At 36.1% G+C, this 72,089-nt stretch overlaps 1 long non-coding RNA gene across 1 annotated transcript; it reads left to right on the top strand.

The window, feature by feature from the left end:
• The first annotated feature begins 31,634 nt into the window (after positions 1–31,634).
• On the top strand, positions 31,635–51,970 carry LOC116783095. Its single transcript, XR_004355464.1, has 3 exons — positions 31,635–31,872; positions 44,958–44,964; positions 51,960–51,970. It is a non-coding gene; the product is annotated as an uncharacterized LOC116783095 (long non-coding RNA).
• Positions 51,971–72,089: the final 20,119 nt, after the last annotated feature.

The following is a 72,089-nucleotide window of genomic DNA, read 5'->3' as shown; positions in this document are numbered from 1 at the left end:
CAGCTTTGTGACCCCAAGGTATCTTTGATACGGAACTTGCTAAATAAATTCAGAACTTTTCTATTACTCGGTTCCTGTCAAGTTATAAACCAAACATATTCTAAGACTGATCAAAAGAATCGTAGTTTACTTGAGTTGGTGTTTTGGAGTCAGGATTTATATCTTGCCTAGGATTACCAATACACTGTCTTTAAGAAGGAAAGAACTAAATCTGTCCTGCCCAAACTAATATTTTAATATTGGAAATATAGCATTAGAACATGAAACCATGGAAGTATGGAAAGCTAAGAAAATAACCATCAGCTTTTGGTCCTGAAAACCTATTTTGTATTTTTTGTGTTAAATTATAGTTATTTGCTTGTCTTAGAAGAATCTTTAGAATGCTGATTTCTTTCTCTAGATAATTTCAGTTTTAGTTAAGATGATTAGAATCTCTCCCAAATCTACATAATTGTATTCATGACCTTCCACAAATCACATCTGTCCATTCCTAGTTTTGAGAGAGGTCTATGATAAAAATTTTTTTGGACATAATTAAACTTGTGATGTCATAGTTGAGTAAGACCATGATAAAGAATAGCACTTTGCATGTTTTATCTTACTTAAATATTATGAGTTTCTTTCAAGATTACCTATTGAATGGCTCATGGGGGTGGTGATCACATCAGTTTACTTTCTTACATTTTATTCATAGCATTACAATAACTTCCCATTGTTGAAGTTCATGATTGCTCCTGCCCAGTTCTCCAGCCTGTAAAGACCCAGGCCACCTTAAAATATTAGATTGAACATTTATGATAGATATTCATTACTTTTGTGATAGATATGCTTTACTTTCAGGAGCTGAAAGGTCTGCATATGAGCCTAATTCGTACTTTGACCTGTGATCATTGCTAGTCATTATTTGATTGAAAATGTAAGAAAATGCAGAGCCCACGATGGAAAGAAATGTATGACTGGTCAAGAAAGATGTGTTAAGATATACCTGTAATTGATCACACTATAGTTCACTCAGATAGGCTAGCAGTCATAAATTGGGCTATTTTTCTGAAGATTCTGCCTGCACAAACCATTTGCTTGACAGCCTTTGAATTTTTTTCTTGTTTTCTCTGTATTGATTTCCAATGGAACTGTCACTCTAACTGATTAATCTGTGTAGGTATATGAAGCACAGATGTTCTCTTTCTCTTTTTTTAGGTTAAATCTCATAAAAACAGTCTTACTCTTTGCTTGAAACAATGGGGAAGCAAGGTGAAAGTGCGTTTGAAAGGAGGGCACAAAAGGTAAGAGAAAAAAGATTAAACAGAGGATTAAGAGGAATGAACGTGGAAAGATGCAGACAAGCAAGTTTCACATTGTCACAACACAGATAATTGGTTTCAGTATTTTCTGTCATTAACACTTTATATAAGTTACTGAATTTTTTTGGGTTATAAAAAAATCTATTTTTTTGAGTTTTGCATCTATCTGAAAGTATTATATTTTAATCTGTTATTACTGTCTGGTTTTGTCTGTTAAAGGGAATCATGAACTTTAAGTCAATGTCAATTAACTAGAATGAGGACCAGAGAATGTATAAAACTGCAGCCAAATATGTCTCATGGACTTCCCCCCACCCCCTCCAAGTATGATTTTTCTCTTAGAATCATAAAATAACTCCAGTTGGAAACTACCCATAAGGATCATTGAGTCCAACTTCCTGCTCCTTGCAGGACTACTTAAAAATTTATTCAATCTGGGATTGGAAATGAAGTGGAACTCAAATGAAGAATTACATTTTTCCTGTTCAAACACAGGGGCTATCTCTCCTTAGCTGCTTTGTTCCATGAGGCACAACGTAGAGTACACCTATGAGGAAAGGATGTCTGGAACATTCTCAGCAATAACAGCTGTAAGATCAGGAAAGCAGAGCTTCCAGTTCCACAGCTGAAGGCTTAAGGATAGAGAAAAGACAATGAATATTTAGTTAATTCCAGTAGAATTCTATTCCTTTACATTATCCACAAAGGTGACTTTTGGTTTACAAAACTGAAAACTTTGTTTCAATCTTCACTTTGTTCATGAGTAAACATACTTACAGAGAGGTATTATATGGTAATAGAAGGTTTGTGCTCAGGCTACACAAACAGTTATTGTTTGGGATCCAGCCACAATAAAAGCTTTGAAAGGGAAAGAGAAATTTTAAATCTAAATACCTGTCAGACCATTGTGTAACAGCACCTATCTAAGAATAAAGATCCTTGTGTCTGGCAAACCCCACATTTTTGTTAAGGGGCTTGCTTACACTTGGAAAATTCTCTTATATAATAATCTGCCTGTGGATTTTTCTTCTTAACCCACTCCCTCTTTATGCTAATAAAAAACTAAAATAAATATTCAAAAACATAATAGAGAATATTCGTCATTCTCTGTACTTAACAAATACATACATACACGTACATGAGTATGTAAATTTTATTTCTGAAGCCATGCTGGGTTTTTTTAGACGATTTATAATTTTTCTATTTCTGTTTGTTTTATCTTTAGTGTTTTCCTAGTACCAAATAAAGTGTCAAAAGTCTATAAAGTCATGAGTTGGGCCTCTTTTAAACTGAGTTGCAACATATGAAACTCTTCACACCTCTTTAATAATATTTGTTAAGGCAAGTGTATTATTTTCCACTTGAAACATACTTTTGGTTCATATAAGTTTATATGAACCAAAAAAAACCCAAACCTGTCTGAACCAAAGAAAGGCTTCCTTGATTTTGTTTTTTTGGTGCCAGCTTTTTTCATCTTCACACCCCTATGTCTCAGGATCTCCTACTTTTTTTAAGCTAAATCAAGTCTCTACTAAATATCAGTGTAACATTCTCTACAAAGAACATTAAAAGAGAACATAAGAATATTTTTAGAATACTTCAGCTTTCTATTTCTGACCTAATAGTTACTTGTTGGAGATCTACAGATTGGTTTACAGATTTTTTAATTTAACTATATTTGAATTACAAACATTCCTTTATGCTACATGTACTGATTATGTTTTATTTGCTTTGCTTAGTTTTTGCCTTTGAAAATAATATTTATGCCCAACTTTTACATAATAAAAGACGTGAAATGTGTTTTCTCATACACAAAGTCAGATGTACATTAGATCTATGTGGACTTATGTTTACTAATTCAAATTTAAAAAAAAAAATTATTACTTAGGCAGATGGCAAATATACCTACTGTTTCATTCAGCATTTCATGTTGTTTATCTATGCTTCAAATACTCTCCTCTAAATCACAGGCCATGTCTAATTCCTCTTCAGTGTCTTCTCCAGGCTTTGAATTTCTATCTTTAAGACAGGCTAGACCTGAAACTCAGATCTCAATATGATGATAGAAGTCTAGCTGCTCTTTTTCTTTTCAACTACAAAATCCTTAAGCTGCCTTGCTTGGTTACTTTGGATGGTCAGCAGGAAACCTTGCCACTTGCTGTCTCAGTGGAACAGCACTGTTTCAAAACAATAAGAAGAAAATCATTCTCTGTTTATGTTTCTCATATCTGAGACTAATTAAGCTGACATTATCTATAAATATGCATTACCATTATACATCAGAAACTTCACGTAAAAAGGTCTTCTGCTGTTTTGAGGTAAAAATGTGACACCTTTTTTTCACATTATCACCTTCTCACACGAATAATCCAGTTAATGGAACTGCTCGTGTGGCTAAAACCCCCTACAAGGTGAGTACAGAAAGTCCAATTATGCTCCCAAATCACAGGCGGTAAACAACCAGTAGAAGCAGTAGAGTTGGCTACACATTTCACAAGGAAAGGCAATTTAACAACCAAGACATTATTGTCAAGAGGCTTTAGCCAAGTGTATGAATCAAGCACATGAGGCTACCTTCCATGGTTTCATGTGTAACAGACTCCTCTCCTGTAGGTGGTTCTGAGTTAGTTCTCAGGCAGCTGCTGCTAGGAAATGAAGTTTTAACTCAATAGGAAAACAAACTGATCTGCAACTTCCTGGGGAGCAAAAGGGGGAGAAGGGGAAAGGTGGGTGGAGAGGAGCAAATAGAGTCCATAAACAAGATATTTCTGTGCGAAAGTGCACAAATTTATTTTTTTTTTTAAATAAATTAGTAAGCCTTACATGATATATATGACAGTTGTTGGGAAGATAGTTGGAGTAGCAATGAGCAAAACTGTTAAAACACATGGTTAACTGTCTCCTTAACTAGTACGTTACCACGGTAAATGATTCCTTTCTTCATGAGGCAGACCAACAAGGACAGGAACACCAGTAGCAAAGTCTACCCAAGTTCCTATATCTGTTATAACTCAGGCTGTTAATCTTTACAGAGTCAGGACATTTCCTTTGAAAATGAAGTACTGGCTGAGTATAGAGTAATCTAGCTAGTTCATACTGGTATATCCTTTTTTGCTACTTTATATATATAATTATGCAGGCACCATCAATTTGTGGTTTTTTGGAGTTGTTTGTTTTGTGTTTTGCTTCCTTTTTTTCAGATGTAAGAATTGTCAAAATATGATCTTGTTAATAAATATATTGGCATTATATCTGAGAAAAGATATCTCAGGTGTTTTAAAGAAGGGGACGGAAACTAATCAAAATCTTCATTGATACGTGCAAAACCAAATACCAGGTTTGTGGGAACAATTAGCATACTGAATTTTAAATTGTGGCGGAAAACGTCTTGTTACCAGTTCAATGATATTGATAATTAATTTAGACAAATATTAGTTACCAAATGTTACAAACACTGGTATTTTCTTTGCAAATTTAATGAAATTTCAAGGACAAAGTATGTTGTAAACACTACTTACTCAAAATTTTAAGATGATCATTTTATTGAAAACTAATTAAAATAATGTTAGATGCATTTTGTTTGAAGGAAGAAAGTAAAAGCCTTTAAAATCTCCACGTTTCTGACGTTATGTATCATGCCATTTTGTGTTACTTCAGTCTGAATACATTCATTTTTAAATATATGATTCATTTTTAAATACATGATGTGACATACTGTAACAGGATTCACGCTGTTGAGGATTTATGGGCCCCTGTTGTAATTGTGAAAGACATAAAGTAAGAAAAAGATTACCCAAGTTTTGTTAGCCCGATTTAGAAATATTCATAAATAACAATCACAGTATATGTTGAATTGGAAGGAACCCACACATAGTTTTGAAGAAAGAAGTAGTCTTAGTAAAGAATATAGCTAATGGAGCATAGACTCCCTTAACTTTATAGCTAACAGATTTCCTAGATTTTTTGGTGACTATTGATAGTTTTTGCACTAAAATAATAATTTTGTTTACTTCTTATAAATTTCAGCTACAAGTTAGACAAGTTAGCTAAATTTTGTCATATATGAGTGTCAATTACCTTAGCAAAACTGCTTGGTAAACAGTATATAACCTGCTGTCCTCAGATTGAATATGTGCCAGTGCTACTTTTGTACAATTTCTAATATATTTTCATGTAGTTGAAGGTATAAATAATTGTCAAAAAACTTGCTGTTAATGTTTTGGATGCAGTGCATTAATTAAAGTGAACATAATGTGCCAGGATATTACATTCTCTGCTCATTTAAAAAAAATTGCTGCTCAACAGCTAGTAATAAGTTGAAGTAATATAAAAATTAATAGACACACCAGATATTTTGAAGCATGAACCACACATTTTGAAACACAAATCATATGATTCATCAAATCCTTTCAGGATCCTATTTTCATGTAACTTCAAGAACTAACTTTCTCAAAAACTGTTAACATTTTGGATTTAATGTTTGCCACATACTGTATTTTGTGTTCTGCTGAAAAGTACTTCTATTATATGTGTTTGCAGAGAGAAAAGTATTAAGTTTAAAAGCTCTAATGTATCACTATAAATTAAAGATCAAGGTTTGCATTAGATTTTTACTGATGTAACATGGTTATTTCAGTGAAGTGGCTCTTTCTTTACTGCATTAGTAAATATGAGATAAGGATAAGGGGCAGAGTAATTTGGGACCGATTGAGTTGAAATTTGTCATCTAAATGCTTTTATATTATCATAGTATTTATTAGCAGAACTCAAAATCCTTTATTTCACAACTAACTTTACAAATGTATAGCAGTGTAGTTCCTTGAATGGGGAAGCTGGGATAGTGCTGAAAACCTCAAATGTACTTAAGTCTTATCACATGAAAAGAATGAAGAAAAACTTACAGGAAGCTTTAGAGGAAAATAATTTATAACAAAAATAATCTTTATCTGGCATAAAATAATTTCATGGAAGGTTGGTAAATTTTGCTCACCAATCAATTTCAATTGATAAAGTCGGTGCAACGATGAAATCTCAATCTGATGATCATATGAACTAAGGATCATATGAATCATAGGATCTCTTATTTCAGTTTATGCATCATCACAGAACACCTTAATAAATTCCTATTAATTATATCTGAAAAAGGTAATGGAAGAAAGCATGGCTACTCCCTATCACTAGTATCATAGTTAGAGGAAGAGGGGTTGCAGGATGAGGTGTACCTGTGATCCAATGTGGGCTTCAATATGATTATTGCTGTGGGGGAAAAGGAGGGAGATGGAATAATTACCCCCCCCCCCAACATAAACAAACAAACAAACAAACAAAACCAAACCAAAACAAAAACCCCAAACAAACAAACAAACAAAAACCACAAAAAAAATCCCCATCTAATTTTCCAGAGCTACTAGTTTGAAAATAAAACTTTTCATTTATAAATCCAGCACAGAAATTTGCCATAGCCATGAGAAACAGAAAAAATATAAGACACAATTTTTGCACATTTTTCAGAGGAGGAGTGCATTTTCAAATTACTAAGTCCTGCTATTAGTCATTTTAGGGCACTGAGTCTTCCTGTAAGATACCAGACAAATTCATTGTATCACTGCCTTCCAGTAGTGTTCCTTAGGTTACAAACTGGGGCTCACAAATTCAAGCACCAGATTACACTGTTCTATGTAATATTTGAAAGCATATTTCAGAATTTAACACACACTGAAGCAAAATACACTTCAAGAATTTGAAAATAGATAACTCTGAAGATATTCTAAGGGAGAGTGAGCATTGCCAGCTTCCAAAAATATGACAGTATAGCACATTACCATGAAAATTGTAGAAAAACCTTGCTTCTTACTGCTGCCTTTTAGTGTATGTTCTTCAGTGTAGATGAATAATGAAGACATGTAATTTAAATAAAATTCTGACTCTTTTCAATGTCTGAGTGGAACATGTCTCATTGTGTTACAATCAATGAGGAAAAGCCATTAGCTCTTCACAGGACAGGTCCTAAAATATCCCTAACATTTCAACCTGAGTTTTTCTATAAATCTCTCTCAGTCTGTGAGTGTGGGTGTGCAGAAAGTTTTCTTTTTCTTTTCTTACCGAACTATCTCAAACGTTATTGCATGTATTTAGGAACCATGGCACCAACTTTATACTTCAAGTTTCTTCTAAAAACTCTATAGACTACCTTTTGTGTCAAGGTGTATTTCATAGATGAATTTAGGCAGAATAATATAATTATTTTATTGTGTAGAAAAAGAGAGTTGTTGAAAAGTTAACAAAGAACCTCGAATTCCTTTATGATGATTCAAGTTCAAATGAAATCTTTGTTTACAAACGACATCTAATTAGTCGCTATATAGTATAGTTGGCACTTTTTTGCTTGCAGCAAATTAAATCCTTTAGCTCAGATTTATCCGTTTATTTTCCTTACATACAAAACTTCATCTGCATTTGAGAACCTCCATGATTTTTGGTCACAAAGGAAAATGGTTTACCCACAAAGAGGGGAATCCACCACACCATCTGGTCCCTAGGAACTAAGGGGAAAAAAATGGCAGAGGGTCCTCCCTGCCAACCACTCCCCTCTACCCAACTAAACAAAAGGAGCAATGGGAAACAGGAGTAAAAGCAAAAATGTAGGAAAACTGTGTTGTTCACAAGGAGTCATACTATTAAACTGTCCGCTCTACAGTACCTGTTCAGTTTCAGGTCTTGACTATAAGAGTGGTGTTAGTTCAGGACCTCTTTGTTCTCTGTCATGTGTTGAGTCCAGCACTGATGCTGCCCTGTCAGAGTTGGACGAAGCACTCCAGGTGGGGTCTCACAAGGGCAGAGTACAGGGGGAGATTCACCTTCCTTGACCTGCTGGCCACTCCTCTTTTGATGCAGCCCAGGATGTGGTTGGTTTTCTGAGATGCAAGCGTACATTGGTGGCTCACGTACAGCTTTTCATCACCAGATCATCTATGTCCTTCTCCACAGGGCTGCACTCAGTGAGTTCATCTCCCAGTTTGCATTCATATCTGGGATTGCCCTGCAATTGCCACGTGCAGCACCTTGCACTGGCCTTGTTGAATCTCATTAAGTTTTTGTGGGCCCACTTTTCAAGCATGTCCAGTTCCCTTTGGATGGCATCCTGTCCTTCTCTTCTGTCAACTGCACAGCTCAGTGTCATGTTATCTGCAAACTTGCTGAGGGTCCATTTGATCTCATTGTCTATGTCATTGACAGATATTAAACAGCACCGGTCCCAAGACTGGTCTGGCAGCAAACGAGCAGGGGAGGGGGAGCAGGAGGCGAGCAGAGGGCGAGCTGCGGGCAAGCAGTGGGGCGGCGCGGGGAATCCCGGGCTGCTTTGATCCCGGCACGGCTCGGGTCCCCTCGACTCCGAGGTGAAACGGCAGCACAGCACTCTGCAGGCCCACCAGCACATGTGGTCCAGGGAAGAGAAAGAGACTTCCATTTTCCGCATGGCCATTCTTTTTTCTTCTTCTCCATGAATGACCCCTGCAGGGAGGAGGGGGAGAATTTGTCCTTAAAGAGACAGTCCCTCCAAAATAATGTTGGAAAAGGGACTAAAATACAAAAACCTCCTGTAGCTATGACACATGTTCACTAGAAAACTATGTGACTTGTAGTTCAGCTGCTTATAGAATTCATAAGTTTTGTAGAGTACAACACGAACTGTCCTGAGAAAAGAAACCCTCCAAGCTGATTTGCTGTTATTAGTCACTGAATTACAGTGGCAGATAGAGACTGAACATTTATGGACATTCTTTTACTCACTCCTACATTGATACTTTCGTACCCATATTAAGAAATTTGGGAAATCCATTTGTTTTTTTTCTCTATCTGTGCTGTAGAGCAATCACCTAAAACCTATACTTGAATTTTAGCTTAAATACAGGGCCAAATCAAGACCTGAAGCAAAGTCTAGAAATACTACAGTTCCTAGAAATTGTGATACCAGCTGTGGAATTTAGATCACACAATAAGATAAAAACATGAGTTTTTCTCTAAGCAGATTTCTATACATCGTTGTCTACTTGTCATGCACACGATTAATGTACCTGGATACATAATAGAGAGGTAAGGCTTCATTCAAATTCCCAGTCATAGATGTCTGACGACACCTGAGATACTCCAGTGTACCTGCAGTGACTTAAAACTGCCTGTTCAGAAAAATGTGGGTGTTCCATATATCCTGTGTCATCACTTCTAGGTGCAGATGCATACCTCAGAAACCCAAGTGCTTCTGTATTTAAAAGAATTTAGTTTCATTGTTAGGCAGTAGAGAACATTATCACCATTTATTCACACCGTCCTGCACTTCACTTCGTCTGTCTCAAGTGAATACAGGGTTACCTATTGCCATTACTGTTGAATGATTAGAGAGAGATCTGGAATATATAAAAAAAATGTGTCTAATTATTACCAGAAGTTGATCTATCAATACCATCATACTAATTTCTGTTCATTATCCTTACTGAATCCGAACTGGGCTTAGTTTCCTATTATATCTGGCTTTTTACAGGTCTAATTATATTTCATGGTATATAGCACATTTTTTTACATGTCTACAAATTCTCCTTCAAAAATTCCACTTTTTTCCCAACATTTTATAATAAGTCTAGTATCTTACCCTCTGCTGAGCTTTTTGCAGAAGCTGCTGAGCTTTTTGGGTTGGAAGTCAGCTTAAAGAAGACAGAAGTTCTCTATCAACCTGCACCTCAGGAAGTCTTCTGTCATTTCCATTGGCCAATCAGAGCTCAAATCAGTCCAGCAGTTTAATTACCTAGGTAACCTCATCTCCTCGGATGGTAAGATTGACGGAGAGATAGACAACAGGTTAGCAAAGGCATATAGCGCCCTCGGAAAACTCCATAAAAGAGTTTGGCGAAATAAACACTTGAAGAAAAGTACAAAGATCAGTGTTTACAGAGCCATTGTGCTGTCTGCTCTCTTATATGGTTCTGAATCATGGGTCATCTACCGCCGCCACCTGCGTCTCCTAGAACGCTTCCATCAACGCTGTCTCCGTACAATCCTAAACATCCACTGGTCAGATTATGTGACCAATACATCTGTTCTAGAACAAGCAGCAGTCACAAGTATTGAGGCCATGTTGCTGAGAACACAGCTGTGTTGGGTAGGATGAAGGACCACCACCTCCCTAAGATCTTGCTTTATGGTGAACTTGCCACTGGCTGCCGCATGAGAGGAGCCCCGAAGAGAAGATACAAGCACTCCCTGAAACATCATCTCAACCTTGACCATATTGATCAACATAACTGGTCTACTCTGGCCTCCAGTCGGGAGGTCTGGAGACACACTATCTTTAATGTTGCTGCTTCCTTTGAGAACGCACACAGGATCACTCTTGAGGATAAAAGACAATGCAGAAAGAATTGTGCCTTGCAGAATATACCACCTAAGGAGTCCTTCTGCTGTGCCTTTTGCAACCGGACTTGTCTATCTCATATTGGCCTCTTTAGCCACCAGCGTACTTGTAGCAAACGTGGATAGAGCCCTTCCCAAATCTTCGTTTGCAAAGCCTAACCATGGAGTATCTTGCCCTAAACTGTATGTCACTGTTTGATTAAAACATATAAAAGAGTATAAATGTTTTATCTTTGCTTTTCTTTTTTGTGTGTTTGTTTTAATTTATTATACAAATTTTGTACACTGTTTTAATCCTAAACTTGAGGAAAAATAGAGAGTGCATCACATTTTCTCTACAATATTCAAAAATAAGACATTAATAATTGGATGTTTTGACAAAAAGGCAACACAGTATTAATATTTCATCTTTTCTCTATTTTATAATGTATTTCACTTTTTTGAATAGACAATAAAAATGCTCTTTTTTTAATTTTTAAAAAGTATAAAGGCATTGTATCTCTGATATTTTTTAAAGGTTATATTTTTCTTCGAAGCACCTTCCTTCTATATGTTTTGATCTTATGCTTATGTACAAAACATATTAAAAAAACACCCTGCTTGCAAAAATATTTGGAATTGCATTACAGCTGATATTCCAAAATGTAGGTTATATGATATACTCATGTGTAACTGGCTATGTACTGGGTCAAGGAATTTACCTACATACAGATTACTTCTGCCTTTTTATGTAGGATCAGGATATTAAGCATTAATATATTTATTAAATTCAAAATGCCATCCCCTAATTTACTAATTATGAAGACTTTGATTGTTTATTATTACTTTTTTATTTTAATAAAGGACAAAAAAATCACAATATAGAACTTTTATTAGAAAACAGTAATAACTTAAGTATAACTTACCATTTCATTTAAATTGCATCCAAGTAATTGTAAATATTTTACACTAGATAGTAGTTTTCTGAGAGATGGTATGACAGAAGGAAAGGGAGGAAATTGGAGGCACAGGGACAGTGCTTAGTCATTCAGGGAACAAGAGGAAAGGCTGTCAGCTCAGTTTTGACAGTTTAAAGGCTGGAGCACAGATGTACTTCTTATACCATCAAGTAAATACTCTGATTTTAATGATAACTTTTTTCCAAGAAGTAGTTTTCCAGCCAAAGTCAAGGTCTCTTGCCTTTACTGGATACATTGAGCCTGTTCCAGATAGCAGCATATATCAGACCCCTTAGTCCATAAACTGTTAAAACTTCCATCATTCTCCCTGCAGTTTCAACTAATTCTTTCATGTGAACTTATCTCTCCATTTAAATCAAAACTGCTATCCTTTATTCACTGTCATGCTTTTAGCTGCAGTTATGTCTTTCAAGTCCAGGCTAGTTTCACTTTGCTTCCCTTTCTTCTGCACCCACACAGTCTGATCTTCCTCATGCTGCTCATCTAGACTGTCTTATTTCCTTTTTTTCTCTGCCTTATGCACTTGAGATAATATTTTTTACTTTTCCCTTTGTGAACAGTTTCAGATTATTTAAAAATTAGACTTAATTAGGAACTGAGCCCAAGAAGTATACTTCAAAAATGGAGTTGTTCACTATCAATCCATTGGTTTAACCCCTGATTCTGTTTTGGACCACTCCATTTAGCTCTTGGTAAGACAATTTCTGGATATTTTTCTGTTACTTACTTCCAAAAAAAAGCATTATAGATGAAACCAGATTATTCATTTTTTTCCTGTCTTCCAGAACTATCCCTAAAGACTCCTAAATTTCAAAAAACTTCTACATTTTCTCACACCATGCCCCGGGATATTCAACTCACACTTTTGGTTTCATGCAATAAAAACTCCACCTTGTTCCAAAGCTGCTACTAAGACTAAAAAAAGTTAATAACAAAAGAGTAATAAAACCTCCCAAAGATGTATCATAAAACTCATAAGAAAACTAGCGCATAACCTTTCATGTTTATCTCTTTCTTTTTAATTGAAAAATGTAAGATACATATAATTGCAAAAGGAAGTTACTAGCTCTGCTGTTTAATGAGTAAGAGTATTGCATACCTTCCCATGGAAACCTGGCAGTCAGAATTATGAGTCATTCATTATTCAGCCTGAATCTGAGCAAAAACCTTAATTGTTTACAGTGAGGATTGTTGTAAATATCTGCTGGGAAACACTGTGTTATTTGTGACCTTCAAAGATTTGAAAGAGTAACAGTGGAGTGCAAGGCTAAGTGCACAATTCATAACACCACTTTCAAGTTCCCCCTTTTCCCACCTTAATTGTAACCAATTCAGTATAATTATTAATCCCAAATAATTGAGCATGGTTTTGTTTAGCTTCTTGCTTTCTTCTCATCATACCCCAGGCATGCATGTATTTTCAGTCTTCCCTGCATTAATTTGACAGCAATACATATAAAAGGAGATACTGGCTAAGACTCTGCTTATTGTATTCCACCTTTGTTGATCTAGCTGTTGAATCCTAGAATATTTCAGTATTTTAGAAATGTTAATGAAGTCCCATGTTACACACTGAAGTTCAGAACTTTAAAAGCTTGAGAAGTTTTACAGCCAGTTTTGAATACAGCTGGATTCATTCAGCAGATGTGCTTAGTATATCAGCAATACTTTTGTGTACTCATGTGGGTTAAAGCTATCAGGAAAAAGTTATCATTTCTTCGAGTTAGGATAGTTGACTGCAGCCGTACCTGTAGTAACACAGTGTGCAAAAATGAGTAGAAAAAAGCATAGCGGAAGTGTGCTATACTCCAGGTGTCTGACCCTTTAGGAATGATAGGAGTTCATGTGAGATAGAACAGCTTCCAGCTGCTTTAACACACCCTGGGGATCACTTCTGCCCTAAGAATCAGGGACCCACAATTGATTTCATGACAGCTCCTCCCACTGCTTTATTAGAGGGAAACTTGTGATAATAGGAGCTTTTTACCCTAAGTCAGTCCATGATAGTTTAACCTCCAGCTCTTTCCTATAAGCTGAAAATTTTCTGATCTTGTTATGCATATATAGCTGGTGTATAGTATTTAGATTTGTTCATCTTTATATAGGGCCTTAATTAAACACCCTGACTACATGAGTGCATGAAGGAAAATATATTTCTGATCTGTCCTCTCTGGGGACTATCTTCTGAGGGCTGAAATAATGGCTAATCTGGCTTTTATTATTAAATTCTTGTGATTGCTTCTCTAGTTCCCATACGTTGTTCAGCATGATAAATAAAAGGTAGAAACTAGATGTTTCCTGACCTATAATGTGCTCTGCATGGTTTATTTGCACTTCTAGGCATGGCATCAAGGTGGTGAGAGTTGAAGAGATAACCTGCTTAGTGTCTGAGCAGCAGGGCAAAATAAATTTATATTATTCAAGCAGCAGTTCCTCATGCTGAACAAAGAGTAGCTTTAGTAGGCTCTGAAGGGGTTTGTCCTTTTATTCTTGCCCACCAGAGGCACCACGGCTAAGTCCCAGGTCTTAGAGCTTTATAGTGCAGTGTAGTAGGTCTGAATGATGGCCCATTATGACCAGTATGTTGCCACTGTGAAGGCTTCAAAAATAAATGGTAGTCCAGTCAAGTAACTGAGAAATTTGCCAAAAGCACAAAATCATTCCATAATGTCAATGGTAATATGCTTAAATCCTGAAGAGTATTTTGACTCCTTGAGTGATATCTTTAGACTGAAGAAACAAGAGTCTGGAAGAGAAACAAGAATCTGCAAGTTATGGGCTTAACTTGCGAGTACCACTCCCACAGAGCTACAGGATAGCAGAAATTTCCCTTACTCCTTGCAGACTGTTACATATGATATACTAGAGAGTAAAAGACCCTTATCTTCCAGCAATTCAAGCAATCTTTTTCTTTGATAACTGTTAATCAGGTATTATTTATCATATTCATTTTCCTTGCCTGAATTCAAGAAATCACAACAGAGGACTTCAAGCAGTAGATCTTGCTATTGACAATGTATCTATCACCCAGAATATTAGCAATTTATAAAATACTGTCAAATAGTTTATTCAAAAGTTATTTGTACTTATCCATTTGAAAGACAGACTGTTTATTTTTGGGTTTTGTGTTTGGTTTTTCTTTTTCATGTAAATATATACTTCTTTTTGCTTCTGAGTCCATATATTTCTGGTGAAATTGGTATCTTATATTGTCACGTTTTAGTTTTCTATTCCAAGTAATTTTTCACCAAGGATTGAAATTTCAGTCTGCCCTTCAGAATTTCTACATAACCAATGTAAATCTAGATTTGTATCTACTTACAGGTAACTTCCTTTATTGAAAAGAATTTCAGGTCTGCTGGGTACCTTAAACATTGATACTGTGTTTTATTTACTCCTTATCTGACACAGACTTCTTTAGCTCAGAGGCTGATTCTTTATCCTATATTTGAATGCTTGTTAATACCATATCTGAGGTGTAATTTGATGTGGACATATTTGTTTTACAAAAATGTAATAAGTTTAATAGAATATACTTTATTATTATATATATAATTCTAGACATTATTATATTATATTATATTATATATTCTAGACACACTGGTATATTATATGTATTATTCTAGACACACTGATCATCAAAACAGAAATGCTGTAAAAATGCATGGTTTTTTACTGATCCAGCTGATTTAATGAATACACAATTACAATCCCATTAGGATAGAGTAGTTTTTATCTTTCATTATATGCATTGTCAATACTGAATATTTTCCTGTGAATAGGACCAACACAAAAAAAAGGTTGTATGCTGTGTACTTTTCACAGTTGTATGCTGTGAAAAGTATTATTGATGTCAAGAACAGAAGATATATTATGGTGCAAAAGAAAATCAGTAAATCTAAAAAGGCAAAGAAATATTTCTTTATGTCAATTAACGTGCGAAGAAATGAACAAAATATTCTCAAAGTTTTAATACTCTTGTAATTCTGAAAATTACAAGTCTGTGTCAGTGTTGAACTGATACTTCAGATGGCAGAATTGCCACTTGAATATTTTTTCAATGTTGGAAAAAATGTTTCCTAAATAAGTCTGCTAGTATATAGATAACAACACATTCTGCTTTTCTTCTATCTTTTTGTCTAGGAAATTTTTTTCCCAGTATCATTGTTTCATTCATCCAGAATCCCTTCAAAACTGTGTATAGAAACTGGTTTCTTATCAAGATGCAGTAAAAAAGATACATGCCTAGACAGTATATTCTCATTTAATTTCACTTGAAAGGAAAACCATGGGTCATACACCTTGAGACCATTTCACAATGCAAACCAAATCATGATGCAAACAAAATATGAACTATTGGAAGTTTGCTTCAAAATGTCACTCCTGATCTAAGATACACATTAATTCATACAAAACTTACGATTTCAATAGCACCATAATAAGCTGTTAGAGATGTTTAGAAGCAGTTTTACTCAGTTTCCTGGGTATTACACTGGGTTTAATTAATAAGATTTTCTTCCAACAAACTGATAAGGGTAGAACACAAGACTCATCGTACATAGAGTGTACTTTAACAATAAACAGTTTTGCATTATTAACATCAACATTTTATTTAGATTCTTCTATTTTACTTTTTTTTTTTTAGAAACTCCATAGTAGCTGCAACTAGAATATTAAAGACTCTACTGGTTTTATTTTATTATATGGCATATGAAAGTTCATGTGAAATTTTGTAAAAACTGACTCAGTTCAATTTTGTGTCATTCATTTGTACTTGTACAAGATGATCAGGTCTATTGAAACTGTTGTCCTTTCTGCACCAAACATATAGATTATATAGAGATCAGCTGCAATGTTCAGTTACCTCCAATTTCAAGGTACTTTTCTTACACTTAGACGTAAGTTTTTATGTATGACTTTTTCTTTTAGTTAGTAGAGATCTGAAGCTTAATTCAATTCATTAACATAAACATCTAGCATTAATTGAGATGGCTTACTGAGTCTTGCCTGGCTCCAGCTTCTGTGCAAGAAAGCAGTTTCATACCTAGCAGCAGTCAGTTCTCTGTAAGTGTTACTAATATTTCACCAGTACAGTCAAAGGAGTATAGAGAAGGCAAATCAGCTGGAGATGTCTAGGACAATCTGCACAACATTCTGCACTTTCTTATGGCTGGATCACCATTCACAACAGTGGGAGCCCAGACACCCAGTTCACACACAGACACCTATACAATATTTTAATTGACATATCTTACATGTCTTAACTCACATGTGAATCCCATCCTTGTACTATATGTAGATAGATTATATGTCCTTTTAGATGAAATTAAATATAATTTAATATCATTTAAGTATTTAATTATTAAATATAATTTAATTTCCTTTATTGGGAATTAAAACAGAGTGATCCACCATCTCTTACTATCTATACCATCTCTTTGCATAAGGCATGTTTTACATATATTCATGGAATGTTTTCTATGAGAGTTTCAGGAAGTACAGTGTTTATGGAATCATCTAATTAAATGCTTTTTTCCCTGTTTGATGGCTAATTAGATTTAATATTTGCTTATGCAGATGAATTTGGGGCAACTGCATCTATTATTGAAAAAAACACCACCTTGTCACAAAAAGGTGGCATTTCTATCACAGAGAAGACAAAATTATGGAAGGCCTGAAAAAGTGCAAATCAGTCTAAACTGAATAGACATGATAGAGAACAGCAAGAACTGTTTTTATCATTCACTAAGGACATTCAAATGAAATCAACTTCCAGCAGGTTAAGAGCCCATAACTAATTGTCCCTCCTCTCACTTGACAGACATTTCACTCAGAGAGAGAAACCAGTGGAGAATATTAATGTATCCAGGTACCTGACCACAGACAGTGACACTTGCATGGGGGAGGGGAAAGCATTACCTACTACTTCTCTTGTTGTTGTTGTTGTTGTTATCTTTTTTTCTACTTATGGACACAAATTGTGATTGGCATAGTAGATGGTTTAGAGTTTTGTCCTCTATGTGGATGTAAAATTAGAAAAGAATACTGAATAAGCTCATAACCACCTACAATGTCAAGGTCAACCTAGAAATAAGCATTTATTGCTCAAAGTTCCATCATGTTTATTCATAAAGAAATTTCTGTAAAAATAGCATTCCAGACCAAATGCATGCAAATTATTATTCTAGGGACAGTGAAAATTCAGATTGCCAATGCATCTGAACCTTACTAATGCCAATTAAGAGTGTGAATAGTCAAAAGATATCTGCTCATAAATTCAAAGTAATCTCTTCCAATTAAATATATAATACTAAAACCTTAAGTGTAACCAGAGTGCAAAAAACTAGTTGAGAAGATTGGGGTTTGTTTGTTTTTCACATGGGAAAAATAGTGCCTTCCTTAGAGATTCACACTATTATTCAGGGCAGCTAACTGTAGCTGGCAGATTTCAACTATGCCCAGATGACCAAACAGCACTAGATCTATGATGTGACTGTACTTTAAAATGCAAACCAAAAATATCCTACTGTGGCTATGTCTGAACAAATCTGTGATCTTGCTTTCCAGGATTGCATCTCATAATTGGATCTAAATATGTATATAAGATCTTGCTCTAAGTTTACACAACTATACGTTAAGATATCTAGCCAGGAAATTAATCTAAAGAAAGAAGATAAATAACAAATACTTTGAGTAATAATTTCTTTCTGAGTATTCAGTTACTAAGAAATATAGATTTTTACCTTGCTAAGACTGTAGACATGGAAATTACCATGTGACTTTTAATACATGAAAATAAGGGAAAATACCATAGTGTAAGAAAACCTGTATTAGTACATGTGCACACTGTAGACTCACTCACTTGTTAATTTTCTCTATATACACTGTAGATGTAAGTAAATAGAAAACCATTCGTTGTTCTTTATGTGTATATTAAGCTAATGTGGGCAGAATGCTGAAATACATGGGAAAAAATCAAAATAAAGGTAATAGAAGAGGAATGTATTATTTAAACAGAATGGAATAGATTGCAGATTTGTTAAAATAAAGACCTGGAAGAATTGAAAACTATTACATCACAGTATAATTAGTTTTTTTGAAGTAGTGGTAATAATAATGTTGTAACAGCTGAACACTGTAAGTTAAGAGCCAGTTCCCAAATAAATTTTCAATTAAGCTACTGACTGACATGTGTCATTTTTCAAAGTCCTTGGGCCTTAAATTTTTTTACTGGCACAAACTATTCTTAAGCTTAAACATTTCCTACTCATTGTAAACCAAATCCAGCTAAAGAGACTTTGAAATTGATTACATTTAGTTTATCAAGTTGTAAAGTGATCATTAAACAAATAAAGAAAATCCTTAGAAAAATTAAAAAATCAAGTATTACACAGATTTTTTTTTCAGTTAGAAACACAGTGGGAAAGAAAATTCAGCATAACTTTTATATACAAACAATTTCTCTTCTGTCTTATTTATTTCTGTAGCTAAAGAGGATCATGTGACAATTATAAACTGAAAGTTCAATTATCAGCATACAATATTGTAAATTGAACCCATATGCTAAAATAATGTAACTTGCAGTAGTATAGAAATATTTTGTAACACTGTGATGGAAGAGCCAGACAGAAAGTATTTTATATAAATTTTTGAGCAATGTGACAATTGAAGGGGTAAGGAAAGACTGAGTGGTAGAACAAATAACAAAGGAAGTAGAACATCAAGCAGGTAGGGCATCCTTCTGAATACATAAGAGACATAACAGAAAACAACAAAAATAATCTGAATCAGCAGCAAGTGATCCCACTTTTTAGAGGGGGACATGAAAACCTGTTAGGCATAAGTGAATTAAAACAGCAAAAAAAGAAGCCAAACTCATTTCAGTTCAGTTTTATTTTTCCTGAAGAGTTCTCACATTCATTCACTGATCTTGGTGACACAGAGCCACCAAGGACCACAGCCATAAGGGATAACTGTGTGATTTGAGCTCCCTAGTATTATAAATTCACAACTACTTTAAGCCTTAGGTATTAAAGGTGAACAACCTTATGATAGGTAAGAACTGACCATTAACAAAAATATATTGTTAATAAGTGAATTTATTAAATTGTTTATTTGATTGTTATAGATTTTAGTTTAAAACTGTTCTAATTTGTCACTTTTCTAAATACTCCCACCTCATTAATCTTTAATTCCCTGACTGATATATATCAGCAGATCAGTAGCTTCATTTGATATAGTAAGTAATTGCTACACCCAGCATTATCAAAGCAGTGGCAAACTTAATGCATGGGCAAAGGGAAGAGGTACAAGGAGTGTGCTGAGAAACTCCCCTTCAACAGAAGTGCACAGATGAGTTTAACACAACTGAAACCAACTTTTGTTGTACCCCCAATGCACCTATTTATGTGAAAACAATCTAATATTTTTATTTTTGTCATCACATAGTGTCTTAATAACAGATCACCTTCTTGGGTGTGTCTCCACATCAGGCAGAGGAATTAATTAGTTCTATAATGACGAACTGCATGGGGTTTTTATATTTGATTTGCAGCATTATCCAATGGTAGGATATTTCAAAGACAGGGAAAGTGTGAATAGAGTATAGGAAGAGGATTTAACAATGTATATAAGTAAATTATTAATATATATAAATACTAATATATATGTGCTGAGAGTGGCTAACTACTTATAAGAAATTTGAGCCGTATTGACTCTTGCACTATTCAACTCAAATATTTTAGTCTGCTTTTCCATGTAGGAATTAAAATATTCCTTTTAAGAATTCCCAAGAACTTATCTTATTCTCTTCTGTATTGTAAAATTAGAAATATAATTTAAATTTTTTGTGTACAATTTATCTTGCCGACATATTTATTTAAAGACTATTTGATTTCTTCTTTGTAGCTACAGCATGTAAAAAGCAAAAGACTAAATATAATCTTTTTCTTACCCTTTTTTCTTTATATAAAAGCAAAGACAGTGCAAATGGAATATTATTTACCAACATTACTGTTTAAGAATTTCTTTGACTTATCAGAAAGTTGACTTCATCTTTGAAGTCAGAAAGATAAAAAAGAACCATTTTTCTTCCCTCCTGTTTTTATTTCTCCTAAAATACTTGTTAAAGAAAATTATATTAAATGTGAATCATAGCATTAGCAGTCTTTTATGAAAACAGATTCCAGGAGAAAAACAAACAAAAGAACAGTTCTGTGTCAAGATCTAGATATGTTCTGTCTTTGAGAACTTCCTCAGTAAATTATAACACTCTATTTGTTCTTGATAATTAATGCTTAAATTAGTAACACAATAATGCCAGCATCCAAAGACACTTAGAGATCTGATTGATAGTGATGTAAAACTTTTGAAAGGCTAAGACATCAGGCAAGGTTTCTGGTGACTCAAAAAAAAAAAAAAAACCCAAATAAAAAAGCTAATGTTGCACTCATCTTCAAGATGGGCAAGAAAAAGGGATTCAGGGAGGAGCAGACTGGTGTTCCTAACCTTATTCAGCTGAAGATTAGAGAACAATACATCCTGTAAAACCACATCAAGGCATATGTAGGACAAGAGGACAACTGAGAACAGCCATTTACTGAGTGTGGATCATGCCTGACCAAACCGATTTCCTTCTATAACAGGAAGATCCTCTTGCTGGGTAAGGGGAGTGCCTGCCCTGTGTTACCAAGATTTTTTACGTGGTGTCCCGTAGCACACCTTCTTGTAGCTGTACTGGAAATAAATGGTCTGGATACATGGAATGACAAGTTGGGTGAAAAATTGACTAAATTGCCATGCTGAAAGAACACTTGTCAGCAATTCAAAACCCAGCTGTTAGCAAGATATTATATGTCAGCCCAAGTTATTCCTTAGTGTTGATGCTGAGGTCAATACTGTTCAACATCTTCATTAGTGGTCTGCATGATGAAGGAAATTGCATTTTCAGCCTGTCTCTGGACAGAAGGACAGCTTTTACACTGAAGGACTGGATGCCATTGAAAAGGCTTTCAACTGACTAAAGGAATAGGTGGACAAAAATATCTTCAATTTCAGTAGTCCTGTACATTGGACAAAATAATACCATTCAGCAGTACAGGCTGGAAGCCGATTGCCTAGAAAGCAGGTTTACAGAAAAGAGACAAACATTTGTTTGAGACAAAAAGTTGAAGAGAAGTCAGCAATGTGCTGCTGTAACTATGAAAGCTAAGTGCCTACTGGGCTGCATTAGCAAGACTCTGGAAAAGTATTAAGGAGAAATATTGTATGTTTGCTCTGTTTCAACTATCCCCTAGGTATCTGTTTATCACCATTTTAGGAAACAAAATTCTGATCTGATGCAGTGTGGTCACCCTCATGTTCTAGAAATGAGGCACTGTAATGATGAATGGGTACATTCCCTACATGAACTAAGAAAAATACAGTTACCTGTAGAATAGTTTTAAAACAGCTAGTTTCAAGGAATGTGGTATAATGACTGGCTGGGACAGACTTTGAATGTATCTTTAATACTAGGAAGAAGAATCATAGAATATCCTGAGTTGGAAGGGACCCAGAAGGATCACTGAGTCCAACTCCTGACCCTGCACAGGACCACCCTGAAAATCACACCATCTATCTGAGAGCATTCTGCAACATCTTGGACTGTCAGGCTTAGTGCTATGACCACTTCCCTGAGGAACCTGTTCCAGTGCTTGACCACCCTCTGAACGAAGAACCTTTTCCTAATATCCAACCTAAGTGTCCCCTGACACAACTTCAGGCCATTCCCTCATTTCCTGTCACTGGGCACCAGAGAGAAGACATCAGTGCCTGCCCCTACGCCCCTTCCCCTTGTGGGGAAGCTGTGGACTGTGATGAGGTCTCTCCTTGATCTCATTGTCTCTAGGCTATACAAGCCAAGCGACTGCAGTCACTCCTCATGTCTTCTTCTCTAGACCCTTCACCATCTTCATAGTTCTATGGACACATAGCTTTATATCTTTCTTATATTATGATACCCAAAACTGCACATAATATTCAAGGTGAGGCAGCACCACCTCAGTGTAGAGCAGGACAATCACCTTCCTTGGGGCTCTCAATGCTGTGCTTGATGCACACCAGAACATGGTTGACCCTTTTGGCTGCTGGGACACACTGACTTATATTGAACTTGTCATCAACCAGGACTCAGAGGTCCCTTTCTGTTACACTGTTCCTCAGCCTCTCATTCCAGAGTAAGTGCATATATCCAGCATTGCCCCATCCCAGGTGCAGAATCCAGCACTTGCCTTTGTTAAACTTCATATGATTAGTGATTGGTCAGCCCTAAATAAAGAATAAACCTCTAAGTTATTTTCTTCTTGGGGAAGTAAGGGCTATTTGTCTCATTAGGCAGAAGTGGCTCTTGGGAGACAAAATGAGGTAGCTTGTTGGGCCACGTTACCAGATGGGAATTCCAGTGCTCTCTGGACTTCATATTTAAAAAGAAGTTCATGTCTTGGAGCAGAAAGAATTCAGGAGGCAGCCCCTGGACTGTCAAGGTCAGTGCACAGCAGAACCTGAAGCCAGCAAAATAAGGGAGCATGACACTATTGACATTATATTTAGATTGTTTTTTTTCTTCGGTCTTTTCTCACCCATAGGTAGATACACTAGGTGAAGTTTTCACCCAAATCCAGAGCAATGATTAAACTCACAAATGTAGATATGTAGCAAGATATGATAAGTAGTGTGCATCCACAACCCTTGTAAGTATGGTTTTCATGCTTTAGAATTAACTTTTTTCAGATGTAATAGAAATTTAATTTGCCACTGGGATATTGCAGAACAAATATATTACATTAATCAAGCAGGAATTAACTGATTGATTTTAGTTATCCTAAAATAAGATGCCACCGCTTCAAGGGTTTAACCCAGAGGTAAATTTTTATTACAAAATTCTGAAAAAAATATTTTAATGGAACAGCAAACAGCCTTAGCTGATATCTCAACTACAATGTATCATCTCCTTCTTTTTATGACTGTGCATTTATGGCTGTATTGTGCAGGGAAAAAAAATTAAATTGCTCATGCTTGATGAATTGCATAGTGCTAGAAAGTAAGTTGTGCTAAACAGAATCTGGATCAGGCATGCCCGTCTTCCCAATAACACCCTTTGACTAGCTTTATGGTTGATTGTTTACATTCCACAAAACCTTCTCTCATTTACCAATTTTGCAGCTCAGAGGCAGACCTCCTCACTGAATAGAAACCCTGTGTATAACAGTGATTATGCCCTCAGGTATCCTTGTCATGCCATGCTTGCTGCACAATCTAAAGTACAATTGCAGCAAAGAGAATGGAACACTCTAATGACTTTATGACTGCAGAAATATACATATGTTTGCAAAATCTTCCTTCCCTGCCCATCCACTTGAAACAGTGCACAATTTGTCTGAACATTGTCTGCTTTACTTTCACATGATGTTTCAACATCTGGGGACACCATAGTTTTTATCTCTTTAAACAGGAAATAATGTTTGTCAACAACAAATACAATTTCTGATTTGGGACTACATCACATCTTTTATATATACAAATGAAGTTGTGAATGAGATCCTCTAATTTTTATTTTAACAACTCTATAAAATGGTCTTTTGTGCCAAATATGACATATCTTGAGTTTCCGTAAGTCTTCGTGCTTGTAGAATGTGATGTATTACTTCTACTGTATGTTTAATGCCATATTATATAAGCAGATAATTTAACTGTCCCTCTTAACCTTAGAGACTGGAAGCATACAGGTCAACTTAAGTTACAAATGTATTCAGTGCTTATTGGACATCACACAATTGGCTGGCAGCTGAAATGGTTTTGGGAAAAAAAAACTATTATTTTCATGCCCATTTTTTTAGTAGTAAGATAATTGTTATTATAATAATGAGTGAATCTTACTACTTCTTATTTTAGGATTAATGTTGCTTGGGCTCTCCAATAGATTTTAAGCACAAGTTATCCTAATTTTTTTGCCAAATATTTCATAGCAAGAACCAATTTAACATTTTAATTTAGGAAAATAAATTATTTCAGAAAGAGAGAGAGAGAGAGAAGGGATGGACATATAGTACATTTGCTTGTGCATATTTGAATGCAATAATTTTGAGTATTAAATGTTTTCCTCTCTCTACATGTAGCAAAATATGTGAATAAGTTAAAAAATTACTGCAGTATAAATGTCTACTTGATCCTTTCCTTGCAGTACCTTGATACACTTAGTCCAGAGCATTGTTGCATGTATAGAACCATCTGAATTTCAATGCAAAAGACAAATATAAACTACATTCTGTGGAGTCTTACCACAGGACTGTAGGAAGCCTGAATATCTGAAAGAGATTGTCATGGTTTGAGATAGCCCAAAATCCAATTCCCTAGCTCCATCCCCCCTCCCACATCTCAACCCAATGTGAGATGGGTTTTTCCAGACAAAACACAACCAGACTCAGAATGGGGAAAGGGAATATATTACAATGACTGTACAAATAAATACTACAATACATTATACACACGACTACAACTATCTCTACCATGACATAAGTATTTACAATGGATCAGATCTCTTCTCCCCTCCAAATAAAAGTCCAGGAGGGAAAGAAGGACAGATCCCTTCCAGCCCCTCAGAGCAGCAGCTTCTTCAGAGTAGCAGTCACTAAGCAGCAGCATCTTCTAAGGCAGCAGGTTCTCTCTCTCTTCTGTCTCTTGCAGCAGCTGATAGCTGGATCTCTGCCAGCACACACGAGGGGGGTATCCCCCTCGGCCACTCGTCTCTCCAAACGAGTGGTCTTCCGTGGGCTTCGTCACCCCAGACAAGGTCGTATCACCACGTCATATCACGAAGCACAGGGGGGTCTTCGTGACGGTCTGGTATCTTCAGGAGATTCAAGCTCCTTGCAGGGCCTCTGTGCCCTGTCTCAGGCTGTGAGCTTCTTTGTAGCTTGCAGCAAGGGAGGGCCCTCAAGGCCAACCTCCCACACTCCGTCCTGGCTGAGCTCTCAGGACATCCGAGCTTCTCAGCTCCTCTCTGCAGTGCATGTTGCACTTCAAGGCTCTTTCAAGTAAGAGTCTATCAACTTCCTCCTCCCAGGAGGTCTCAAAGGAGTTATGGTCTTTTCTTGCAAAATTATGCCTGCATTTGGCTCCTGGAAGTTATCAATATTTAACTGGCCCTGACAAGACAAAGGCAGATTGTTTGAACCAAGAGTTATCCCTGTGAGTACATGTCTTTACCTGAAGTGTCTTTTATATTAGTAATTGATTTTCAGTATGCAATTATACAGAGTTTGGATCTCATTAACAAATTAGGACATAATTATCAAATATTTTTTGATAGACTAACTAGACTAACAGATAACATTGAAACAGTGGAAAAAAAATATTTATTTCAAAAAAGTTTTGGAACTATCTAAGATGACATTCTTAAAATTGAAGTAGAGAATTATAACTAGATTAATTAAATTCTCAGAGATAGATACAAACCTGATTGAAAATCTCACTAATGAATTGATGCCAAATTTTTGATTGGTTAGTATGTAAGTTTTCTGATCTGGACCCAGTTTTGTTCAATACTTTTATTGAGTTAATGGGTAGAATACAGAGCATATTCTAAAATTTGTTGACAACATCAACAAATCTGACTAAATCAAATTAGAGGGTTAGCAAACACATTAGGTAACTGGATTTTAAAGTCTGAAAAATAAAGATGTTTTGAAATCAACAAGAAGAACAGCACTTAACAGTAAAAACAGTAGTTCAGCATTACAGTTCAGTTATGTAAAATTGCTAACACAAAATACAGAATAAGCAGTTAAGGAACGTTACTGCTCAAAAGATGGAGGCCTGCAGTGGTCCATAAATTAACCACTGGTGGAGAGGAAGAAATTATTCTCTTTATGAAAGAGGAAAATGTCATTTAGGAAGGAATATGATTTTCTATCATAAGTTTTAGTTTCATCTCGACCCACTTAGAAAGAAATGTACAGTCAAAATAGGAGACAGCAAGCAAGAAAAACATGAAAACTTAAAAACACAGGTAAGGAGGAGAGCTCAAAGACAATGGGTTTATTTTATTTAGCAGACAAAAAAAAAGACTACTGTGAAAAGGATAATAAACAGGTGTCCTCATTCTGTTGGCAAAAGAAAACTTTTATGTTAAATATTAAGTATTTTTGATAATAAAAACAGTGAACTGTGATAATAGAATACATTTTTGAAGAACTGAATAGATATTTATCTGTGACTGTATTTATAATTAAGAAATGTTTCATCCTTCTTCAGTAAAGAAGGGTTGAGTGACCATTTACAATAACATTAGTTCTATTATTTATATGATTTTTTAAAATATACATTAATAAAGAAGTGGAAAAAACAATTCAAATGTCTTGAGCTATGAGATATGCCAAATTTGTTAGGAAATATGTCATAATTATATTATGATAAGATATAAATATATGAATGATTTTGAACATTATTTTCATAGTTTACCTGGATATCAAAAAGAAAAAGAAAGCAAATGTAGAATTGTTAATTTACTTGCAAATATCATTGATAAGATATGGATATCTAATGGACATTCACCAACTCCTCTTTTTTTTTTTTGTGCTCATCGTGTGGAGGGCAGAGATTTATTTATTCAATGGGAAGTTTTAAGTTGTGTTTACTCATGCACATGCTTCTTGCCATTTCTCTCAGAAGAGATGATCATATTTTTATTATGCTGTATCAAAACATAGATTTCCATGTACCAGATTTTGCATTTCTTAACCAGACTACTTTGAAAAATACATTTCAGATATGAGAGAATACAAGGAAATTTCACTATATGCTTGCCCTAGTTTCATGTTCTTTTGAAAACTACTACTGATCAATTATAAAAAACAGTGTGTTGAACTTGATGCACCATTGGTCTGATCCAGCATGGTCAAACGTTAGATTTTAAAAGAATTTTGACCTTGGTTCCTCTAATCCACACCCCAGAAACAGGCTCCAAAGAAACTCAAGATATCACGGTATATTGATATAGTACCTGACAGAAACCACTTTGTTTCATGATTTTTCTGAGCAGCAAAGTGAAAGACCTTTTAGGCAGGATCATTTTAATCATTTAAGGCAGCATTTTTGACAGATTAACTCTTTAAATGGAACAGGAAAATCTTGGAAAAAAAAATACAGAGCTTATCAATAATTGTGGTTGTAGAGAAATCTTGGTCACTTATGACCTGTGTGATACTGTGTTGAATGATTTATTTGTTTTTATTATTTGTGCTTTTTATAATTAGCTAGACTTCAATTTTAAACAAATTAGAATATAAATGAATGATCATAGCATGCCACACAATTTCCTTATATAAAACTAGGACATTATTTTAAAATCTGTACAAAACTATAAACACTGAAAAAATAATCTTATACGACAGCTATATCCTCAAAACAACCACTTTCCTCTGATTTTTTTTTTATAGTGAAGATAATTAAGTCAAGTTATACTTTCTTTATTCTTTGAAAATGAAGAACAGTGAGAGTATGAAACTGGTTTTTACCTTTGATAAAAAAATATTTTTATAATTCATGGAGATTGAACAGGTAAATCATGGTTAATGCTGATTTCTAAAAAATTCTGATGAGTGAGAAAAGAGTTTGTATGAATGCTGACACAACAGAGCTGTACTGAGCATAATGAAGTTTAACTGATATTCAGCAAAAAAATAAAATATTTTAAAAACAAGCTTAAAAGTACATATAAACACTCATAACTATTCTATCACTACAGATGACACTTTTTCCTCTTAAATCTTATTTTCTATATGATACTGCTGACATAAAAATTAACTATTTAATTTTTTTCCAAATGTTTGTACATAGTTATTTTATTTACCAAAAAAAAAAAAAATGATAGCTGTGACATCTGAATTCCTTGTGTAAAATTAATTTTGTACCAAATTCGTGTAACCAGTTCAATATATAATTTGTTTTGTGAACATTTTATGCATATTTTATTGATCACAGTGTTTAAAAATGTGTGATTCATTTACATCAACCATTAAATGTTAGGAGATAATACGAAATATATTACAGAGATGAGCAGAATTTGGATTGGCATCTAGCTGACTTCCATGGATTGTCTGCATTTTCTCTACTGAAGAAACATATAGGTGCATTCCTAACCTAGATAGAAAATCCATCTCATTGTTTGTTACACATGTTAAATACATCTCAGTAAACAAATAATATTAAAACATATAGCTGCATACAGAATGATACTATTTGGGATCTGCAAACAACTTTTTCCCCTTACTGATGTTGCTACTATTTAGCCCTCTGAGGTTAGCATTTATTGATTCTACTTTCACTTTTATTGGATCTTACCTACTTCAGTGCCTCAGTAAATTGAAACCTTCTCCAGTTCATGCAAGAAATCTGAGAGCAAGGTTGTGAGAAAATGTACACTGACCTCAATTTGTTTCAGAAGGTATTGGTAAAAACATTGTCGTCAGGTTGCAGAAGTGGCCTCAGCTAGCAGGAGATAAAAAGCAAACCTCCTATTCTCAACAAGCCTTTAACAGAAGCAGATTTAATTATTCCCAAAGTACAAATCACAGCACTATTTTCCTATATTCTGTAAATATGAGAATCTCTATTATCATCCTGATTTTAAAGTTCAGCATCCAAATGCATTCTTCATTGATTAAACTGGTTTTATATGGTATGATAGTTGTTTCATATCTATGATAGAATCTATAAGCTATTATCTGTGTTATTGAGTGTTTATATATGTTTATGTAAGTATCACATAAGTGTATGATAACCTGTAATGTTATATAATGGAAAATAATATAATATTGTATAATCTAATCTAATAAATAGAATGTAATATAAAATATATAATATAATAAGCAAATCCTCATGCCATGAACCCTGGGCCAATAAAGAGAAGCATTGAAAATTGAAAGTGGTTAAACTAATGATTTTAATTCAAAAGTTAGAAGGTGCTTCTTTTCAGAAGTTTTTTTTTAACCCTTTCCAGAGATACACCTCCATTGCAACTTAGAGTGTTTTCACAGAAGTGATTAAATTCAAGCATTTCCTTTCTCAGATTAATGCTTATCCTTGCAAATGTACAACTACGACAATATCATCCTTTCACTTCCTTTCTTTTTTTTTTCTCATTCAAAAAACCTCTACCACTGGAAAAAGAACAAAATTACCATTTACCCCTACTTCTTCTGTTGTCATATGTTAACAAAAAAAAGCTTTGTGTATCTGTGAGTTAACTTTAGTGAACAGCCAAACAGCCACCTGGCTACTCACTCACTTTACCTCTTCAGAGGTATGGGAGAGAAAAAGCTCATGGTTCAAGATAAAAACAGGATCATTATTTACCAGTTACCATCAGAGGCAACATAGACTGAACTTGTAAGAAATGACTTTATTTACTTCCAATAAAAATAAAATTTAATTTTTAATTTAGATAGTGAGAGACAGAGACTAAAGAGCTTTCCTCCCCCTGCTTTTCCACGGTCAGCTTCACTCCTTCACTCTGAACTTCTCTACCCTCTATCCTCTGTAAACAGTGAAGGTTAAACATGTGGTGTTATGGTCAGTAATTGTGGGGATTTCTCTGCTACTTCTTCCTTCTCACACTTTCCCTTTTCTGGCATGTGCTCCCCAATGGGTGCAGTTTCTTCAGAATATCCATCTCATCTGGTGTGGATCCTTCACAGACTGCAGTTATTACCTGCTGCAACATCTTAGGGCACCAGACAATTATTTTAGGCCTGGACTCATTTTCGATTGAAAAATTTCTTATTTCCCAATTACTGTATTTCTGTCACAATCTAAATATGTAAAAGACAAGGTAGCTCAGTGAGGGATAGTTCAAGTAAAAGTGTCCAGATTTCTTAGAAGTGCAGGGTAAGTTTGAGCAACATCTCTGGATTCCTCTGATAAAGAACTTTATGAAAGTATATCAGTAAAGTATATTCAGCAAGACTTTGAGATACTGAGTATTCCAGAAACTTTTTACAATAAAAGTTCTAGCTCAGTACATGTCACACTTGGAAGTGAAGTAGATTTTGTTACAGATGGAGGATACTGATTGTAAATTCATTCACAGGAAATCATTCACAGGAATTCAAGTGAATTCACATAAATATGAAGCAAAATCTGCTATAATCCCGTCAAGAAGGGTATTTAAGTGTTTTGGGTTTTTTTTTCTTTTTGTTTCCTTTCTTGCTTGTTTGTTTGCTTTTCCACAAATCAGATGTGAGCTAGGTAGATTCATAAATAAATATCCATCCTTATCTGTTCTCCATGATGTTACAATCTGCTAAAATATTGCAGAAAGAATTTTTATATTCGAATGTTCCCTTAAGCAAAATTAAAACTCATACAAGTTATCTGCTGAGACCAAAACTGTTTTTATTAATTGCTAAAAGATGCAGAGAAAGAGGAAAAAATAAGAAAAGGTTAGAAAATGCTAAGATTACTTTTGAGAAGCATAGAAAAAGATTACCACCAAGAACTACCTATTCGCCCGAGCCGACTTGTGGAGTGGGGGGGGAGAGGGAGAGAAAGAAGCAGCTTTCGCCCCCCTTTTTTTTCCATCTGGCTCCGCCACTTTTCGCTTTTCGGTGTGATGTTATCTCTTTCGCTGCAGGGGGTCTGGAATGCAGCCAGAATGTGAGCTTCTCCGCAGCTCACACTTCACATCGGGCGCCCCCAGGCCGGGCGAGGATCTCGGTATATGGTCAGGGGGGAAAAACTCACGTAGGTAGCACGGAGGGTCCCGGTCCAATTCCAGACGGCAGAGGTTCAGTCTCTAATGACAGGCAGGCAGCTTTCGGTGGCAGGAGAAAAAAGGTGAGGGCGAGGCGGGGAGAAACTCTTAGCTGGTAAAGCCAATTGTCTTTCCCTCTTTCCCTGATCTTCCCAAATTTCTCTTCAGCTTTTATAGTGTTCAAAGGAGGTAGTCTGTGGTGTTTTGGCAGGTAGCCTTGTTCAGATGTTCGTAGAGATATGATAAGGATGGACAATACCAGGATCTTTTGGCAGGAAAACTCCAGTGGGAAACTTTGGTGAGAACTTCTGGTGGAAAACTGACACAGAAGTTTTGGTAGGAAGCTTTTGGCAGGCAGAAACAATGGCGAAACATAACTTTTGGCATTTGTATGTTATCTGTCTGTTACACATGAGTAGTTGGAGCTTTTTTGTTTGGCTGGGGTTTATTTGTAGAAATCAGAAGAAATCAGTTTTCTGTCTCTTATTCCACCCCTTTTTCATAAAAACATATATGTAATGACAGAGATTATTTTTGGAGTAATAATAGTTTGTGATATACACTTCAGTACTTTATCTACCTAGCCTTCACAAACAAAAGAATGAACACCTTCTCATTCTCCATGTTTGCTCCATCAGTCTTTACAAATGAATTATCAACCCAAACCAAATTGTCTTAGAGTCTTGAGATTCCATCTCTGTGTTGAGTTACACTATTGGTTGAATTCATAGTGCCAGAAAATCTGATTTGACCACAAAAATACCATAGTTAAAAGGCAAGTATTCCAAATCTAAACACAAATATCTTACCAGGCTTTAGAAAGTTAGTTCTGTTCTCCTAAAATGTTTTAATACAGTGCAAAGTTTATGTCTGTTTGTTATTATTTGCAGTTTGACCTTCAATGTCACATGATGGTACATCAAATGAAGAAATTCTGATCATGTGAAATTGGATCAGTCTCACATGCATCAACTTGATTGATTAAACCTGACAAGATGCATCAAAATATGACACATATGATTCAAAATCAGACATAATGTTGGCTTCTGAAAACAATAGTATTTCTTAATAATTTCTGAAAGATATATTTTCCCTTGGGAATAAAAACAAACACATATCAACATGGCAAATGATTTCACTGGAACTTGATAATTAAAGAGGTAAGAGAGAAATAGATATTTTTGCTTCCTTTCAGGAAATGCACTGGCAAGTAAACAATGTTACTTTCCAACGTAATTTTAGTGTAAGATTTTTAAATAACATTTTGACTCATTAAAAAAAGAAAAGGAAATTAATTTGAGGTAGAAATAGTCCTGAGACAGGAAATACATTTTATGTCTCTGTTGAGTACTGCCCCAGACATAAATCTTATAATGTTGTATCACACCATTTGGCAACAACCTAATGGGCTTCTCATGGTCCACATGCTATCCAGCAGACACATGTTAATTCACAATATTCACAAAAATGTTCATACTTAAAATAAGGAAGCAAATTTCTCTCTAGCAAAGAAGAAAATATATTACCTTCACATTTAATCTAAAAAAATAGGAAGGATTTGCTTATATGGTAAGCTTTTATAGAGATTACTATAAGCTCATTTTATCATCTTCATTTCAACTGAGTAATGCCATAATTTATGATTTAGCCATAAAAATCCAGGAGACAACTTAGGAAATAAGGTAATAATGAATTTAAATAAAACAGAATCTGGATTCAATATCCTTAAATAGCTCATTCTGCTTTAGAATTTGTTTCCACACACACACCTTTTTCTTTTACCTGAGTGACCCTCTGTAGTTCAGAATCACAGTAGTTCTCAGTAAAATTAGAAATAAAGAAGTTACTTGCTTGCTAGCAAGGTAAAAGCAGTAAACACTGCTTCCCCGAACCCCCCAAAATTAAACCAACTGATGAATTCCATGCTCATTCTTCACTTAACTCAGACAGTCTTTCAGAAAAGACTTTTCTCATGATCATTTTAACAACCTGTACCCACTTGTATGTGCGGCCTGGAAGCCAGAAAAATGAAGGCAGTGGTTAAACCTCCAGCTTCAGTGACACATAACCAGATCAGCAACACAGATAATTCTGGGGCAAAACACTAAGTGCTGACTGACTTATAGTATTCCCATTATGTATTTCCATCAATTCCCTTATTTCTGTGGAGATCTGAAAAGATATCAAAATAAATTCAATTCACATTAAAGCTTTTAATGGAAATGTATAGTGAATAAAGATTCATATAGTTTGTTGTACCCATATTTTAATGTATATATTCAGAGATTTACTCAAAAGAGTTAAGAGTCCTGAAGTCCTGTTATATTTTCATGTACTACCTTTCCCTGATACAGAAATTGTCAGATACGGTGATGATTTTGAAATGGGTTGTCTGCTGTCAGAAACTGCAATCCAAATAGGCAACTGTTAGATTTGGCAGGAGTGTTATCTTTGACACTGGGTAAAGAGAAAAAAGAGGAAGAGAAAAAATATTATTGAAGGCTGAGGAAAACAGAACTTTTCTGTCAAGTACTTTTTTCTGCTGGCATCTCTAAGTATGTACCCTAGAGCATTTTATTCTGACTGTATTTCATTATTTCACTTGCTTATGTTCCACGGTACAAATTCAACTCATCTAAACCTGATAGCCAAACAGTTATTTTTAAACATTATTTCCCAGTGTCGTTAGCTATTGTTGTGAGTATTTGAGACATATCACCACGAATGAGGTCTGACCTTTGTGTTGACCTTAGTCCCATTTCTTCCACGGTGCAACTAAACAGAAAACTGAGTAAGCCTTTGAAAATAGAAAGCAGTTGTCTTGAGTGCAGGTGCCCAGGTGCTGGCAATGGGGGTTGCCACTGTGACACAGCCAGTTCCAGTCAACTCCAGCCAACTCATCTTCTATTCAATCCTCTGGTAGATAGACATATTAAAAGTGGGAGAATTTACCAGATAGCAGGAGTTGAAAACATACTATCTGAGGACTTAAGAGTTAAAATTAAGTGACACTCTAAGACAAGAATACCTGTACAGAAATAAACTGACGCCTCAGAAAGAGAAAAGCAGCCAAACTGGTAAGTGAATTATTATAGTCAGAGGGTTAGAGAAAATCAGATGGGCTACAACAGATATTCATTGGAAAATAGTACAATGATTAGTCCAATTAATAAATGGGAAAAGGATGAAATTAATGAAGGTTTTAAATAACTGAATTACTTTAAATCAACTTGTCAGTAAGAGGTAAAAACCTGACAACAGTTTTGGTAATTAGAAAGTAATGAAGATATTTTAAAGTCATCTATCGAAAAATAGCCAGAAAACAAGAACTTATTTAATTGAAATGCATACAAATGAGCTAGTCAGATGAAGACTTGATTCAGCAAGAGTATCATGTACCTATTTCTAAACAAGTGAACGCTTTCATGCATGACAATAACATAATATAACAATACTCGTGATTAAACTAAGCAGTCACTTAATTACCCTGCTGAATTACAGCTCATGTAAGGTCAAAACAAGACTTCTTGGCTTACAAGGCACCTATATGATCTTCCGAAAATATATTTATTGTTTTTCCCTCTCATCTAGTTCAAACTGAGTTGGACACCACATGTACGGATCAGTACATCAACACACGTACATCACCACAGATCCAGTACAGAAGACCACAACATGGATGACTGACTCTGTAGTTTTGGATTTAGGTCACTGTGTCTGGTAGTGGTAAGTTCGGTGGTTTTTTTCTTGATAATACAAAGTGATTGATTAAAACCATCAAGGAATGTCCTGATGCTTCCATCCTCTCTTACTGGAAGCCTGTACATTTTATTGCAGCTCTATTGAGGCTCATTCTGGCATTTAATAGTCTTTTTCAAAGTTTGCAGTGGCTACACGGTGGCCCACAGTTCAGGTCAGGGATGGAATATGTATTATTTTATAAGAGTCAGAAGGTGAGTATTTAATAAACATTTGTAGAATGCTGAAACTGCTATTTCAAATCAAATTAGAATGAGGGAAGTTCCATGAATTTGATTGCTTTTGGGATGAGTATCCTAATCACTGAAATATTATATAATAAACAAGGTTGACACTGCATCACAGAATTCAATTGAATTAGTCAGGCTTATATCATACCTGATAAATCAATCTTTTTAGCATGATTAAATGTCCAAAAACCTGGTTTTGGCACTGCAAATATCTTCAGGTAAAGATAGGTGCTCATTTGCAAGTTAGAAACATCCATAATCCCAAATAATACAAATTTTCCCAAACACTTTTACTCTTATATTGATATTTCAGACCTGGAAATACATAAAAATTCTAATCTTGGACAACTGACTTTGTAAGATTTTTTTCTCTCTTTCCCTGATGGTCAGAAGTCATTCTTATGCTATAGATAACAGTTTAACACCTATTTTGAGGATCCCAGTTGCTGCATACTTAGTAATGCACTAATTAGAATGCAACTGTAACATGACTTTTGGAGATGGATCTGAATGACATCTTTTACATACCCTTATTAATTGCTAATACATCCAGAAAATTTTGTTACTTTAAAGAACCTCTTACTTTGATGTTCAAATGGTTGATAACAACTAATTTAAAAATTATAGTTTTATGTACAATTAACCCCTTCAACCATCCTCCTACTAATTTCATATGATTGCTATCAGTATGTTTTAAAGAAAGAGAACTATGTATAGGAATACAGGACATTTATAATCATACCAAATCATATTCCTGGAAGAGAAACAATCAAGCTTTCAAGAGACGAACAGCCTTTAAATATCATCCTATTTCGCAGGACCAGACTCAATACAGAATTGTTTTCTTTACTCTTAAATCTCTTTCTAGTCCTATTCTTTGTTTCACCTTGAGGGGAAATTGCTTGTTCCTGCTAGAATAATTTTCTTTACACTTGAGGACCAGATATCTTTATAAGGGATCAACCCTCGAACCCCTGTGGGCTAAGTACATGTAAATGCCTTGCTTTATTAGTCATACTTGGCAAATATGAAAAAAGTGCCAATCCTTATACGGGTTTTATGAAGCACTAGGTTATAACTTGTACAGCAGCAAGGGAATCAGCAGGAAACACCAAATACCCAAGAGTTCCCTCTTCCCTAGGGTGTCTTCCTCAGACAAGCAGCAGCATTAATCCCCTTCTGACTTTGTCCCAAAGAATTGATTCTTTTGGAACAGAACAGGAAAAGAGGGTTCTCCAGATGCTCTCTGTGAAATTATACCTAAGGCCTAGAATTTCCCTTAACTTCCATGGCACTATTTTACATTTTTTTAGTTGGCAGCATCTCAGACCTAACATAATTTATTTCCCCTGGACTACAATAAATATTCATAAGGCTTCTTACTCCGTCCTTCCCTATAGCATACTTCTAAGAAATATAAGTGAAAAGAGAACCCATGTAACTGTTATCAATGAATCTTTGTCATTTGTTTGTTCCTTTCTGCAATGATTAGAAGACTCTGTTGGCATCACTGGATGAATACGCAGCAATAATTTTCTGATCAGGCAAAGATAAAGATTCTATGTTTGCTGAGAAAGGGCAGTAAGAATTATTAGGTAATTTTATTGAAAATAAAATTTTCAATAAAGGATATGATCATGTGATAATTATGTCTCAATTTTACACTATTTCCCACTATTTTCTCACTTTTTTGATAGATGTTTAGTTACAACTGCAATTTTTTTTAATTTTGGTTATCTTTCCTAGGGTGAGACTTAAATCAAAAAGGCGATGGGAGACAGATTATTTGTTTATTTATTTAGTTTGGATCACAAATGCTTTCTCAGCTTCTACAGAGAAAAGTCTTCATTGAATTCCTGGTTAAATACACATTTATAAGAAAACTGCTGAATCTCCTGATGAAATAAAAGACAAGTTTTGAATTCCTTACACCTCTGTGCGCCGTAAATACTTCTTATGTTCTTTGTTCTTACACAAGGAGATCTAATATACCCAAGTTACCTCTCCAGGAACTGCTGAATTATGAAAATTGTTAAATTCTTGTTGTCCATTATGATTAGTCTCTCCTGAAAAGTTTAGACACATAAAAGAATATTTTTTAACAGGTAAGGATGAATACTTGAGACTTGTGCACCGGCACGGCACCTTCTGATAGCAAAGTCTTGTATTTGTATAAGAATGAGAGGAATCCTTTTACCATCATTTTTTAGACTGCATATGTGCCAGGAAGAAACCTTAGTTGTGTGCCAAATCTATCTTTCCCTGATCTTTCAATCAGTTCTGAAAACTATTTCCATTTGGATTTGCTGATCATTACCTATCATTACATGTAGCTGTTCTTAAAGAACAATAACTGCCATGATTCCTCTGGTAGTTTAGTTTTATCTAACTTTAACCTAAAAATTTAACTGCTTATCTTTATGGGAAAGGTTGTACACAAAGTGCTCTTGGGCCACTTAATTGTATTTAGGAAGGTCTTTGACACATACACCCTAAAGCCAAATTGACAAGATATGGACTGGATAAGTACATGATAAGGTGAGCAAAAAACTGGACTGACAGGCTGAAATAGTAGTGATCAGTAGCACAAAGTCCAGCAGGTAGTTAGTAGTGGTGTCCCTCAAGGATCTATGCTGAGGCCAATACAGTTTATATGTTTATTAATTATCTGAATGACGCAATAGAGTGGATAGAGTACACCATCCATGAATTTATGGAAGATACAAAATTGGAAGGAGAGATTGGCACACTGAACAGGAGGGCTGCTGTGTGAAGGGACCTCAATAGGCTGGAAAAATGGTCTGAAAAAACTTAATCAAATTCAATAAAGGTAAATACAAAGTCTGTTCCAGAAAAAGTCCTTGTCATCCTGGTGGGCAAATAACAGCAACCAGACCTGGGGTCCCCAGCACAACAAGGATATGGATGTGTTGGAGCGAGTATAGAAGAAGGACATCAAGATGATTAGAAGGTTGAATCACTTCTCCTGTGAGGAAAGGTTGGGAGAACTGGGATTGTTCAGCCTGGAAAAGAGAAGGCTTTGGGGTGACCTAATTGCAGCCTTCTGTAGAGGACCAGACCTAGGCATGTTTTGTCTCAAACATTCTGACTGTTATGACAGGAAAGGTGATCAGAGGAGAGGGTCCTGTGGTGATGAGGCAGCACTGCTCTGATCCAGCTTCCTGCTTCACCTTGAGACTCATGCTCAGTCGCTTCCTGCCTGGGCACATGTGAACAAAATAGCACAAAAAGTCTAGTTTACGTAAGAGGTGTTCACCAGGTGAACTATGAAAGGAAGTAGATCTGGCCCCTTCCCTCTCTTTTCTCTGGTTTCTCTTTCTCCTCAATTTCTCTTTTGCTTTCTTTGTCTTGCAACTCCAGCTCCAGACCATCCTCATATCAAGACCAAAGCGGTGATATTCTTTTTCTACCCTTGCTTTGCCTGAGCAAAGTAGGGCTATCATACCCTACCCCATACTCTGTATTGAACTTTGTAGTGGGAGTGGGAAGCTTGTGGAGGTGTTTGTGGCTTGCAAGCCAGCACTTTTAAGAAGTGGTGGTGTGGCTTGTTTGCCACCTTTGTGTAATGGTGTGTTGTGGCTTGCTAGCTACAACCTCTGAGTAGTGGTGTTGTTGCTTTTAAGTCAGCACCTTTGTATGGTGGTGTGCTGTGGCTTGTGTGCCAGCAGTTTTGATTGTGTGCTGTGACTTAGGAGTCAGAACCTTTCAAGAAGTTTGGTTTGGGAGTTGAAAACTTATTGAAGAGCACTGTACAAAATTAAGGACTTGCTAGCTGCCACTCTTGTGTGAATTTTATTGTAAAAAAATGATATTGTAAAAATTTAAGGGCTTGTTAGCTAACACCTTTTGAGTCTAAGCAGTGGGCTGGTTGCCAGAGTTAACAAGTTGGTAAAATATAAGAATTCCCTGACATGTAGGGCGGTGACTTTTTTCAGCCTGATGATAATTTACAATGAACATCACACCCCCAGTACCTGAAAGGAGCCTACAAGAAACATGGAGAGAGATTATTTACAAGAACATGTAGTAACAGGACAAGAGGTAATGGCTCTAAACTGAAAGAGGGTAGGTTTAGATTAGATGTTAGGGAGAAATTCTTTACTGTGAGAGTGGTGAGATACTGGAACAGGTTGCCCAGAGAAGTTGTGGATGGCCCATCCCTGCAAGTGTCCAAGTCCAGGCTGGTTGGACAGAGCTCTGAGCCACTTGGTCCTAGTGGAAGGTGTCCCTGCCTATCGTAGGGAGTTGGGAGCCAGATAATCCTTCAGCTCCCTTCCAACCCAAGTCATTTAATGAATCTATAATTTTGGGGTAAAGACAACAGCTGAAAACACTCATTCATGGGATTCTGGGTGTCCATATATCAGAAGGACTGCATGTACTGGAGCAGGTCCTGTAAAGCCCATCCAGACACTCAAGAAGCTGGAAAACATGGCATACGAGGAGAAGCTGAGATAGCTGGGCCTATTCAGTGTTAGAAGACTGAGCTAAGGAGACACTGCTGTCTAAATGGCAGAGTAAAAGACAAAGCCAGGTACTTTCACAGCTGTAGAGCAGGAAGGGGGCCAGGCAGGGAATTATGGTATGAGCTGCAATATGACTCATTTGAACTCAGCATAAGGAAGTCAAATTTTGTCATGAAGATGGTCAAGCATTGGAGCAGGCTGCCTATGTAATCTCCAACACTGGAGAGATTCAAAGTATCTTGATCTGAGGAGAAGCCCAGACAAGATTTCCTCTGGAGGTCTCTTCCAAGCTACATTGTTCTGTGAGTCTATGACCTACATGAATAATTCACAGAAAAATCTGCCATCAAAATGCAGCAGATTGCTGTTCACTGAAGACCAAACACTGCCTCATAATCTGAATGTGTATTTTTTGTGCATAGCATCAGTTCCTAGGCCATACAAAGAAGGGACAAAGAAGAAGTCAGTTTTGTGGGTTACCCTTTCCAACAAAGTCTTATTTACCTTTTGAGAGTGTGTGCAACATCACTGTGAGAACAAAGAGAAAAACATCTAACTTTCATTACTAATAACAAAAGTATCATTTGATGAGATACCTTTATACCCAAAGGAATGATACAAAAAACTCTGTAAAATTTTTAACACCTTAGCATAGTGTGAAATGGCTTTACACTATCAGTGTCAACAACAGAGACAAGTAATATTTTGTCTGGACGTTATGTATGTACTTCTTCCTAGCTTTAACCTTGGAGTTACCTCCACGGTTTTCCTATGTCCAGTGAATTTATTAATTCTTAGTCTAACATTACTTCTGTTACTCATCAGTGACTGAATCACTTTCTACATCCAGTGTTAGCATATAATCCTCACTCCATTTGCAACATTTTTGACCTAATCAAAATATTTTCCAATATCCAGGAAATTTACCATTCCTTTATTTGACATTAAATAGACTATAGGAGAAAGACTGCTGCCCAGAAAAAAGTATATAAAGCTGAAAACAGGTATATGTCTTCTGTCTTTTCCAGACCCATTTAAACCAAAGATTCTTCTTGTATTGTTTTCACTATAGCAGCCAATCTGACACAAAATGACAAGACTGTGTTATAAATATTTTTGCTTTGAAGATAAGTTATCTCAATGCCCAAAGATTTTTGAGTTTTTTTTAAAGAGTGAGCATCTATACAACTGTGAATATGACTTGGCTAAATGAGCTGATAAGCCAGTTGGTTGGCAGCTGATAAGCCAGTGTATTTAACCTTGCTATCATCAGTGAATCTTGCTGTGTCTTCAAAACTGTAAGGGAAAAAAATATCATCTAACTCTTAAATTATGCTATCATTTCCTCCTATGGTAATGTAACTTTCTCATCATCATTGCAATTTTTTTTCCTAATTAAAGGACCTTTTCCCTAATATAAGTTGTGGATGCCCCACCCCTGTAAGTGTTCAAGGCCAGGTCGGATGGGGCTTTGAGCAGTCTGGTTTAGTGGAAGGTGTCCTTGCCCACAGCAGGACACCTTTAGAACTCGATGATCTTTAAGACCCCTTTCAACCCAATCCATTCCAACCCAATCTGGTTTTGACATTACACAAAGTGGAGAAGCTTTGGGTTGACCTAACAGTGCAATGTCTTGGACCTTTCTGGGCTTGTCTTGGTCAAGGAAGTTTTAGGCTTGCAAGAGTTGTGATTTTTTTCAGATATTAGACTCATAGTTTATTTTAGTTTAGACCTGTGAATATTATGTATGGCAAGAGGTCTAGCAAGTATATGTAGTCACTGCATAACAGGCATGTAAGAACTGAAAAAAAGTTATTAAAAAGTTATTAGTGGCTTGAAAGGACTTGGGGGGGAGGGAGCAGATCCAGTTCTGCCAAAGTAGGATTGTGCTTTGTGCCCCGCCCCCCCATACTCAGCCTCCTTGAACTACTGGTGCAGCTCTCAGTCACTGGCACACCGGGAGCACTGTTCCACACCACACTCCCTGGATCCCCTAACCAAGCCCCAGAATCACTATTACCCATTGGCAACCCTGAAACCCCACACCACACCCTCATGGAACACCTAATCCAGCCCCAGAATGGCTGGCACACTGGAAGCCCCATCTGGGAGGGGGACAGTTGTAGCTGCAGGAGTCCAGAGCAAATAAAATCAGCACCACGTGACCTCCACATGATTCACACAACCCTACCATTCTTAGACTCTTGGTAGCTGGGTCTATGTTGGATCTAGGGCTGTAGCTATAATTCTCTCTCAGACCTCTGATAAGGTTAGTAGCACCAGCTTTCCTCAAGTAAGGAGATGGTAGGGTGTCAGTCAGCATCCCAAGGTCCTTGCCGGGAGTGGTGGTTTTTTTCTTAGTCATCAAATCTGTTTGTCTCTGTTTCCTTGTCATGAGCTCCAGTCTAAATTTTGTAAGTTGCAGGACATCCTCAGCTAGCCTGAACTACCACAGACATTTTCTTTCTTTTTTCTCTCTCTTTTTTTTTTCACCACCTTGGTGTAAGATTTGCTGCATTTGTCTAAAGACAGGCTTGTGAAGGACAGTTTCTCATTTCTCTCTCTTGTATGCAAATGGCACTAAAATGCTCATATATACTTTAGAGCACACTTTATCTGAGCAAAGTATATTCAGTTCATCCAAACTAGTACAGTTACATACTTCTGTGCTACATTCAAGTTTGAATCCAGTATTTTAAATGTCATTTGAACCACTCTGTCAGTAGGACAGCCTGCACCTTATTTTGTCTCTCAGGGAACTGAAATTTTGCCCAGACTTGTGTAAAAGTTTGAGCTGAAATGTACACAAGGGTAAAAGAATTCAAACTTTAGCTAAAACTGTGGATCAGAAAGCCTCAAGGGTGGTTTCATGTAATGATTCAATTCCTGTCTTCTGAATCTCTAATTCCAGAAGATATCTAAAATCAATAGTAAATGTTTTAAAGTACGGATGTCTCTAGGTGCCCAGTTTGAACTACTTTAGTCTCAAGAAACAGATGCACATTTTACAGTCCCACTGTTCTTGGAAATAAACTGAAGATACCCAGAGAACTACTTAAGAACTACAACTTTCTCCTCTCTCACATAAACAACTTAAAGTTATTTTAAGAGGAAAACTATACACTGGGTCCCACCAGCTAAACCACTGCTCCTCATCCTCTGACAGTAGGCGGGAACAATGTTGTGGGGAGAATGTGTGGAACAAAAATGGTATAGGATGATAATTTCAATGGTACAATCTCCACACTGTTGTCAGTTAGTAGTCAAGAAACTTCCTGAACCTTATGCTGCACCCGAATGGTCACGAGTTTCCTTTTACTTGGTCTCAGTTCACCCTTACACACTAACTTTCTTGCCTGTGTAAGAGGCTAGCTTTAAAAGGAGGGATAAAGTTCCTTCATCTGAGGTACCCTATACCTTTGTGAATAGGATTCTATTATATGAGATAGAAATCTAGCTATTATGCTCTGGGGAAAGGTGAGTTAGTCCTTTGGTTATTTTGACAAAGAGTAGGTTCTTGTTCGATCTTAAAAAACAGCCTTTTCTTCTGAACATTTACTGGATGGATGTACCAACTGTGAAACATTAGTGAAACTCCCATTCAGACACACAGTTCACTGACAAAATATATTAGAATAACAGTAATTATACAATATATTAGAATAACAGTTAAATTGTTTTTAAAGACCATTATTTTAAGGTGGGTTGCTCTTTAAGGTTTGCTGTGTCATCCTCTGAATGTTACTACTTGCTCTCTTCTGATAGGTATTATTAAAGCAATCTTAGTCACAAATAGAAGGATAAGTATTTTAAAAATGTATTTTTTTCACATCTGTGTATTAAATTAATATGAATACCTATGGAAGTATTTACTAAATACTGCCTATTTTAGCAAATTAAGAAATACAGGAGTGATGGCTTCAGGAGTCTATCTCATGTCAATTTATCTGATTTATATTCTGACAAATGAATACTACATTTTAAAATATGTTGAAATATTTTAACTCATTAATTGTATTTTGGTTTTTAGATTTTCTGGAAGTAAAAAGTTTATATTTTGAATATATAACAGTTAAATTGTCTGATTTAAAAAAGAAAATAAAAGAGAAAAAAGGAATAATTAAAATTTTAAAAGTAATATGAGCTACAAATCATTCATGGCTAGGCTTTGCGAACGAAGATTTGGGAAGGCACTATCCACATTTGCTGCAGGCACGCTGGTGGCTTATGAGGCCAATACGTGATAGACATATCCGATTGCAAAAGGCGCAGCAGAAAGACTCCTTAGATGGTGTATTTTGCAAGATACGGTTCTTTCTGCGTTGCCTTTTTTCCTCGAGAGTGATCCTGCGTGAGTTCTCAAAGGAGACAGCTGCGTTATAGATAGTGTGTCTCCAGGCCTCCCGATTGGAGGCCAGAGTAGACCAGTTATGGTGATCAATATGGCCAAGGCTGAGATGTTGTTTCAGGGAGTCCTTGAATCTTTTCTTCGGGGCTCCTCTCATGCGGCAGCCAGTGGCAAGTTCACCATAGAGCAGGATCTTAGGGAGGCGGTGGTCCTTCATCCTTGAGACGTACCCTGCCCATCGCAGCTGCGTTCTCAGTAACATGGCCTCAATACTAGTGACAGCTGCTTGCTCTAGTACAGATGTATTGGTCACAAAATCTGACCAGTGGATGTTAAGGATTGTACGGAGGCAGCGCTGATGGAAGCGTTCTAGGAGACGCAGGTGGTGGCGATAGATGACCCATGATTCCGAGCCGTATAGGAGAGTAGACAAGACTATGGCTTTGTAAACACTGATCTTGGTGCTTTTCTTTAAGTGTTTATTACGCCATACTCTCTTGTGGAGATTTCCAAAAGCATTATATGCCTTAGCTAACCTGTTGTCTATCTCTCCGTCGATCTTACCATCTGAGGAGATGAGGCTACCAAGGTAATTAAACTGTTGGACTGATTTGAGCTCTGATTGGCCAATGGTGATGTGGGGATGATGGAAGACTTCCTGAGGTGCAGGTTGATGGAGGACCTCTGTCTTCTTTAAGCTGACTTCCAGCCCAAAGAGCTCAGCAGCATCTGCAAAGCAGGATGTTAAACGCTGCAGAGCTGCTTCTGTGTGGGCAACAAGGGCAGCATCATCAGCATAAAGCAGCTCCCGGACAAGATGGTTTAAGGTCTTGGTGTGGGCCTTCAGTCGCCTTAGATTGAATAGACTTCCATCAGTACGGTATCGAATGTAGATGCCGTCCTGATCATCGAGGTCTGCTGTGGCCCTTTGGAGCATCATGCTAAAGAAGACGGTGAATAGGGTAGGAGCGAGAACGCAACCTTGTTTCACACCATTCTTAATTAAAAAGGGCTCAGAAAGTGCATTGCCATATCTGACTTGGCCGTGCTGATCCTCATGGAGTGAGATGATCATTTTAAGGAACTTGGGGGGACAGCCTAAACGTTCCAAAATCTGCCACAGACCTTTTCTGCTCACAGTATCAAAAGCCTTGGTGAGGTCGACAAAGGTTACATAGAGACCTTTGTTCTGTTCCCTACACTTCTCTTGCAGTTGTCTGAGGACAAATACCATGTCTGTGGTGCTCCTGTTGGTTCTGAAACCACATTGACTTTCAGGTAGAATTCCTTCTGCTATAGTGGGTATTAGTCTGTTCAAGAGTATTCTTGCCAGGATTTTGCCAGCAATGGAGAGCAGAGTAATACCACGATAGTTTGAGCAATCTGATTTAGTATCTTTCTTGTTATACAAAGTGATGATGACAGCATCACGAAGGTCTGATGGTAGTTCACCGAGCTCCCAGCAGCGCACCACAAACTCGTGAAATTTGGTGTGGAGTGCAAGGCCCCCATGTTTCCAGACTTCAGGTGGAATTCCATCAACCCCAGCTGCCTTGCCGATTTTTACCTGCTGTATGACCTTGAGGGTTTCTTCTAAAGTGGGGGCAGTATCCAATTCATATTTTACTGGTTGTTGTGTGATGGACTGAATTGCTGAATCTTGGACTACACGGCTGGTACTGAAAAGAGTCTGAAAGTGTTCAGACCATCGATTCAGAATGGAGGTTTTATCTGTTAGAAGGGTTTGACCATCAGCGCTGAGTAGAGGGCTTTGGACCTGGTATGTAGGTCCGTATGCTGTTTTCAAGGCCTCATAGAAACCTTTGTGATCACCTGTATCTGCGCATAATTGAGTTTTTTCAGCTAGAACGATCCACCAGTTGTTCTGGATGTCACGGAGTTTCTGCTGGAGCTTGCTGCATGCGAGACGAAAGGCTGTTTTTCTTGCGTGACAGGATGGTAGTGCAAGGTGTGCTTGGTGGGCGGTTCTCTTCTTCCTCAACAAGTCTTGGATTTCTTGGTTGTTTTCGTCAAACCAGTCCTTGTTCTTCTTGAGGGAGAACCCTAAGGATTCTTCAGAGGAATGCAGGATGCTGTTTTTAATATGAGGCCAGATTGTTTCAGGAGAGGAATCTGTGGGAATGTTTTCGAGCCTAGTTTGAAGGTTTGCCTGGAAACTGTCTCTTACTGTGGCTGATTGGAGATTGTTAACTTGGAGTCTTCTCCTTGGGATGCTGCCCCTCTTTGGTTTGAATTTGAGCTTAAAATTGAGTTTACAGTGCACAAGCTGATGGTCTGTTTGGCATTCTGCGCTGGGCATTACGCGGGTATGGAGGACATCGCGGGCATCTCTCTGTCGCACTAAGACATAATCAATGAGGTGCCAATGCTTAGAACGGGGGTGCATCCAGGTTGTCTTCAGACTATCTTTCTGCTGAAAGATAGTATTAGTGATGGTGAGTTGTTGCTCTGCACAGAATTCTAGCAGAAGTCGACCATTGTCGTTGCAGTTTCCAACATCATGCTTGCCTAATACTCCTTTCCAGGCTTCAAAATTCTTGCCTACTCTGGCGTTGAAATCACCAAGGATAATGATCTTATCATCTGCAGGAACCTTTTGGGTAAGGAGGCGCAGGTCAGTGTAAAATTTATCTTTTTCAGCAGGGTCAGCTTGGAGAGTTGGGGCATATATACTAAAGATGACAACATATTGCTTGTTGTTTAGCGGAAGGCGTAGGGAGATAATGCAGTCAGAGTGACCTGTCGGCAGATTTTCGAGTTTAGGGACAATGGAGTTTTTGATCATGAAGCCGACTCCTGAGAGGTGTTTTTCGGTTCTGGGCTTGCCTGACCAAAAGAGTGTGCAACCGGCACCATGTTCTCTGAGGCTGCCTTCTTCATGAAGGTGAACTTCGCTGAGAGCGGCGATGTCGATGTTGAGACGAGCCAGCTCATGGGCAATTAGGGCAGACCGACGCTCAGGACGTCCGCTACCCGCATAATCGAGCATGGTTCTGATATTCCAACATGCTAGAGTTAATTTAGGTACACCTTTGGAGGCAGGTGCATGCCTTTGTCTTTTGCTCTTTGTGCGACAGCATTGGAGGAAGATGCCCGTTGGACTGCGGTTAACCAACCGGGTGAAAGTGGAGATGAGCTTTGTTTAGGCCACCTTTTCTAGGCCCCTCTCCGAGTGGAGCAAGCAGTGCTGTCCTTGAAAAGGCTGCTTGGTCGTTCAGGGTGCTGCCCCAAGAGACTGTCATCTCCGGTCAGTCTCAAATGACCAATATCCTGAACCACCTGCATGCAGGGTTGGGTCTGCGGCTCCCAGTGCACCTTTCACCTGCCGTTTCGACCCTCGCCCGTCGCTACAGGACTTTTTGCATGTGGGTAAAGCCTTCAAGCCTGTGCAGTGGATTTTTTAGGTGAGACACAGTGTGCGCGGAACTGAACCCACCCTTTAATCCTGAGGTTCATCTGCCAGGGCCGAGCGAGCTTGGACGGTGGCAGTGAGGTCCTCAGGACGTAGGTTTGATTAGAGTGACCTTCTCTTAGATGGACGGCCTTACAGGGCTAAGCGAGCTCCATCTGCCCGGGTTTGGGATTGGAGTTGTCCTTCTCCTAGGATGACTGCCAGGAGGCTAAAGAGCTCATCCTACCCAAGAATGTATTAAATCTGGTCCTACGGTTTTGATCTGTCTGGCATGGGTGACCCTTCTGGAGGCATGTACCATACAGTTTGCAACCACACAGGGGAACAGAGACTATGTTCCTATGAGAACACCTTGAGCAAGTCTTTCATTTCCTGCTTTATTATCACCTACCTGTAAATAAGCTGGAGGAGGTACCCAGGGACAACCCTTTGTCCTGTCCACCGTTTCAGGATGTAACAGAGCAAAGCAAGTATATCCAGAACATGCCGAGCCTGGGCAGTAGCCACAGGAGAACCAAAACCAGACAGACAGAACGAACAAAGCAAACATTCTGACCCCAGTACCCATCCAGGCAGGGGTGCCTTTTATTGGCTCCAGCCTGGCGGGGCCCCCCATTATTCTAAAAGAACCTACTATCCACCCTGACCTTATCCAACCCCCACTGTGTTTCCACATATCTTCAGGCACACTACTCACCTGCGACATTACATATGGGATTGTGCCACTCTCCCTCCTGCTAGTCGGCGGACCACCATGGCCCGCTTGACACACTACGATAATCCCCCCCCCCCAACCCCTCCCCCCCAAACCTGGAACGCCAAACCTCTGTGTGCTCCGAATCTTCCTTCTCCTCTTTCATGGAGGTGCAGTACCTGCCGGCAAGGCTCCCTCTGTTTCTCCTCTCTCATGCAACGGTTGCGGCCAAGGGCTCAACCACGCGCGCAGAGCGCGCGCGGCGCGGGGACATGCCCCAGCCGCCGCAGGAACGGCCCCCGGCCGCAGAGGGTCCCAGCCAGGAGGTTAGAGGCTCGGGAGCCCTCTCCCAGCAGGGGCTTCCGCTCCGTGCGGCGCGGGGACATGAGCTACAAATAATAATAAAGAGAAGCATCTATAAGGTGGAACAGTTGTAAATAGCTCAACACAACATTAAGGCACAACATTAAGTATATTTCAGAAATTAAATGATGCTAGAAATTTTCCCAGGCATTAGAACTTAATTGTCTACATTGTAAAGTTGTTAGAATGGTCCCTGGTAGGATTTTGACACAAGTCAACTATTCCTATACCAAAGAAATTTCAACATGTTTCTGAAGTTTGTGTAGGCCAGGAAACATACAATAATAAGTAGTTTGTATAAAAACACCTTTTTTAGAAACTGAAAATTTAATAATATGGAATTGTGTCATTCAATGTCAGACACCGTCAGAGCCAGAAAGCATTCCTGAACATGCTTTTAAAGACATCAAATTAAAAAAAAATAAACAACAGAAAAACCCTTCAGGTATGTCTCTGGCATCTACTCTCAGAGTCTCTGCGTGAAGCCCAATATTCAGCTCTCAGAGCTCTTCTTATCACTAGATATATCTTCATGTTCAGTAGTGGCTCACTTCACCTGCATACTTCACCTCCCCATACACATACAGAATAACAAGTGTATTCACATAGAAATAAAGTTAGAAATAAAGTTTAAGAAGAGGAAGGACGAGTCATACAGGACTCAGCCAGACGAGTGTGCTGATTAGCTGCCATCTCACAAATATCTGTCTGATTTTATTCCTCTCCCTCCATTTTTCCAAACCCTGCCCCTCCCTGATCAGTCCTGATCTTTCCCTTTCCTTAATCCTTCTAGGAAACCCATGAAAAATCCTATACAAACCCAAATATTCAGTTCCAAAATCACAACCTCTCCCCAGATACTTCATAGTAAGTACTACATTTACACAATAGTGATGCTTTGTTTGAACAGCATTCTGGAGACAACTTCTGCTGACTCATCTTAGTGAGTTTTGTAATAAGGACAATGACTTAATCATTCATCTTCAATGGTCTTTAATCAAATAAATATTAATTTATTTATTTATTCATTTATTTATTTTTAAATAAATATAAATCTACTCTACCGCAACAACACTTCACAGTAACTGAGTTTTAAATTACAGGAATAATTTGGTTTTTTACTTCCTTACTTGAGCCTTCTTAAATAATTCCCACCACGTCATATGTAGAATCACATAGTGGGATTTGTTAGTCACTGGACACTAATCATCCTTTGATATTATTGATCAGCAGAGTTAAAAAACAGAGAGAAAAAAATAAAAAAGGACATGCCAAGGTGTTTGTTTCTGTTGGCTTTACAGAAATTAACTTCTAGGAAACACATTTTCACGGTAAGCAACGGGGGCATACTTGGGCATACAGGATCATACCTGCTCTACAGAATGACACTCTCTCAATAAAACCTATTTGCAGTGCTTAATTACAGGTCTGCAGGTTTTAAAGACCTAATCATGCAACCTCTTTATGAGGATATTCTCAGTGCATTCCTCAAACACTGTGAAACATAACCATTAACCCTTGGTGGCATAAGAATATCAATGGACTAAGTCTGGGTAACAGTGTAAAGCTTTGCATTGATATTTTTCCAAGACTGTAAAGTAGTACTAGTCACACGATAAACTAAAAAGTCAATTCAGAATGTGATAATTTTTCTTTTTACTTTCTTTTATAACTTTGAAGAAGAGAGACCAGACCTATATATCTTAATCAAGTGAACAGTTTCTCCTCAATACGTGATTAATAGATGGAGCCAGAATGACACAAAATTTATTATCTGGAGCCATTATTTTCATACTGCTAGCTGGTTTAAATTGTCTTCAATATCCTATCATTTTAAAAATAAAATGTGGTTTGAAAATATGTTCTCTGTCAGAGCATTAGCATACTTTTATATATTGTTTTGCAGGTGGGAAAAAGGAGACAACAGACTTAAAACAGTTATATAATATCTATGACTTTAAGAAGAATAAACTTGAACACTGAACAAAGTTATTGAACAGAAACACCAGCCTTAGAAATTCAAATCTGAAATTTTCAAATCACTGTAATATTCCAAATTTTTTTGACTTTCTCTTTAATGTACTTCTTCTGCCTTTTCTTCCTTTGAACCCTCAGCTGTGTTTTGAAAAACTTTTTCAACACCCTCATCTTTGACTGAATGTGGTAAAATCCTTATGAAGTTTTGGAAAATAGATTTCTTTGACAAATATTCCAAGAAACCTGTAGAAAAAAATTGCATAAAATAGGAGACATGTTTAATAAATTAGAGGTTATTAATGCCCTTAATTTCACCTTATTTCTGTGTGCTGGATATTAATGCTTGGCCTATGATCACTTTATTTGGTGTGCTAAGGTTACTATAAGGTGTTAGAAGCCTTGGGGGATAAAAAGCGTGGGTTGGAAAATGGCAAATGATGTGTGATCTTTGTGATCCAACACACAGATATCTGTTATATGTGACTGTACTGCATATCAATGCAAAGCATGGATCAATTCTGTCACTTATGAAAGAGTAAAATCTAGAAACTATATAATTTTTTTATTAATAGCTTTTTCTCCTTTAGTTTACTTTATTTCATTTTCTTTTCCTTCTCACCATAAAACTAGCTCGCATTTTCTTGTAACATCTAATTTAAGTGTTGGAAATCTTCTGAAATCCATTTGTTCACACATAATGAAGGTACAATAAGCAGGTACAAGAAAGACAAATACCTGGAGTCTCAGAACAGCAACTGAATAAAAATATACTGTGTACGATGATCTAGGACAAGGCTCTAACATGATAATCAGACTGAATAAGGTGAGCTTAAAACCAGTAACAGAGTAAATGGTGTGTTAGGATAATAGGTTGCTGACAGGATGGATGCCCTGCAGCTGAATCTCTCTCTTCTTCCTTGAAGATTTCGTAATGGGGAATTAAGCATTGTCTACCTCAGGCTTACTCAGTCAGAATGTATTTCTGCAGATGAAGCTGCTGATATGACAAGTAAAGGTGCAGGGATAAGTCTTATAAAGCCTTAGTGCTTGCAGGCATGAGTCCCTGAACACTGAGCAGGCAGGGTCAGTGCTGTATCCTCTAGACAATAAGAAATAGAAAAGACTGTGTAGGTATAGAACAATAGTTGATAGAAAAATAAATCAGGCATTATACTATAGGGTCTAGTGTTACTATGGAGAAATGAGTCCCTTAGGGGTCTGCAAGGAAAAGCATTGATATGCAAACCTGCTAAGCCTTTGGAAAGCATAATGCACTGAAAAATGTACACTCAAAAATGGTAGCGGTAGTGGTAGATTCATTACAATAAAAGAGCTCACTCACTAAGAACAAGATTAATAATGGAAGACAAGTAAATGGCAAATCAGAAAAATTGTTAGAGGTGACACAGTTATACATCCTTTAAAATTTCTTGTATGTATTTCACACAGATAGGCCAAAAATTGCCCTTTCCAAGCAAAATGTATTTTAAAAGTGTTAGTTTAACAGAATACGGCTTTATAAGCACATTTCTATTGCAAACCAGGTAGGATTCTGTGATTCATGTAATCTTATAAATTAACTTTTTCTATGTGCCCACTGAGAAACTGGAAATTAGTAAGGGTTTAATAAAGAAAAAAAGTAAAAAAATAAAGAATATGAACATTATTTTACACTAATGCATCTTCATTTCTTGCTAGAAGTAACTTTTTAAATTTTTTAACTAAGCAGTTCCCTGAAAGTTGGAACTAATGATGTGTGATTTTATGGATTAGCAATTAGATAGTGATTAGCTTTGTGTCTGAGAAGGTGCAAACTTCAATCAAGAGACAGTAACTTGTTCTTAATACTGGGGAAATTTTAAGAGGTCTCTCGGTTGGTTTTTTGCTGTCCAGTAGTGACTCTGCTTACACTGTTGCCTTTACCATAATCAAAGCATATTAAGAGTATCTTTACTGTGTCAGTTACATTCAGGAAATATCCAAAAATACGATTATAATTGAGAATATTATATTTATGTAAATTTTATTAAATTAATGGTAATTTGGAAATTAAATGTTTTCTCACGCTTGCTCTCCTGCTCTCCACCCTTCTCTTTCTCTCTTTGGTACATGCAGAGCATAAACTTAAGATAGAGATCTTTTTTCTTAAGATGAAGGCATTGTCTGTGACCTTCTCTTGCTTTCTTGCTTTAAGGGTCTTCACAGACTTTCCCATTCCACATAAACAAGCTAATGTCATTTTTAGAACATTAAAAAAAATAAATTTTAGAAGCTAACAATAAGTCTAAAAGGTTCACTAATATCTTTCTGTGCAGTATTGTTTTTTCTAAAATGTGTGGAAGGATTGTAATCAGATTTAATTTCTGTGCAAAAGTGTTCCCTGAATTAATGTGCAATAATCTCATCATATTTTTCTGAATTTAGAGGGTGTTTCCTCAGGAATATTACATTTTAATCAGTTGAAATATCAGTACTAAGTTTTATCTGTCCAGCAACATCAAGTCAGTAAGTGCCACTGCTAGGGGCAAGTGTCTGTACCTTTCCCAAACCAGATGTGTGTCAGGTGTCTGGGTCTGTAGTCAATCCAAACTCACAGAGGGACCAGCCAGGGAGTAGGAGGTCCTAAGTCTGGGCAGGGATATCAGATGAGTGAAGGGTCTGTACTGGTATTTGAGGGAACCTGCTAATGCGGTGTTACTGTAGGATGTGTGTGAGTTGTGTGTTTGCTAGTGAGCATCAAGCTGGCCCAGCCAGTGAGTTGGGAATCCGTGGAGCTTTGCTAGTGCCTTCTATGTGTATGTGTGTGTGGGTCTGGGAATTGTGTTTAGCTTTGCTAGTGCTTGAACCTGCAAAGGCCCCCCACTGCAGGGACCGCATCCTTCAGTCTGGGCATAGACCTCCTGGTCCTCAGGCATCGGACTGGGCTCTGGCAGCTGGACAGGAAGAATTCTTCCTACTGCTCTAGGCAGTAGCTGTTCCTAAGACCCCTTAACACTCAGATTATGAGGAACATTTAAGAATTTTGATGTGACCATGGATGCATCTCCTGAACCGTAAAAGAAATTATCCACGAATTTCCCACTTACTATGAAACTACAATATGAGTAGAATTCTTTCTAAATACAAGATCTTTTATGCTTGGTAATTTAATTTCTGTTTAGGTACACAGTTAATATTAGCTTCTACTTTTGTTTGTAAAATTACTGTATGGTTTGTTACATTCTAGTTATTCTGACTGGTAACCTCGGTTTTAAACATTCAAAAATACTAGAATAAGCTGCATAGAAGAGACAGAGTCAATTTAATTTAGATTTTGGAGTTCAATAAGACTTTTCTTGGAGTGTAACATTTTTCTTTTTTTAATATGAATATTGCTAAAGGAATTATATTCAGAAATGCTGAATTGTTATGAGAGTCCAAATGGACTATAGCTTTGAAGTGAATGTTCCTAGGCCATTCTTCTGCAGTTAGTTTCCCAGAGGAAGGCTTAAAAGTTTTTTACATTCAAAATACAAGTTTTATCAAAGTAAAAGAATCCTTAAATCTTTTAAAATTATCTCAAAGGAAGGAAAGAACAAAAAGGAAAAAGGGGTTATACGTTTTTTTCTTCAACTTTGTAGAAGTCCCTTGTTGTTGAGTCTTTATTTCCAGACATTGTTTTTGTTAACCTTCTGAATTTCCTAGTTGCAGCAATTCTTCACAGTCCCCTAAAGTCTGTCTTTTTCCTCTGAAACATAGCTAATTGCTGTTTGCTCCATGTAACAGTTTCTTGACCTTTGCATTATCTAAAGGATCCCATGTTTTGTTGAGACCTCCTTCCACTCTTCATTCAGTAGTCGTTATAACTTCCTCTTCCCTACATATACAGTGCCTCAGCAAGATAATGTATAATCTTTTGTATCCATTCCCCCTTTTTGCAACTGACAATAGGTGGTAGGAATCCACTTTGCATAGTCAATTGAATCTCAAGAGCTATTTGGCTAAGCGAAATAGTTAACTAGTGTCAAGTCAGTTGAGCTCTACCACCTATACTGACTAGATGTCAACTGATTGTAATAGGAGTCTTAATTTGATGTAAATTCTGCCAGTGAGGTGAGATAATTAAAGTTGAAACTGAAATTGGAACTATAAACTGATTTCTACCCAGATTTTCCTGTTGTAAAAATCCGTTACTGTAGTTAGATATAAGTCTTGGATAATGAAAGTTTAGTTCAATGTATCAAAAACTGAGAAAACTTGTTGCTTGAGATAAAGATCGTTTAATAGATAAATCAAAAGCTGTGCACACAAACAAAGCGAAACAAGGAATTAATTTTCTGTTTCCCATCGGCAGACGAGTGTTCAACCATCTTCAGGAAAGCAGAGCTTCATCATGTGTAATGATAACTTGGGAAGACAAAAACCATCCCTCCAAATGACTCTCAGCTTTTACTGCTGAGCACCATGTCATATGGCATGGGATATCCCTTCAGTCAGTTGAGGTCAGCTGTCCTGGCTGTGTCCCTTTTCAACCTCTTGTGTATCCCCCACGCTACTTACTGGTGTGGCAGTGTGAGGAAGCAGAAAAACCTTGTCATACTGCAAAGCACTGTCCAGAAATAGCTAAAACGTTCCTATGTTATTATCAGTGTTTTGGTCAGAAATCCAAAAGAACATTATAGGAAGTACTGCAAATAAAATCAACTCTATTTCAACCAAACCCAGTAGAATTTCAAGCCTTTGTTGCTATTATTGTAATTTGAGATAGGATTTATTCTATAGTGTGTTTTATTTAAGGACTTAGATTTTAAATATTTCTTTTTGTTTGTGGTTAAAACAATTAAAAATTAAACTGAGATGCCTTTTATTTATTAGTCTATTTACATGCATTGCATGATGCGGCAGTAGATTCTTCTCTGTGCACTGTCTTACTCTTATAAAGATTTGATGTAACAGCATGGGGAAAAACCCCTCAATTTTCTAAGTTAAACACTGTAATCTTCTCAGTTAAAATCTTCTCCTACATTGTCTGGGAGGACTCTTTGTCATCTCTGATCAGGTGCTTGGGGGTGGATCTACTTTAATTTTTTTTTTGATTCTGTAGATCATTTCTCATATGCTGTCCAGAAACATCAGACTCAGCATATATTTTGAACTTCAATTTCTAGATTTTTTTTTAATAACTTCTGCAATTTACTGGAGACAGAAGACTTTTTTTATGATAACGCATGATAAGGATTATTACTTTTTTGTGTGGAAGATTACAGCATTTTCAATTGTGCCTGAATTTTGTGTAAACCAGCACCTGGATGTGGATCTATCCAGATCTTTTCTTGTCAGTGAATATCTTGATGAAAGCATAAGCTTATTTTTGTTGGAATGCATAATAAATATATAATCCAAATAAATTTCAAAGTGCATAGATACAACTTTATGAATGTTAAAATATGTTCCTTAAACTTTTTTCTGTGTGGAAGTGCTGACTTCTTATCTTTCTTTACAAAAGCCAAGATCTCTGAATTTCTTATCTCTCCTTTTTCTTTTTGTTAATAATTTTTCTTTAGAATTGCAAAAATATCTTCTTGAAATATACACATAATTATGTTATTTAAATGATGTCTAGTATTTCTATGATGGTGTCACTGTATCAAACAATTTGAACTAGCTTACTGTGGTATTCTTCACATTGTCTAGCTCTTCTTTACAGTTCTTACTTTACACATGAGAATTTTGCTAAAAATATGAATAATTTATGCAATCTAATAGCAGCTTCCGTGCTAAATTGTCACTGCCTCCAACTATTCTGACTTCAGAATGTGTTAGGCTTGACACAGTTGTCCTTCACAGTTTTACACAAAGATCTTTTTAATGAGATGTGGAGTGGACAAAATCACAGAATCACAGAATATTGTGAGTTGGAAGGGACCCACAAGGATCATTGAGTCCAGCCCTTAAGGAAATGACCTGTAGGGGGACCGAACTCACAACCTTGGCGTTCCGACCACCATGCTCTAACCAACTAAGGGTTGTGATAACTGTGCATACTTTGTGGTCTGAAACAGGTATGAATCAGGCATACTTATGAGAATATTTGATTTTGCATTTCACTCTTAATGATATGAAAAATACTAACTTTCTGGAAAAAAAGATTCTTTTATATGTCAGTAATCTGTTAAAAGGAATAATAGTGCCTCCTCAGACAATTCAAGATTATAATGTAGATTTTAATATATTATTTTCTATGTCAAATATTTTTCACTTTAATGGCAGATTTACAAAAGACAGAGGGGAAACAATAACATTTCTTGAACTTTAGTAAGCCCTCTTACTTACAGTATTTTTTTCTCTATCCTTATGTATACATACAAATGTCTCCATATATTGACCTTCTTATTGTCCAATCTATCAAAACTGATAAAAGAATCTTGCTTTTTTTTTTTTTTACACCTAAATACAAACTGCTGACAATGCAAAAATATTACATTCACATTGCGGCATAAAAAAAATATACAAATGTCATGCCTGAATTCAAAATTATCCACTCCATCAGGATATCAAAAAGTTTCTGGTTGCTCATCTATTAAAATAGGAGAAATTCAAATTTTTGGCTGATACTATGTCAAGGGAGCCAATGTCTAAGATAAAGAGTAAAATTAAATATATATATTATTAATGAAGATCATAATAATTACTAAAAATTACTAAATATTTTCCTGAAATATCAGGAGTGGTATGGCCAAGGATGTTCTGAGATAAAAATGAAACTTTAAAGTGCCACAAGAGACAGAAGTATAAAAAATTGCAGGCAATTTTCACTTGCATTAATCTAAGATGACATCTATTACTGCTGCAGCTCTGCTGTTGGCTGATAAGAGGGTTGCTGTGACCTTATGAGCTAAAGTACACAAGTCAAAGTGGAAACAGTATATTGAATATTTTTCAGATAGGGGTTACTAAAACTTATATAGAGAGGAATCTTATTTGTGTTAGGAAATCTATCAACACCTTTGTCGTAAAAATGATCTCTGATGGTCAGTGTTGTTTCTGTTCAGTGCTTTTGGGTACTTTGCACCTTGCTCCTACTTGTGGTTTTTGGTTTTTTGTTGTAGTTGCTTGTTGTTTTTTTGAGTTTTTTATCTGAAAGGTAATTTCTTATTATAGGCCTTGTGCCTCTGGTATAAATAGGAAATTATTTAACTTTTTCCCTTTATAGTGTAATTACACTAGACAAATGTTAACAATGAATTAGCCATCTATTAGAAATTCTCATTTTCACAATTTCTCAGATCTTTACATGTACCCTCCTCTCATTATTGTTTCAAGGGATGGTGCCTATGTCTATATCTAGTTTATATCTACATATCTATCTGTCTATATATATCTGAAGACACAAAGAAAAATTGTGTTTCTATGCAAATATAAAGTATTTTCATGGCAGTGTTGTTTACATAAATATATTAAACCAATCTCTGTGCATTTGTTACTTTCATTCCAATCCTGGAAAACCTCTAAGTGCCAGGATATACTTGCAAGGCTTGTCTCTGAACAAGGAACAAAATCTGCACACTTATTTTTGCAGGGAGAATTCAAAGATCAAAAAATTGATTACTTGATCATAGCCTTACCACCAGAGACAAAATTTCCGTATATCTGCATGACTTGTTCCTCAGATGATGAACAAAAATATCTAAACAATAATAGTATAGTGCACAGACTACCAGTTTTGTTGAGTCGTAGCATACTGTGTTGCTTGTGAGGCATCTTGTACAGTGTGAGGCAGTACAGTTTGCTTTGATATGCCTGATCCCAGTAGTAGTTCTGGGTGAACTGAATAAACACTTGTGGAATGAAAAGGGTTTTGATACCACACAGACATCAACCATGGGTCGGATGATGCAGTGCTTAGGTAGATGTATTTTTTGCAATTCTCTGGCTATGCTAAAAATGCAAATCTAACCTGGAGGAAGCTATCCTTTGCCTTCAGATCAGGTGAACTGAAGAAGGAAAGTGCCTTAGCTGTTTCTAGAAAATATCCAAGTTCTCCTGTAGGCAAGAACCAAAGTTCAATGAGTCGTTACAGAATTGCTTTTCATTCCTTGGATAAAGCTTGTTGTTCCTCTGGTGTTTTATTTTTCTTTCTTTTCTTTTTTTTTTTTTTTGGTAAATCTCTGTAAAAAGAAAAAAGTCTTTGAGAATTTTGGTCCTATTCAATATGATTTTGCAAAATCTTCCAATAGTTTAAACATATTTTTAAACTACTTCTCACCAGTCATCCATGGGAGGAATGCTGATGTCAGAAGAAAGGATTTAAAAAAATAATAAATTTAGGCACATAAAACCTTTTTACTGTCACTTTTAAACTTTGAAAATAATAATTAACACAGGAATTTCTGTCTGGAGAATCAAAAACAGACTGACATGTCTAAACTCCCAGGTTTTCATGACAGTGACAAAAAAATTTTACAAGATGAATCATCTAGTTCTTTCAGCAATTACAATGAAAAAAGTTCTTATTCTCTATTCTCTGTTGATTAACGTGGCATATCAGTAATTTTAAAAACCAAAGCAATTTTTAATCTGAGGGAAAAATTAGCTGATGCTTTGAAATCGGATCATGTATCTGGAGATGATGTTGGACCTTAGGGCATTTTGGAAATCCTCTGCTAAGACAGCATACAGCTGCCTGCATGAAAATAATGAAAAAAGATGCAAAAAGTCAATAGGGAAAAGAAAAAGATTATGGTTAGACTGGCGTGGAACTGGACATGATGAAATCACCAATATGAGAGAGGCACAGGAGAAATTAAAATAATTCGCAGTTTTTAAATGGTTCCCTTTTGCCTCATCTATATCTCACAGCTTCCTAAAGTTTGTCAGCTCACTCTACAGCATTGTTGTTACTCCTCTAATTTAGTTCTCAAGTAAAACACTGACGGATATGATCTTTAAGGAAAAATATTTAATGAATAATTTTAAAACTCCAACTCCTTAAAATGCTTCTATTTTTTCAGGGTCATGTCAGTAGGAACTCCACATCTACCCCTGAACTGAGATTTAGTCCTAAAGTCAGTCAAGCTGTAAAGCACATCCTGGAATAGAAAATCATTTCAGCCTCTTCCCCTTCAAATAAATTAAAAAGGATTTTGTCTGCCGCTGAAAATGTCATTATCATCAAAGTCTTATTCTGACACAGCAGAACAAAATCAATTTCTCAGAGACACTGCAATAGGTTGGCTGCTGTATGTGATTCTCCTTTCCTCCAAAGCTGCTAGCAACCCTTGACAAATTCACTTTCCTTGCTTTTGAGGGAGGGGGAATGCTATTGCAGAGCAATATTTAAATGCATTGCTAAAATATAGCCTCAAGTGAAAAAGGAACCCTTCTCTAGTAATCACCGAGAATGAGAAAAAGAACCTAACTCCCTAGGAAGAAGAAGACAGTAAGAGAGGAGAAAGGAGAGCAACCTCCTTTCTTCACAAATATGAGCAGCTGTGTGAGTGCACACACAAATACACATTTCTCTTTGGAGCATTGCAGCTTGTTGAGAGTGAAACGAAAGAAAAAACAAACCTTTTTTTTTTTAACACATTAATACTTCTGAATATTTCATCAGATTTAAAATATTTGTCTCATGTTCTGGACACTAAGGTCTCGCAAGAGACCTTCTGAATGATTTCTCAAGGGGAATTATTTTCCCAAAATCATTGTACTTTATTGTATTCCATGAAAAGTTTTCATCTGAAAGAGTTTTTTTGACATCGAAAATGTGTTTTACATTTTATTCTGTGTTTTTTATACATTGAAACTTAGATTTTCAGAAAGAACTAAGTACTTTAGATACCCAAGTCCTGCTGAAAAGCTTATCCTTGCATTACAATTCTCAGTATGTCCAGAGAAAAGGTGGCTGTCTTTCCTAAAGGCATGTCTGGTAGACGAAAATATTAGGTGGGAAATTTATCTGGAAATAGTCATATCTCAAAAGCTGAGAGTGAGAGCATTTCTGTCAGTAACTCACAGATAGAAAAGTGACTGCCTAGAATCTGTGTGATTTTATGGTGACACAGGGCATGTCTCTGGTTTCCTGAATGACCTGGATACATCAGTTTCAGCAGTCCTTGCTGCTTAGCTTTCTCTCATGTTAACACAACCCGTAATGAATCATGCAGTACAATGCTTAACATCCTGGGTCTAATGATCTGTGAATATAAATCTCTTTTTTTTGGAAAACTCTGTGTCAATTATGAGTCAATTAAGTCAACTGGTAGACTATGGGATTCTGTAATTATGTGTTCATTGTAGAAGGCTGGCTAATTGCCCAAAGCTTGTTCTTATTCTTCAGATTTTACACAGAAGCATTTTTAGAAAGCTCTGTTGATATTAAATATATCAAATTTGAGGTGATCAACTTGGATTATATAATATGTGTTTATTTTTTAAGAGAACTTCTATGTATCGCTTTTCCCTGTCAAAGTTATTCAAGGTAAATAAAACAGTGTGGCACTGTAGCATGACCAATGTTGTTTTGTTTTGTTTTGTTTTGGTTTTTTTTGTAGATATAAGTAGTTCTGATTGTTCACTAGCTACAGTTGTATGATGTTATTCTATTTTATGACATAATTATTCCAAGGTGGAAATCCTTGGCTCATATTTAAAACACACAAAACAAATACTATTGAAGTGGTACACTGATTTATTAACATGCAATTAACCAGCAATCAGTGAACTACATGATCAAGATAAATATCAGCAAAAGATCAGCTAAACAAAATATTAATAAAAATTGAAAATAATCCCATGCCTCTTTTTATAAATTATTCCGAAATATTCTGATTTCCCCTCACCAGCACATGCACACGTACTCACACACACATACACACATACATATATACACACACATGTACATACAGACATATTCCCTTTCTCAAAGACCTTGTAGGTTTCCAACAACCCCCTTCCCTGGGAATGCAAGGTGTACACACTGCTTCCGGTGAAGGCATGGGTGTTTGAGCTTTGCCTGTACCTGTACTGCTCCTTACAACCTGCAAGTGCACACACTGGACATTCACTGTCCCATGAGGCAAAACACATATCTGAGGAGATGGTCCCCATGTGTTGCACCGTGCAGTGCTACCCCACTTGCTTGTGTGCATTAGCTCAAGGCAGCATCTGGGGAGACTTCTGTGCCCGGACTGAGCAGTAGTTGTAATATCACGCAGTGAGGTTTTGTAGAGCTAAGGTCTGACTGCTGCTGCTTCCACTATAAGATTTCTCCCTTGTCCTCTGTAGAGTATTTTCATTTTCTTTAGACTTCTCTTCGAGTTACTTCTTTCTTTGCTTCAAAAGTCTTTTTGTCTCTCTCATCAGAGGCCTGGCTTGCTCTTCAACATGATCAATTTGTGGCAAATGTTCTTTCCTTCTACAAATGTACTCTTTTGGAGAAATGTTAAAGATTTAAAAAGTAAGCAAATAATACTTGCATAAAAATGGTTAGTCATTCATATGCTTTAAAATAATTAAACTGAATTTTGATGCTCAGAAGAGAGGTGTTAATCCTAAGGATGGAGATAATTAGAAATAGATTGGTCATGTTTTCAGAAAAGTCATTTCAGCATTTGGCAGGTTACATGATTTACCCTACTTACAAATTCTTATGTCTTGACAGTAATTTCTTATATATAATCTGTTTTAAATTATTAAGATAATATTACATTCTTGGTAGTGACAATTACGCTTTATTATCTCTTGGGCCTTCAACCATTTGATATTGTAACGTGTAATTAAGTCTGAAGAGTACATATTTATTTAATTACATTTATAGCTGTTAAATCAAACTTATGCAATTTTCTCACTGATAAAACATACTTAGCAATGAACTTTAAAAAGAATTTCACTAATTCTGAATAAAGCTTGTGTTTTTTATTTATTGAAAACCAGAGTAATTATAAACAATAATGGATTTTTTTGTCTTTTTCTTCCCCTCTGAAATTGCATTAATTAGGATCTTCACAGGCCATCCTGTTTCATATATAAATGGAACTTCTACAAAGATAAGGTTCCTTCCTGTAAGAAAAATTGTGATTAGACCTGTACTTCACATGCATTTGGTAAGTCTCCATAGTCTTTTACTCTCAGCAGGATTTATTAACTCAGATATAGAAATGTGTTAATATACCTTCAGGTTTACAGCTGCATCCTGCCTGGACAGCTTATAGTAACTGAGGGAGAACTTACTTGCATCAGGCTGAAAACCAATGAAACAAGAAGAAACCAGTCTTTGGCTGATCAGCTGTATCCTCTGAAATCTCCCTGTGAAAAGTACCATTCCTGAAACTGGAAGACCACAGTCTTTCATTACTTTAGAGTATTTGTATGTTTGGATCAAATCTTTTTATGTTATTTGTTTAATGCTTGATTGCATGAATAAAGTGATTATGCTATGTCATGTTTTTTTCTGAGAAGATAGATTTAGAGCAGAAATGCTATCTGTAGCTCAAAAAACCAGATTTGGTGACCTTCCAGTGTTGAAAGTGTATTCAGTGTTGACAAATATACAAGCTACAGGTTGATTAATTTTTAACTGATGTGTGGAAGTTATTTTACTTGAAACTATATTGAAATGTGCCAGAAATGTCATCACTGAGAAAAGACTGTAGTTCATAAACTGCTGGAATAAGCTGCCTATTCTCTACTGTCCAGAGAAAGTTATAACCATGGAGTTTTCTTCTCTGGACATTGAAATTATTTAAAATGTTTATATTCCTGTTAATTATATCATTAATAAACCATTACAAGTCAGTTTCAAATTTCTGAATTAAGAGGTTTGTGTCATATATATATATATGTTTCTATGTATAATATATATACATAGAAACAAACACATGCAAATATGTGTTCTTATTTTAATAATTTACAGATTTTAGAAATGCTTTGGGAAGGTGAACACATTTATAGGAAATGCCTCTGTGCTCCAGTCTATTTCTTGATTTCACTGTTCTACCCTGATGCAGAGACACAATGTAGTTTCCAGGCTACTACAGTGACACTCTTAAAACAATGACATTCTTTTTAGCTCCAGACAGCTCACAAATCTATGTATTGTTAACATATAAGGGATGCTGCAGAATAAAGTGAAAGTTTTAGTGACTAGGCAGGGTATAGTTTGTGACTGTCGCATCTAAACCATGAGACATTCTGAGTGCTGGGTGCAACGCATTACCTCAAAATTAATTTAATATAATAAATTATTAATTATTCCATGCTACTAGTTAAATTACTATTTTCATATTTTTGTACAAGGGTTGGTGTTTTGCAAAAGGGTTGATTTTGAAACCCATTGCTTCTGTGTAGGAGAAAAAGTTCAGTTATATTTATTTTGTACTATCAGTGAATAGTGTACAGGGAGTGAACCTAGTGATTAAAACTATTTTGTGTAAATATTAGAAGTCCAATTTGAGACAAATATTTTTCTCTCCACTGCATGGTCTAGAAACTAATCCTTACAGAAAACATGAAAACTTTGAATATTAAAGTTGTCTGTCATTGATACATCTGTAATTCCTGTTCTAGTAGCGATACAGGTTTATTGTTACAGGTTGTAGGAAATTATACTGTGTTTGCACTTCTAAATGTTCAGATTACAAAATACTAATCTGTTCTTGTATATACTACCTGACTTGTGAGTAATTTTTGCAGGAGAGAAAGGAAAGACGTTTTACCTTGAGCTAATTACTTATGTTCACTTTAAATCAAGACTGGAAAGAACAGGAACACTCAGAGGACAACTCTGGAATGAAGTGTACACTAAAAAAATATCAGTTTGGCTTCTTTTTCTCTGCAGACTATAAATGAATCTTACATCTAAGCTCATTCTTAGATGTCTGTCATAGAAGTGACTACGGAGGTAACTGAGAGCAAAGTAGACACAAAGTCACAACCGCATGACTCACTGACATGCAATCTAAAATTTCTTTACTCAGCAGGATGGGGTCAGTGTGTGGGTAACAATTTCACTTCTAGAATTTCTACTTCCCCTACCCCCAACTCAAACACCTCAGAGACCTAGCACTTCTAATTTATCTCTGACCAATGGCATGGATGCAGGGGAATGAGACACTCTCTAATCAGAAAACTTGTCAGGTCCTGGATGTTCATGTAATGGCTCTGCCTCGAATTCAGCCTTCTACACAGCATCAGATGTCCAGAATGTGTCCCCCTGGTTTCTTCAGAGGCCATTGTTATAATAATTTATTGCTTTCCAAACTAGACTGTTGGCATAAACTGACAACAGCTTTGCTAATCACAAAGCTGCAAGCTAAACTTTTGGACTTTCTTAGTATCTATGTCCAACCCAATTGTCCCCAGGGTTTCTACCACCATGCGACCTCCTGTCCCAAATATATTCCTAATGTGAAAAGTCAGGCACATCTGTGAAACGAAGTTCATCTATTACTTTTTTTTTTTTATTTGTTTTCTCCATCATACGAAGTAGATTATTTAGATGGAGCTAGGAGATGTACTCAAGACTTAAATCATCTGGGTAATCTGAGTTGGTTTCAGGTGTCTAATTACTAATTAATGTTGTTGGTAAGTAATATTTGGTATTATTTTGGATGAATCCCACTACAGCTGTCAATAAACATATGTTACTGTAAATAAAATGGTAAAACCAGTAGAAAATAGATGGATAAAACAGCTTCAAGTGACACTTTTTGGGAGAATATATTTACGAAATTGATGTAACTAAATAACAAGCTGGAAGCAATAAAGCTCATATAAGTAGTAAAAGATGATAAAAAGAGTTTACATCTCCTCAGGTGCCGCCTTAGCCTGTGCCTTGAGGATATCATAGAAAGCAGTTCTCTGTGATGAAAGATACTTCAAATCGTACTACTCACCAGTCCTTATGCAAATGGCCAAAGTCTCAAGTCTCCACTAATTAGAGCTTAGCTATTCACCTTGTATGTACACAATAGTGCTGTGGGTATTAAGTTAAGGTGTCAGACGACTAGCTTTCTGCTGCTTAGAATTATTCTTTCTTACTTTTCAGTATCTAAAATTATTCAAACAACTAACTTACAAGTGCTCGTATTCTTCCTGACAATGTTTTGTGTTTTCACATTATCTTTTCAGTAATAATGAGAACAAAGCTAGTCATAATACTTAATAATTGACCTAGAGATGGATGTATACATATTATATTTTGCTGTATTTTTTTCCTACTTACATTGTGCATTTCTTCATAGAGGAAGTATCTCACAGCATCTTTACTAGGTAGCATGGAAATTTTATTTCACAAATTGTTAGTCCATTTTGTAGCTAGGAAGCTTCTCTGCTTACAATAAATTTATTTATTTATTTATTTATTTATTTATTTATTTATTTATTTATTTGAGAGATAGAAAATCAGAATAAAGGGATTTAAGTTGGGTTTGTAATATTATCAAATTACAGACAGGTTGTAAGTGCATATTGTTGCAGGGATAAATTTCTTCTTCATCTTAAAAAGTTATAAAAATACGATGAAGTAAGGAAATGAGATCAGGTCTCTGGTGCTGAGTTTGACAGCAACATTGCAACGTTGTCCATGAATTGAATATGTTGCGGTGCTTTTCTGTAGTAAAACTGTCTTCCTTTACTACTTGCATGCAGATTTTCCTTTCAGAATTCTTTGGTATTTTATAAAATTCATACAGAATTATGGATGCAAAAATCAAAATTTTTTCTTTAAAATGAATTAACATATTTCTACCACCCCAAAAATTATCACTCACTTCTGTGAAAGTATTTCTGTCTTTCTTCTGTTTACTTTCCAAGTGCCATATATACCTATTTGTGCATATATATAATCAGACTGCAATCTTCTACTTTTCTGATTTTGTGGGGTTTTTTAGAAATATTGCGTAAGTAGAACCTGTGTGAAGCTATGATCAGACATCAAGTAAATTCTGTCTGGACATAGACACTGTGTAACTTATTTGCATAAAAGACAAGAAAGACAGTGCTGACATAAACCACCTTTATGTTTATTTGACTGTAACATTACTGGTTATATGATATTTGCCCCTGCTAGTCTGGGGTATTTATTGGTCATTCATGGCTAGGCTTTGCGAACGAGGATTTATTAGTGGACTGACAGTAAACAGTAACTCCCTAAATTGTTTTTTGAAAGTTGATGATGTCAGAAGTAAACTTGCAAATTAGGATTTTCTTGGTGGGACCTGAAGTCAAGTGATGGATCAAGTAGTATATAACAAAAGCATTAAGTAATGTAATAAATTCCTTCAAATATTAACTGTGAAAAAAAGTGAATAATAATTAGCAGTTAGCATTTACAGTAGCTATAACATCCATGTGACACTTCAGAGATTTTAAAAGTCAATCTGTATTTCACACTAGATGAATTATATTTTTATTTCAGGCAATGACATTATTACACCTACAGGCAGTCATCAATCATCCTCTGACCTAAAAGTCATGGATCACTGCTACTAGGATTTTATTAATTTGGTAAAGAGAAACTCTGAACTTTGAAGGAAATGACATTTTACATGGAGAAAGGTAATACAATAAAGCAAAATGTTGCTATTAACAATATAGAGCAGTGCATATACATTTGAAACAAAAATACAATGAAAGGCAAAACTGATGGTAGCAGTACAGACCACTGGCTGCTTTTTCTTATTTATTTATAGTTTTATTTAAGTTTCCCTAGTTAACACAAACTTTCAAGGATTTTTAACACCTAGGTTATTTAAACCATCTATTCTTGTTTCTCTCTTACTATGACTGAAATAGCAATATCTTTTCAAACAATTAAAAACAATAGGAATTCAATTACTTTTGTTATTTTTGCAAGAAAATTATGCAGACAGGTAACTAAATGGTTATAAACTAAGTAATACATAAATCAATGTCCTATTCTTTCATTAATTTTCTTCTCAAAAAAATGTTTTGGTAAAATGTGCATCTAAGAAAGATTTGTAGTACTGGAGTTGTATTACATGCCTTGTATTTAAAAGGAATTATTTGTATTCTCCTATTGTATAACCCAGAGCTCATTAATTCATATGACAGAATACAGCTTGGTTTGAAAATTCTTCTTCCTCCTCTTTTCTTACATCCTGCTTATCCCCAAAGAAAACAAAACAGATATTGTAAAAAGCTCCTTCAGAAGGATTGGAATGAGCCATCAAAACAAGATCAGTGAGGTGCAGTGAGAGAAAGGACAGAAAATAACACATTTTCTTCTCTTTTGATTTAAGAAGCCTCTCATTGATTTCAGTGAGGTCAATAATAAAAGAATAATGAGATTAAAAATGCAAGTGAATCAATATAAAGCTATTTGCCCTGCAATCTGTATTAAATTTTCACAATTTAATTAAACTCATTACTTTTTTTTTTAACTGATCTTTCCTCTGAAATTCTATATTTATTCTATTTCTCTATTCTAGCAAGAGTGATGCCATTCTTTGAACTTTTGGTTGTGACAATACATTTTTCTTATTCTCTCCTTTCTCAGAAGTATCCAAGCTGGTAAAAAGTGGTTGAGAGGAGTAGATGAAAACATGAAGGAAAGAAGAAAAAAAGGAACTTGGACAGTATATATTGCTTTTTTAAGCAGGACTATAATATATTAATAAAAAGATTTAAATGTGTTTCACTATCAATATTAACACAGTCTTCCATGGACTTACCATGAGGAAAAAAAAGTTAAATTTATTCAAAATTCTGTTGAGTCGTATTAAGACAGCCATATGGTTTCAACTGTAATATAACATTGCAATTAGAAGAAATCTTCAGTTTTAAATATTGGTTCGTTCCAGTTATCTTCCTCTAAATCTTCTTCTATTTTCTAAAATATATCATTTCAGCTGTATACTCATTTACAAAGCCAGTGTTTCAGTAAATGATCAATAACCATTGGATATTTAACAACAGAACTGTTTTCACACTAGGAGTTCTTCATGGGATTCTGTTAATGTAGGAATAGATATCTACCATATGAACATCTTCATATGAACTAGTCACCCTCAGCTCCTTTTATAAATGCCAGAGAAAATGAAGTATTTCTTGCACATGATCCCAAACACATCTAAAAGTCACAGAAATCATGTCCTTATATTCTTATTTCTATGTAATGGTTATAAAGGGACACTGAAATAATTAATTTAAATCTGTATATCTGTGTTTATTTGGATTAATCCCACATTGAACTTATTCTTTGCTGGACATCTTCTGCAACAGTACCAGTAATAGAGAACCTTCAGAGTGAAAAAGACTTTTATTTTATTAGCCCAAAACAGTTAAAGGAAGTAACCGGTTCTGCATTGACTATAAACAGTTGAATTCTGAAAAAGTGATTTCTTTTAAAGGGGTTACAGTCAGAGATGACTGTTCTGAGAATAAGCAGAACTTTCCTAAGATTGTGGGGAAACGAAGTTTGATTGGAGGTTGGCAGAACGTTTAACTGTAAAAAGTCAAGGTAGTCTCCAAAAATACTATTTTAAAATTTATTCTAGTCTTTAAAAAAAAAAAGTCAAATTTCAAATTGGGTTATTTTTAGTTATTGATTCTCCTTTATTGAAATATTCATAGTAATAAAATATTTAAAATGTTCAGATGTAAAAGGTGATTTTAAAGTGCTATTTAGTTAAATAATATTACTGAAACTAACTCATCAAACATATACGTCTTTTCCAGACTGTTTGGAGACATCTGTGAATGTGGTTCATCACTTTATGCGTTTGAATTGGTTTGTCTAGACTGATTACATGAAGGTGCAAAGAGCTTAATCTGTAAAAAACACCCTCCAGTGCAAACTAGGGGCTTACTGTCTGGAGAAGATGTTGTCAGAAAAGTCCTTGGAATTCCTGGTACACTACTTGAGTCCTGGTACACTGTGAGACACTGATGTGCTTTGAAAGAAGGCAAACCACCTCCTGGGAGGTTATCATCTCTGCTCAGCAGTGGTGAGATATTTCTGGAGCACTGAGTGCAGCTCTGGTCTCCTCGGTACAAGACAGACATTGGCCTACTGGAGCAACAGTCAATGACAGGCAACAAGATAACTAAGGTTATGGAGCATACCACATACAAGGCTGAGAAAGCTGGGACTAAAGCTGGAGAAGAAAAGGTGTTAAGATCCAATTAATAAGAGATCCCTCTGCCTGAATTAAGGTGCAAATGAGACCATATGCAGAAGTCAATAGTACATATTTTATTTATTTAACAATGAATGTGAGATAGAGAGATAAAAAGAAAGATAAAGTAGAAAGAGAGAGAGAGAGATCAAGCAATACATAGTCACCACCTATGGATCCAGCAGTGTCCTCTTGGTCCTTCTTCACCCTGGGCTTCTTGGGGGTAGGGGTCCTTACTGTTCAAAACTTTTCACTATATATACATCTTAGCAAACAAAAGAATTAATGCTCATTGGCTACACAGTTCTCTTATTCTATTGGTTAAATAATTCCCTCGCTTCTCATGCTAATTAATCCACATGCACAGTCTGTGTTTTCCATTGAGTTGGTGGATTTCCTGAGTTGGTAGGCCATTCCCTGATGGAATTACCTTTTGCCCAGTCAGAGCTGATTTCAACACAGTTGCTGAGCTGGCTTTCCTTGTGGCCTGTAAATTCTGCGTTCTTCATGTCCATTATCGGTGACACATTCTTCTGCTCCAGTTTTTTTAACCTCACCCTAGGTCTGAGATAACCTTGGACAGTTTTGATCAGAAGGGATATCCATGTCATCTGCTCCAAAATGAAGCAACAGCTGTTAAAAATTTTTCTACCTCTGAAATAGGTAAACTTCAAGGCACAAAAGAAAAGATACATGCTTTATTTGGAAAACCTTTGTAAGACCTGTGGCATGGCAGTGGGAAGAATTTCTAAGCAAATCTTCCTGCCTGAAATTTTATAAAAACTATTTGTCTTCATGCTTCTTTGTTGCTGTTGGCTTTTTATAATCCATTATTAATAATGCTGGAGGATATAGGCATTTTAGATATATGATTACTATATTAATTTGAAATAATTAATTCCAGAGTTTTTTTCTGCTGTTCATAGTACATTTTAAGAATTAAATCCAACAAACAACAGCAACAGCAAAACCTTTTTCTCATTCTTTTTGGTGTCTCCTGAAGAAAAATGAGATGGATCTTAAATGATCAGAACTAGCATAAAAATATTTTTGGTTTTGAAAAAAAGCAACTAAACAAAATCAATGTAAAAAAACCCTGCTAAATAAAGCAGAGCAAAACAAACAAACAAAACTCCTCTCTCTCATGATGGTAAGAACTCCAAAATAACTATACTAATGATTTTACATTCAGAATCGGTTTGCAGCATCTACTGTGGTAGCTGGCAATTCACTTAAACTGAATCCCAGGAGACCAGCTGTGCTTGAGTCATAAATAGTTAGCCATAGATATTAAATGATCATGAGCATCTCAGTGTTGCAAAACTCTGGGGTCATCACTTGCTATTGTACAGGTGTATGTTCAAGCACTGAATGCTACTTGTACATAATGAGGTTGAACTTCTGTATATTTAGTCCTTAGAAAGCATTTCTGCCTGTTTTTAAGGCAATGGATTAATCTAAGTGTTCATAGATAGAAATGGTAAATACCGAAAATTAAACAATACAGAACTCCACTCACTGAAAGAAAAAGGCGGTTTGGAATTCTATTATCTTTAACACCTTAATAATGTTGACATTAAACATTTTAATAGTATAAAGGGTGGTTATGAAATTTTGTGCAACAGGATCAATTTACAAAAAAGGCAAAAAAATGAGAAAATAAATATTGATTGTTCACAGCTGCATCCTCCACACTCCTTCCCAAAGCACATACTCCTTTTTTTCCTTTCTCTAAAATAAAAATGTATTATAGTTCTGTGTAAGTTATATGATCGCATATTTCAAAGAGGTATACAGCTATAATAATGTTAATCCAAGCAGAAACCTATCCAAGAAGAATTAAAAAAAAAACAAAAACAAAAACACCAAACCAAAAAACAGAATGTGTAGTATACCATAAATATAATTATCCATACTGAGGACCATTATTTTGAAGATCAGTTATATCTCTAATGTATGAGATGTCAATTGCATTTTAGTATCATGCTATATTTTCAACAAGTACATGTTTCATAAAATAAGTTTTATGGTTGTTGAAACTGACTTATTAATTAAATAATTTGGGAATATTTGGAGTTTGACTTGTTCTGAGGAAAATACTTTAGATCTGTATATTTTTGTTTTAAACCACTAGTAACTATGAAAAAGGTTGTTAAAAGTTTGTGAAGCTCTGGAGTTTGGATTTCTTTCTTTTTAGAATTTTAACAGTATTGAGAATTTTTAGAT

Source organism: Chiroxiphia lanceolata, chromosome 2 (genome assembly GCF_009829145.1).
Source record: "Chiroxiphia lanceolata isolate bChiLan1 chromosome 2, bChiLan1.pri, whole genome shotgun sequence".
NCBI classification, from domain to species: domain Eukaryota; kingdom Metazoa; phylum Chordata; class Aves; order Passeriformes; family Pipridae; genus Chiroxiphia; species Chiroxiphia lanceolata.
This window is presented reverse-complemented; position numbering and strand designations above follow the sequence as displayed.